The sequence below is a fragment of the Procambarus clarkii genome, chromosome 55 (genome assembly GCF_040958095.1).
Source record: "Procambarus clarkii isolate CNS0578487 chromosome 55, FALCON_Pclarkii_2.0, whole genome shotgun sequence".
Taxonomy (NCBI): domain Eukaryota; kingdom Metazoa; phylum Arthropoda; class Malacostraca; order Decapoda; family Cambaridae; genus Procambarus; species Procambarus clarkii.
The window spans coordinates 25,217,011-25,279,510 of NC_091204.1; the positions used below are offsets into that span (position 1 = coordinate 25,217,011).

The window sequence follows — 62,500 nt, forward strand, 5'->3', positions numbered from 1 at the left end:
CATACACTAGCACTGCCAGGCCTCGCCTCCACATACACCAGCACTGCCCTTCGCCTCCACATACACTAGCACTGCCAGGTCTCGCCTCCACATACACCAGCACTGCCCCTCGCCTCCACATACACTAGCACTGCCCCTCGCCTCCACATACACTAGCACTGCCAGGCCTCGCCTCCACATACACTAGCACTGCCCCTCGCCTCCACATACACTAGCACTGCCAGGCCTCGCCTCCACATACACCAGTACTGCCCCTCGCCTCCACATACACTAGCACTGCCCCTCGCCTCCACATACACCAGCACTGCCCCTCGCCTCCACATACACCAGCACTGCCCTTCGTCTCCACATACACCAGCACTGCCCCTCGCCTCCACATACACTAGCACTGCCAGGCCTCGCCTCCACATACACCAGCACTGCCAGGCCTCGCCTCCACATACACCAGCACTGCCAGGCCTCACCTCCACATACACCTGCACTGCCCCTCGCCTCCACATACACTAGCACTGCCAGGCCTCGCTTCCACATACACTAGCACTGCCAGGCCTCGCCTCCACATACACTAGCACTGCCCCTCGCCTCCACATACACTAGCACTGCCAGGCCTCGCCTCCACATACACCAGCACTGCCCCTCGCCTCCACATACACTAGCACTGCCCCTCGCCTCCACATACACCAGCACTGCCCCTCGCCTCCACATACACTAGCACTGCCAGGCCTCGCCTCCACATACACTAGCACTGCCCCTCGCCTCCACATACACCAGCACTGCCCCTCGCCTCCACATACACCAGCACTGCCCCTCGCCTCCACATACACCAGCACTGCCCCTCGCCTCCACATACACCAGCACTGCCCCTCGCCTCCACATACACCAGCACTGCCCCTCGCCTCCACATACACTAGCACTGCCAGGCCTCGCCTCCACATACACTAGCACTGCCCCTCGCCTCCACATACACTAGCACTGCCAGGCCTCGCCTCCACATACACCAGCACTGCCCCTCGCCTCCACATACACTAGCACTGCCCCTCGCCTCCACATACACTAGCACTGCCAGGCCTCGCCTCCACATACACTAGCACTGCCCCTCGCCTCCACATACACTAGCACTGCCCCTCGCCTCCACATACACCAGCACTGCCCCTCGCCTCCACATACACCAGCACTGCCCCTCGCCTCCACATACACCAGCACTGCCCCTCGCCTCCACATACACCAGCACTGCCCCTCGCCTCCACATACACTATAGCACTACCAGGCCTCGCCTCCACATACACTAGCACTGCCCCTCGCCTCCACATACACTAGCACTGCCCCTCGCCTCCACATACACCAGCACTGCCCCTCGCTTCCACATACACTAGCACTGCCCGGCCTCGCCTACACATACACAGCTCTGTAGCCAGCACTAGAATCTAATAATATAATAAAATATAAGTCTTTACTTACGATAATATTTGCATGAAGCGTTTGTCCTCTGTCAACTGACTGCACTGACGACAAAATGGCCGCTCTGTTGATACTAGCGCGAAAGATGCTGTGACGTCACAGATGAGGGCAGCAATGCGCATTTCGTCCCTCGACCCTTAATCATTCCCTCGTATATATAATTGGCGAGACAATTTACTTATCATTTACTTATCTTAGTTAACAAATAGGGGATATTTGGCTAAGATTTCTGGTAGCAGATCGTTTTGAATGAAATATTTAAACATCTCTGGAACATTTATTATAAAATTGTCTCTGAATTCAATTCAATTCAATTCAATTGAAGTCTTTTGGCACTCCATCACATAGTGACAGACGGTGTGCTTGTTGACCCAGTTTACATTTGGTTAGGTCTACATCAGCAGATAATTAGAAATCCCAGAGAGAGTTGAAACACAGTTTAAGCCGAACAGTAGTAACATCTAGAAGTCTGCTGATTTTATTGGATGATCCATAGATGTGTGGCTCCTCTTGCATGATAGTATGATGATAGATGGAATTACTGGTGTCAATTTCACTTTGCCTCAGATCTACAAGATCTTGTTGAAGTTCTCGGTGTACTGCTGCTCTCAGATTGCTCATTGACAATCCAAGGCTACACTCATACGTCTCCTTTAAAGGCAGATTCTTTGGCTAACTTATCAGCTCTATCATGCATTTGGAGGCCAACATGAGATGGAGACCACATGAAATGGACTCTGTTACCATCCTTAATAATTTTGTTGTATTTGTGCCTAGCTTCGGACACGAGCATGTTACAGTTATGTCTTAAAGAGTTGAGAGCATTTAAGGATGATAAGGAGTCACTTACAATTATTGTATCAAGTTTGGAGACTTGTACACATTTCAGTGCAAGGAGCAAGCAAATAGTTCAGTCTGAAAGGTAGAGGCCCAATTGTTTATACGGACTCCCCACTCAAAGCATAGGCCATCGCCCATTGTCAGAACAACTGCACTTCCAGTTGCACCCGTGGTGCGGTGTAGGGAACCATCAGTGTATATGATTTGAGAGAGAGAATGCTCTGTGGACAGAGCATCAATATGGCTTAAGGCGTTTAGCTTTGCCTCAAGACGAAGTTTGGGCTGATTTCTAATTTGCTTCTTGGGTGGAAAGGAAGGGATTAAAACTGGAAAGGGTGTAACCTCCCACGGTGCAGGAAAGTGCCGTTGTTGTTTCTCTTGGTACAAATCATGAACCTGATACATTCTGAGTTGAGTTCCAGTTTTTGTTATCCATTTAGAACAATGCTGATCTTCAATAAAGAAATTCTGGAGGGCTTCTGTGCAAGGACTAGGATGAGTTAGCCTAAGCATTTTAATACTAATTTGACAGTTAATTTCAGTAACACGATCAACAACGCTCGGAATATTAAGTTCCTTTCTCATATTAAGTATCTTTTGTTGTACGAGGGCAACCAAGGATTATCCTCAAGGCTTCGTTCTGCAATTTTTCAAGCCCTCCAAGCTTTCTTTCAGGCATCAAAACAAGCAGAGGTGCAGCATAATCCACTAAAGATCTGATGTATGCAAGGTACATCATTTTGACAATTCTGACATTGGCACCATAGCCTGAGTGATAACCTGCAACAGCCTTGAGAGCTCGGAGCCTCTCTTTATACTGACGACAGAGTCTGAATACAACAGGACTATACAGTGGCACCTCAAGGCCAAGGTATTTGAATCTGTTTACATAGTCAAGCTGGGAGCCATCAGACAATTGCATCTTGCGAACAGCTCCTCCCTGCCTGGGTGGGCGCCGATTTAGTATCTTTGTTTTCTCTGCTGAGATAATTAAACCTAGGTCCTGACATGAGTCTAATACAGAGTTAAGAGTGTTCTGCATGTTAGCATACCCAGTGGTGTGTATTATTATATCATCAGCATACCCAGTGGTGTGTATCTATATCATCATCATACCCAGTTGTGTGTATCATTATATCATCAGCATACCCAGTTGTGTGTATCATTATATCATAGGCATACCCAGTTATGTGTATCATTATATCATCAGCATACACAGTGGTGTGTATCATTATATCATCGGCATACCCAGTTGTGTGTATCATTATATCATCAGCATACCCAGTGGTGTGTATCATTATATCATCAGCATACCCAGTGGTGTGTATCATTATATCATCAGCATAGCTATAATGATGTGGACGTTGGGTTTGCTCGGTACAGAGTTTAACAGCGTGTTTATTAAGGTATTAAATAAGGTAGGACTGAGGACACCTTCCTGTGAGGTACCTAGTTCGAAGTCTCTTGTTATCATTAATAATTTTGTTGTATTTGTGTCTAGCTTCAGACACGTGCATGTTACAGTATGTCTTAAAGAGTTGAGAGCAATTAAGGATGATAAAGAGTCACAATTAATGTATCAGTTTAGAGACTTGTACACATTTCAGTGCAAGAAGCAAGGAAAATAGTTCGGATTGAAGGGGGTAGAGGCCCAGTTGTTTATACGGACTCCCCACTCATAAAATAAGCTTTTGATACAGTGCCACATAAAAGACTGATTAAAAGATAGAGGCTCACTATATTGTGGATTCTATATTAAGCTGAATTAGGGCATGGCTATACCAAAGGAATCAAAGATTTATAATCAATGGGGTTAAGTCGCAACACATGGTTTTACACATGGCCGTTCATGTTTAACAAATTTGCTCTCTTTTTATTCCAGCATAGTTGAGGCAGTTGATAGTGGTAAGGATTGTGATGTTGTGTACCTTGACTTTAGCAAAGCTTTTGATACAGTGCCACATGAAACAATGTTGACCTTCAATAAAGACATTCTGGAAGGCTTCTGTGCAAGAGTTAGGATGAGCTAGCCTTAGCATTTTTATACCAATTTGACAGTTAATTTCAGTAACACGATAAACAACGCTCGGAATATTAAGTTCCTTCCTCATGTTAAGTATCTTTGTGGTACGAAGGGCATCCAAAGATTATCTTTAAGGCTTCGTTCTGCAAGTTTTCAAGCCCTTTAAGCTTTCTTTCAGTCATCAAGGCAAGCAGAGGTGCAGCATAATCCACTAAAGATCTGATGTATGCAAGGTACATCATTTTGACAATTGTAACATTGGCACCATAGCCTGAGTGATAACCTGCAACATCTCCAAGAGGGCTTATGGAGCCTCTCTTTATACTGACGACAGAGTTTGAATACAAAAGGACAATACAAGGCAAGATTTAAGGTATTTGAATCTGTTAACATAGTCACGCTGGGAGCCATCATACAGTTGCATCTTGTGAACAGCTCCTCCCTGCCTGGGTGGACACCCGTTTAGTATCTTTGTTTCCTCTGCTGAGATATGACTAAACCTAAGTCCTGACATGAGACTAATACAGAGTTAAGAGTGTTCTGCATGTTAGCATAACAAGTAGTGTGTATCATTATATCATCAGCATACCCAGTAGTGTGTATCATTTTATCATCATGTATGATGATACATGATACAAGGAGGTCTAAATTGATCGATCGAACGATCTAAATTGGGTACTGAAATATGGTCAAAAGATTGGCGGATGCCGTTTAATACTGACAAATGTAAGGTTTAAAGGATAGGTAATGACGATAGATCGAGTTACAAGATATAAGCTAGATGCATGCATGGTGCTGAGATTATGAAGTCGAATTATGAAAGGGATCTCCCAGCAAACATTTTCATGTTTTTAAAACATCCTAAAAACGACATTTCATTGTTTTCAGCACGTTTATAATTACGTTTAGAAAAGGTTTTTTGAGAACTTTTATATACAACCTTAGAACGTAAATAATTAACATTTCTAAAAACTTTTTTATGATCTTTTAATTACCTACATTAAAACGTTTAGGGTAAATTAGGGTATAATAATTTTGTAATTCATATCTGAAATAGAAAGGGAGAGAAAGAAAGAAGACATATCTGAGATAGAAATGGACTTCCTATATATATGTATGTGTAAATTACAAATAAATAGGGTACAAAAAGAGAATTAAAATATTATATTTATTTAATTAAGAATGAGTAATACAACAAAATATATGTAATAGCTCGAAATATATAGACTATATCTATAACAGAATATAAAAGTAAAAATTTAAAAATCTATAAAAATCTATATATGCAATATGTGAACACAATAAATTTTGTGATCAAGCAGCCTGTGATTCATGTCATGCTGAGATCAGTCTGACGTTATAAGCAGTTATTGTTACTTAAAACTAAAACAAGTAAAATTTTCCAAGTATACATATAACACTATAGTTTTTCTATGACTAATAATAAAAATCTATTAATCAAAAGTTTAGGACTAATTAACTAAAAATAAAAATCTACAAGTGAATGTAAACACAGTCAAGTATAATATTCATGTAGAAAGAGAAAGAAAAAGAAAGAGAAGGAAAGAAAGAGAAAGAAAGAAAGGGAGAAAGAGAAAGAAAAGAAAAAAGTCATGTATAATATTCATATTAGCACCATGCAATATAACTTAGATTAAGTAAAAAATCATAGACATTTTTAAATCAAATGAAATATGAGAGCCAGAGAGAGAGACCCAGAGCCAGAGAGAGAGAGCGAGAGCCAGAGAGAGAGCGCCACAGAGCCAGAGAAATAGAGAGCCAGAGAGAGAGAGAGCATGAGCCAGAGAGAGAGAGAGAGAGAGCCAGAGAGAGAGAGAGAGCCAGAGAGAGAGAGAGAGAGACAGAGAGAGAGAGAGAGAGAGAGCCAGAGAGAGAGAGAGAGAGCCAGAGAGAGAGCCAGAGAGAGAGAGCCAGAGAGAGCGAGAGCCAGAGAGAAAGAGAGCCAGAGAGAGCGAAAGAGCCAGAGAGAGCGAGAGAGCCAGAGAGAGCGAGAGAGCCAGAGAGAGAGAGAGAGAGAGAGAGAGAGAGAGAGAGAGAGAGAGAGAGAGAGAGACAGAGCCAGAGAGAGAGAGCCAGAGAGAGCCAGAGAGAGAGAGAGAGCCAGAGAGAGCGAGAGAGCCAGAGAGAGAGAGAGAGAGAGAGACAGAGCCAGAGAGAAAGAGAGAGCCAGAGAGAGAGAGAGAGAGCCAGAGCCAGAGAGAGAGAGAGAGAGCCAGAGCCAGAGTGAGAGAGAGAGAGAGCCAGAGCCAGAGAGAGCCAGAGCCAGAGAAAGAGAGAGAGAGAGAGAGAGAGCCAGAAAGAGAGAGAGAGCCAGAGAGAGAGAGAGAGCCAGAGAGAGAGAGCCAGAGAGAGAGAGAGAGAGCCAGAGAGAGCGCCAGAGAGAGAGAGAGCCAGAGAGAGAGAGAGAGAGAGCCAGAGAGAGAGAGAGAGAGAGCCAGAGAGAGAGAGAGAGAGAGAGCCAGAGAGAGAGAGAGAGAGAGCCAGAGAGAGCGCCAGAGAGGGAGAGAGAGCCAGAGAGAGAGAGAGAGAGAGAGCCAGTGAGAGAGAGAGAGAGAGAGCCAGAGAGAGAGAGAGAGAGAGCAAGAGAGCCAGAGAGAGAGAGCGAGAGCGAGAGAGAGCGAGAGCGAGAGCGAGCGAGAGAGAGAGAGAGAGAGAGAGAGAGAGAGAGAGAGAGAGAGAGAGAGAGAGAGAGAGAGAGAGAGAGAGAGAGAGAGAGAGAGAGAGAGAGAGAGCCAGAGAGAGAGAGAGCCAGAGAGAGAGAGAGCCAGAGAGAGAGAGCCAGAGAGAGAGAGCCAGAGAGAGAGAGAGAGCAAGAGAGCCAGAGAGAGAGAGAGAAAGAGAGAGACAGACAGACAGAGACAGAAAGACACACACACAACAAAAGAGGAGACAGAACAAAATTAAGGCAAGGAGAGAGAAGACAGAACAGAAACAACAGAGAGAGGAGAGAAATGAGAAATCATTGAAGAGAAGGGGAAGAGAAACACAAGATAAGAAAAAGATACAAGAAAAATATACAAGATAAAAATTAAATAAATGAATACCACAAATATAAAAAGTAAAGGAAGAGAGAAGCTAGAAGAGACAGGAAACGAGAGGTGTTAGAAGAGAGGAGGAAAGGAGAGATTAAAAGACAAGAAAAACAGGAGAGAAACGTAAAAGAAATAAAAAAAAGGGACATTTGTGAGGAGAGAAAATAAAGAGACCAGAGAAGACCATATATCAAGAGTGTGAGGATAAAGACTTATATATTTTCTTAGTAGACATCCTCTGGCTCTTGTTGCCCCTCTTGTATACGAATTGTACTTGCAAGTTTTCCCTGAAAAGATATTAACGAAATTAATATTTAATTATTTATTTATATAAATTACACACACACAAACTTTATATATATATATATATATATATATATATATATATATATATATATATATATATATATATATATATATATATATATATATATATATATATATATATATATATATATATAGACCAGAGACCAATTATATATATATATATATATATATATATATATATATATATATATATATATATATATATATATATATATATATATATATATATATATATATATATATATATATATATATATATATAATTTCGTAAACCTCACCCTGTAAACATTCATGTTTCTACATGTTAAACAAGCTACGAGGATGAGGGAAGGGGATGTTCCCTCCATGCTGGATATTATATTTATCAGGAAAGAGAAAGATATATTTATCATTCAGTACCTCCCTCCTTTGGTACCTCCCTTTTCCTCCTTTCAGTACCTCCCTCCTTTTACCCAAGTCACATGGTCACTTGGGTAAAAGTGACCATGTCTTTTTGGGAATAAAGTATGCAATGCATTATAATCTGGAAGAAAATGAGCTTGAAACAGTTGAAAAACCTGACTTGTGGAGAGGTCATTATGGGGAACTCAGATATTTCCTTAAGGAATTTGACAAACACTTGCTGTTAGGACATGAAGTAAATGAGATGTATGTCAAGTTTTGTGAAATATATGATAATGGCACAACAAAATTTATACTAAAGCAGAGATGCAGAACTAGGAAAAGGGGAAAAATTGCCCAAACATACAAGCAATACAAAGATGCGAGAAACAACAATAGCAGTAAGGAGAGGGGCAGAAAGACTGACTTTCGGTCATATTCAACAACACAAATATACATACACACACACACATTATTGGAAAAAATTGGAATTGGAATATTGGAAAAAATAATTAAAACTAAATGGGTAGAACACCTGGAGAGAAATGATATAATTTCAGACAGACAGTATGGTTTTCGATTTGGAAGATCCTGTGTATCGAATTTACTCAGTTTCTATGATCGAGCAACAGATATATTACAGGAAAGAGATGGTTGGGTTGACTGCATCTATCTGGACCTAAAAAAGGCATTCGACAGTTCCACATAGAGAGGTTGTTCTGGAAACTGGAAAATATTGGAGGGGTGACAGGTAAGCTTCTAATATGGATGAAAAATTTTCTGACTGATAGAAAAATGAGGGCAGTAATCAGAGGCAATGTATCGGACTGGAGAAATGTCACAAGTGGAGTACCACAGGGTTCAGTTCTTGCACCAGTGATGTTTATTGTCTACATAAATGATCTACCAGTTGGTATACAGAATTACATGAACATGTTTGCTGTTGATGCTAAGATAATAGGAAGGATAAGAAATTTAGATGATTGTCATGCCCTTCAAGAAAACCTGGATAAAATAAGTATATGAAGCACCACTTGGCAAATGGAATTTAATGTTAATAAATGCCATGTTATGGAATGTGGAACAGGAGAACATAGACCCCACACAACCTATACATTATGTGAGAAATCTTTAAAGAATTCTGATAAAGAAAGAGATCTAGGGGTGGTTCTAGATAGAAAACTATCACCTGAGGACCACATAAAGAATATTGTGCGAGGAGCCTATGCTACGCTTTCTAACTTTAGAATTGCGTTTAAATACATGGATGGTGATATACTAAAGAAATTGTTCATGACTTTTGTTACGCCAAAGCTAGAGTATGCAGCTGTTGTGTGGTGCCCAACAACAGAAGTTGGCCCATATCTTAAGAAGCACATCAACAAACTGGAAAAGGTGCAAAGACATGCTACTAAGTGGCTCCCAGAACTGAAGGGCAAGAGCTACGAGGAGACGTTAGAGGCATTAAATATGCCAAAACTAAAAGACAGAAGAAAGAGGTGATATGATCACTACATACAAAATAGTAACAGGAATTGATAAAATCGACAGGGAAGATTTCCTGAGACCTGGAACTTCAAGAACAGGTCATAGACTGAAACTAGCTTAACACAGATGCTAAAGAAATATAAGAAAATTCACTTTCGCAAATAGTGGTAGACGGTTGGAACAAGTTAGGTGAGAGGGTGGTGGAGGCCAAGACTGTCAGTAGTTTCAAAGCGTTATATGACAAAGAGTGCTGGGAAGACGGTCTCATCCTGTAACTACACTTAGGTAATTACACACACACACACACACACACACACACACACACACACACACACACACACACACACACACACACACACACACACACACACACACACACACATATATATATATATATATATATATATATATATATATATATATATGTCGTACCTAGTAGCCAGAACGCACTTTTCAGCCTACTATGCAAGGCCCGATTTGCCTAATAAGCCAAGTTTTCATGAATTAATATATTTTCTCTATTTTTTTTCTTATGAAATGATAAAGCTATCCATTTCATTATGTATGAGGTCAATTCTTTTTTTATTGGAGTTAAAATTAATAGAGATATATGACCGAACCTAACCTATCTTTATAGGTTAGGTTAGGTAGCTGAAAATGTTAGGTTAGGTAGTCGAAAAAACATTAATTCATGAAAACTTGGCTTATTAGGCAAATCGGGCCTTGCATAGTAGGCTGAGATGTGCGTTCTGGCTACTAGGTACGACACATTATATATATATAGATATATATATATATATATATATATATATATATATATATATATATATATATATATATATATATATATAATATATATCGGACAATTAGTAAAAAAAAAAAAAAAAAAAATTAAATTATTTTACCTTGTACCTAGATCCACCAGGCCTGTTTGGTGCATGTTTCAGTACTTCAGAAATCTGGAAGGTCACATCCTCCTCTTCAACTTGTGGATGTGCGTCGATAGATGATTCTGTAAAATTAAGTTATTTATATAATAATAAATTCAGTATAACAATAATATTCTGTAAAATTAAAAGTAATTTATACATCAATCATATAAAACTCTCCAGAGATGGTGATACACAACATATAAAGGACAAGCTTCAGAACAAAATATGCATTTAGGAATAAGGTTTTGTACATGTAGGTAGCACATGAGAAAATAAGTGGAAGGTGATCAAGTTTATATTAACATGTTAATGGCTTTGTTAAGGCTTTGCAAGAATGAAAAAATATTAATAATATAATATCACCTACCAATTAATTGTACATCATTTATAAGTCAATTATTTGCATTATTATTATTCAATACTAATGATATAAAAATGCATTTTGTAATCTACTATTTATGCAAGTATTAAGCACAGGATCATGAAATAAACTGCAAAATACTGTAATGGATAAACCAATTAAGTTTACATTTTCCTATAGCTAAGTCAGTCAGTTCTATTAGCAGCAGAGAACAATTATGCCCAACGTCTATTAAATGAAACAATCTTAAGAGCAAGTGATAGAAATATAATCATTTATGCTTGGGAAAATATTATGGAATGGTTCCAAATATGAAAAATATTAAGTTTTTTGGTTAAAATTTTTTAACTTAAAATTTAAATTTTTAAGTGAATTTTAAACTTTAAAAAAATTATTTAATTTTTTGGTTACTTACTTAAAATAACATTATATAGTTCTTGTTTTTGTAGAAATGCCAATTTCTTCTTTTGCCCTTCCAGACTGTATAGTGACCACAGGCCGTTTGTTCATATCTTCATTATTCTTCGAACTGTGGTTGCACAATCAGACCCACGTACACTGGCTAAAAGCATCACCTAAAAGCAACAACAAAAATGTAGTACACTGACGAATTTTGAATATATATATATATATATATATATATATATATATATATATATATATATATATATATATATATATATATATATATATATATATATATATATATATATATATATATATATATATATATATGCTATGTTGTATGCTACAACTTGGCTGATAATAAAGCCATTCACAACTGCAGGCCTAATAAAAAAAAGGAGGTGGCATATCAATATCTTACAAAGATACCTTCATCTGCAATAGTCTCATTAGTAATAGAGACGACTATTGTGAATATACCTTTGCCAAGTTCTCCAGTAAATCCCTTAAATCCTCCTTGACTATAAGTGCCATCTATAGATTTCCCAATACCAACATAGCTTCATTCTCAGATAACGTAAGGAATCTTATCATAAATAACAATCTCAACAAAAATCAAACCAACTTAGTGGTTTGTAATGGTGAACAAAACATGCAGATACTTATATATAACCTGTGAATAGAGTGTAATAACACCAAAACTATTTGTTTATTGTTTTATGACCATAATAATTGAATCACTAATATGATTCACTAATATATGATCCTAATAATAATCACTAATATATAATCCATTGAGCATGCTGCATCTCTTTCAGTCTCTTTGCAATTTGAACAAGAGGGTTTTTAATTGATCGAACCATATTCTTAAAGTAAAGTAAATGAGATGTATTCCATATTTTGCAAAATATACGATGAAGGCACACAAACATTCATACCAAAACTGAAGGGCAGGATTTATGAGGAGACATTAGAGGCATTAAATATTCCAAACTAGAAGACAGAAGGAAAAGAGGAGATATGATCACTACGTACAAAACAGTAACAGGAATTGATAAACTTGATAGGGAAGATTTCCCGAGACCTGGAATTTCAAGAACAAGAGGTTATAGATTTAAACGAACTAAACAAAGATGCCGAAGAAATGTAAGACAATTCACTTTTGCAAACAGAATGGTAAACGGTTGGAACAAGTTAGGTGAGAAGGTGGTGGAGGCCAAAACCGTCAAAAGTTTCAAAGCATTATATGACAAAGAGTGCTGGGAAAATGGGACACCACGAGTGTAGCTCTCCATCCATCTGATTGATAACCCAAATGAATTTTTCATGGATATGATACCAACATCAAATCATAAATCAGATGTGATCCTATCCCCACTGGATTTTGAAGAAGCCATAGACAGTATGCCTATGCACTCTGCACCAGGCCCTGACTCTTGGAACTCTATATTCATCAAGAACTGTAAAAAACGTTATCGCAGGCCCTTCACATTCTTTGGAGACAAAGCCAAGATACTGGCATTATCCCTGACATACTAAAAACAGCAGAGATAGCACCGCCCCATAAAGGAGGAAATAAGGCAGAGGCAAAAAACCACAGACCGATAGCACTAACATCGCACAACATAAAAATCTTTGAGAGAATGCTAAGAAGTAAGATCACAAAATACATGGAATCACAGCATCTCCATAACCCCAGTCAACATGGTTTCAGAACAGGGCGCTCTTGCCTATCACAGTTGCTGGACCACTCTGACATGGCACTAGATGCCATGGAAGACAAACAAAACGCTTTGACAAAAAAAAGCCTTTGACAAATGTGACCATTGTGTTATTGCACATAAAATGCGTTCAAAAGGAATTACCGGAAAAATAGGCAGATGGATATACAACTTCCTGACTAATAGAACCCAATGTGTAGTAGTCAACAAAATAAAATCTGGACCATCAACCGTAAAGAGCTCAGTCCCCAAGGGTACTGTGCTTGCTCCAATACTTTTTCTCATCCTCATATCGGACATAGACAAGGACACAACCTATAGTACTTGATCATCCTTTGCAGATGACACTAGAATCTTCACGAGAGTAGGCAACATAGAGGACACGGCAAACCTCCAATCAGATGTAAATCAGGTCTTTCTATGGGCTACAGAAAATAACATGGTGATTAACGAACATAAGTTTCAGCTCATGCGCTACGGAAAAAATAAAAAATATAAAAACGGAAACCACTTACAAAACTCAGTTAAATCATAACATTGAACGGAAAAGCAACGTAAAGGATTTGGGTGTACTGATGTCAGAAGGCCTTACATTTAAAGAACACAATAAAGTAGCCGTCACAACTGCAAGAAAAATGACAGGATAGATAACAAGAACTTTTCACACTAGAGATGCTATACCGATGATGATAGTTTTCAAGACGCTAGTGCTCTCTAGAGTGGAATACTGCTGCATAATGAAAGCCCCTTTCAAAGCTGGAGAAATTACTGACCTATACTTATGCATTTATCTTCGGTTTAACACAACAGGCACCAGACACACGCTAGGCATCATACACACTAGGATAAAACAAACATTAGGCCAGAAGTCAGAAAAGAATTCAAAGAATTTTACTGGAAAGGCTTGCTGTTAGGAAAGGAAGTAATTGAGATGAATTAATGCACAGTATGTCAATTTTGTGAAATATATGATAAAGGAACAAAAACATTTATACCAAAACAAAGATGCAGAACTAGGAAACAGGATTTGTTCAACTGAAATTTCAAGACGGACAGAGACCAAAAGACACAAAAATGGAATCAATATACGAAGAGGCCAAACCCCCAAACATACCAGTAATACAAAGAGAAACAACTACACGGCAGTGAGGAGAGAAGCAGAAAGAAATTTTGAAAAAAAGGAACAAACAAATGTAAAGTAGAACAAATCATATTCTATAAATACAGCAACAACCAATTGCAGGTAAAGGATAATATTCAGAGCTTTTAAATGCATGGATGGCGAAATACTCAAGAAATTGTTCACGACTTTTGTTAGACCAAAGTTGGAATATGCAGCGGTTGTATGGTGCCCATATCTTAAGAAGCACATAAACAAACTGGAAAAGGTGCAAAGACATGCTACTAAGTGGCTCCCAGAACTGAAGGACAAGAACTATGAGGAGAGGTTAGAGGCATTAAATATACCAAATATACTACACAAATATATATACTACACATGCACAACTCACCCTTAACATTGACAAAACGTTTTATATTCTGTTTGGCAATAAATCCTCTAATCAGATAAATCTCAAAATAAACAATACCCAAATTTGTAACAAATTAGATGGCAAATTCCTTGGCGTTCTCATCGACCACAAGCTGAATTTCCAGGGTCACATTCTAAATATATCAAAAAAAGTTTCAAAAACTGTTGGCATTCTTTCTAAGATCAGATATTATGTACCCCGCCCTGCCCTGGTTACTCTCTATTACTCCCTCATCTATCCATACCTCAACTATGGTATTTGTGCTTGGGGTTCTACTACCCAAAATCATTTACGTCCTCTCATTACCCAACACAAAGCTGCTATTAGGACAATAACCAACTCTGGCCCCAGACATCACTCGGTACCCTTACTCAAATCTCTGAATATGTTAGATATTAAGTCACTGCACATTCTCTCTTGTGTATTATACATATATAAAACGCTGAACTGTAATGCCAATCCTGACCTCAAAAGCTTCATTGAAGGTTGTAACAGAACCCATGAGCACCACACCAGGAATAAATAGTTTTGATATTCCTAGAGTACGACTTAATCAAACTAGAAATGCTCTACAAATCAAGGGACCCAGAATGTGGAATGACCTTCCCAACCATGTTAAAGACTGTACCTCTCTCAACCAGTTTAAGATAAAAACTAACAATACCTAATAAATTCCCTGTAACCCACCTCACTCCTTTATTGTCAACCCATGTCTGTTATTTTATTTTATTATTATTATTTTTTTTTTTTTTTTTTTTTTTTTTTTTTTTTTTAATCAACACTGTTTGTCAACCTATTGTATTTGTTCTGCTTTTTCAGTCATGTTCCCCCTTTTTTTTATCTTTATTTGAATTTGTTTTCAACACTTTTTATTCTTTATGCTCAATTAGTATTAAGTTCTAGATATTAATGTTTTTCTTGCCCGAAACGCATTGCGTAATAGTGGCTTTAGGCATTGTATGTACTAGCTCTATCTATATATCAATCCATTAATGTAACATCACTTGTATGTATGTACCTTACCTGAATAAACATATTTATATTTATTTATTTTATTTAATAAACTACCCTACACAGGCTGAGCATGGTGTGTACAATAAATTATTAGCTAAAAGATAAGACTGAGTTTGTATAAATGGGGGTTAAGTCAGAGTGGGAAAATGTAAGTGGAGTGCCTAAAAACCCTGTCCTGGAACCTCTGTAATTCATAATATATACAAATAATTTAGACTCAGGTTTGATCAGCAATATTTGAAAATTTCCAGATGATACAAAAGGGATTTTTTTCTGGATTCAGGATTATTTTTTTATGGCTGAAAACAGGTTTTCAGCAATAAAAGAAATACAGTATTGCTGGAACAACCGTCGACATCTTCAAGAGAAAACCTGAACATCTTCAAGAAGTGAAGATGACCTTGAGAAGAAGTATAGGTTGGGAGAAGTATAGGTTAGGAATTGTCTCCAAAGAATTCTCAAAGAATTACTCGTTATTGCTATCCAAGATAATTAGACGAGCCAAAACTAAATACTACGAAGATAAATTTACCCAAATAAAGAGTACCTTACCTAAAAATATGTATGTACCTTACGTAAATAAACATTTGATTTTGAAGTGCCGGACAAACAAGGCTGTGGTGGATATGTGGGCCTGAGGGGCCTGTCCAAGCAACAGCCTGTTGGACCAAGCTCTCACATGTCAAGCCTGGCCTTGGAAGGGCTTGGTGAGTAGAACAACTACCAGAACCCTATAATGCATGTATCAAGGTGTCCAGGCAGTGAGCACCACATAATGCAGTGCAGTCCTGTAAGAATAAGCACAGTTATTCAGGATTATTTTTTTATGGCTGAAAACAGGTTTTCAGCAATAAAAGAAATACAGTATTGCTGGAACAACCGTCGACATCTTCAAGAGAAAACCTGAACATCTTCAAGAAGTGAAGACGACCTTGAGAAGAAGTATAGGTTGGGAGAAGTATAGGTTAGGAATTGTCTCCAAAGAATTCTCAAAGAATTACTCGTTATTGATATCCAAGATAATTAGACGAGCCAAAACTAAATACTACGAAGATAAATTTACCCAAATAAAGAGTACCTTACCTAAAAATATGTATGTACCTTACGTAAATAAACATTTGATTTTGAAGTGCCGGACAAAGCAAGGCTGTGGTGGATATGTGGGCCTGAGGGGCCTGTCCAAGCAACAGCCTGTTGGACCAAGCTCTCACATGTCAAGCCTGGCCTTGGAAGGGCTTGGTGAGTAGAACAACTACCAGAACCCTATAATGCATGTATCAAGGTGTCCAGGCAGTGAGCACCACATAATGCAGTGCAGTCCTGTAAGAATAAGCACAGTAAGTATGGGCATGGAGGGGGTGCAGCAGTGGCTTGTGAAGGGCTGGAGAGTAAATGGACATGCCCAGGGGTAAAAAGCATTAGGGTAACAGAACATAGCCCATAAAAATAGTAATGACTGTGAATGAATAATTATATGAATGCAATAATACTTCATATCTCAATAGGAATACTAAGCAGGATGCAAGACAAGGTACTGGTGGTGATAGTGGTTGGTACAAGTCCTCACATCCCCACAGACACCAGTAACAGCCCTCACCTCCCAACACAGTACCCTTGTAGCGAGTTAATAAATAAATAAATAAATATATATAAATATGTTTATTCAGGTAAGGTACATACATACAAGTGATGTTACATTAATGGATTGATATATAGATAGAGCTAGTACATACAATGCCTAAAGCCACTATTACGCAATGCGTTTCGGGCAAGAAAAACATTAATATCTAGAACTTAATACTAATTGAGCATAAAGAATAAAAAGTGTTGAAAACAAATACAAATAAAGATAAAAAAAAGGGGGAACATGACTGAAAAAGCAGCACAAATGTAATAGGTTGACAAACAGTGTTGATTAAAAAAAAATAATAATAAAAAAATAACAGACATGGGTTGACAATAAAGGAGTGAGGTGGGTTACAGGGAATTTATTAGGTAGTGTTTAGTTTTTATCTTAAACTGGTTGAGAGAGGTACAGTCTTTAACATGGTTGGGAAGGTCATTCCACATTCTGGGTCCCTTGATTTGTAGAGCATTTCTAGTTTGATTAAGTCGTACTCTAGGAATACCAAAACTGTATTTATTCCTGGTGTGGTGCTCATGGGTTCTGTTACAATCTTCAATGAAGCTTTTGAGGTCAGGATTGGCATTACAGTTCAGCGTTTTATATATGTATAATACACAAGAGAGAATGTGCAGTGGCTTAATATCTAACATATTCAGAGATTTGAGTAAGGGTACCGAGTGATGTCTGGGGCCAGAGTTGGATATTGTCCTAATAGCAGCTTTGTGTTGGGTAATAAGAGGACGTAAATGATTTTGGGTAGTAGAACCCCAAGCACAAATACCATAGTTGAGGTATGGATAGATGAGGGAGTAATAGAGAGTAACCAGGGCAGGGCGGGGTACATAATATCTGATCTTAGAAAGAATGCCAACAGTTTTTGAAACTTTTTTTGATATATTTAGAATGTGACCCTGGAAATTCAGCTTGTGGTCGATGAGAACGCCAAGGAATTTGCCATCTAATTTGTTACAAATTTGGGTATTGTTTATTTTGAGATTTATCTGATTAGAGGATTTATTGCCAAACAGAATATAAAACGTTTTGTCAATGTTAAGGGTGAGTTTGTTGGCAGTTAGCCAAAGATGGACTTTCTCTAGCTCAGTATTTACTGTGGCATTTAGAGCAAGGGGGTCAGGACTGGAGTAAATGAAGGTTGTGTCGTCAGCAAATAGAATTGGTTTGAGGTGTTGGGAGGCATTTGGAAGGTCATTAATGTAGATGAGAAAGAGGAGAGGGCCAAGTATGCTGCCCTGAGGAACACCAATGTTGATGGGTAGGGTGGGAGAAATTGTATTATTCACAGAAACATACTGGAGCCTGTCAGTAAGATAAGATTTGAGGTATTGCAGGGAGTGTCCTCTGACTCCATAATGATGTAATTTAAGAAGAAGGTTTTGATGGTTGACAGTGTCAAAAGCCTTACGCAGGTCCACAAATAACCCAACAGGAAACTCCTTTTTATCAAGAGCTGCGTGAATTAAGTTAATCATACTAATAAGGGCATCGTTAGTGCTTTTTTTGGGTCTGAAGCCATATTGACAAGAGCTAAGTATATTGTGTTTGGCTAGAAAAGAGTAAGAAAGAGTAATCTTATACTCGAAAAAGAAAAAGAGTAATCTTATACTCGCTTCATTATCTTATAGCATAACTAATTAACACTAATTACAGAAGCTACACAGGTGATACTTTGGTGTGAGTTGAGCGCACTGAGCGTCGGTATCGCTACACCCTTGTTCCTTAACAACCCTTTGGACCTTTATTACAGAAAAATAGAATCAATTAATTTAATAAAATATAAAATATAAGTGCTTACTTACGATAATACTATCGGTGGAACACAAAATCTTCTTCTTCTTGATAGTAGGTGCAGTTTGCATGAAGGGTTAGTCCTCGCCATGACTGAACTGACGACAAAATGGCCGCTGTGTTGATATGGCGTCAGATGACGCTGTGACGTCACAGGTGAGGGACGCTTTGCGCATTACTCCCTCGTACTTAAAAAGTACTACAGGTACTTTTTGGTTTTATTTTTGAATATGGCACAAGTTGGACAGCTTTTCAAATCATTATAAGGGAGTGAGTTCCATAGACTAGGTCCCTTTATTTACATAGAGTGTTTACATAGATTAAGTTTGACTCTGGGGATTTCAAAGAGATATGTCTGGTGGGGACGTGGCCATGTGTTCTATTACATCTGTCCAGGAAGAGTTTCAGAACAGGGTTTGCAGTTAGAAAAAGGGCTTTATAAACGTAATTTACACAGGAGAATGTATGGAGTGAATTTGTTTAGCATATTTAAGGATTTGAACAAGGGAGCTGTGTGTTGTCTGAAGGTAGAGTTAGTTATTGTCCTGATAGCAGATTTTTACTGGATGATGATGGGCTTGAGGTAGTTTGCAGAGGTTGAACCCCAAGCACAAACACCATAAGAATGATAGGGATAGATAAGTGCATAATAGAGTGAGAGGAGAGCAGAGTAGGGTACATAATATCTGATCTTAAACAGTATACCAACTGTTTTAGAAACCTTTTTAGTTATGTGTTGTATATGGGTGCGGAAGTTGAGTCTCTTGTCTAAGTATAGGCTAAGAAACTTTCCATCATTTTTATTGCTAATGTTTACATTATCTATCTGAAGCTGAATTGCATTTGTTGATTTGTTTCCAAATAAGATATAGTAGGTCTTTTCTATGTTTTGTGTGAGGTTTGTTGGTTGACATCCACAAGTAGACTTTTTTTAATTAATTGTTTACAACATTATTTAACAGGAGTGGGTTGGGGTCAGAGTAGATGAGTAGTATCATCAGCCAACAATATAGGTTTAAGTATGTTAGAGACATTAGGGAGATCATTGATGTATATAAGAAACAGGAGGGTCCTAGGATGCTGCTCTGTGGCACCTTTACGGTAATTAAGTGGTAGAGTGGGAGAGGTTATATCATTGATGGCTTCATATTGGTGTCTGTTACTAAGATAGGATCGGATATAGTTTAGGGCAAGGCCACGGATTCCATAATGGTGGAATTTAATTAAGAGGTAGTTATGGTTAACAGTATCAAAGGCCTTTCTCAGGCCGATGAAGAGTTCAATTGGAAACTCACTTTTGTCAAGGGCTGAGAAGATTAAGTCAAGCAGACTAACAATAGCATCATCGGTACTCTTTTGGGAGCGGAAGCCAAACTGACAGGGACTTAGTATATTGAATTTTACAAGATTGGAGTAGAGCTGTTTGTAAAAAAAAAAAAAATATATTTGATAATATAGGTAGATTCGATATGGGTCTGTAATTATTTATGTCTGCCGTGTTACCTCCTTTATGAACTGGCGTTACTCTTGCTTTTTTAAGGATATCAGGGAAGGTATGACACTAGGGATTTGTTGAACAGCAGTGCTATGGATGGTGCAAGGGCATGGGAGGCACGCCTGTGTACCATCGATGGTATTTCACTAATGTTCCCAGCTTTGGTTTTTAGCGAGTGAATGATGGACACAACATCTGTAGGGCTGACCGGAGAGAGGAGAAGAGAGTTTGGATAGCTGCGTGAAAGATATGTGGTAACATATGTCTGAGTCTCTGGGATTTTTCGGGCAAGGTGAGCACCAAACGATGAAAAGAAGCTATTAAATTCAGTTGCTGTTTCAAGATCTGTTGCAGGTGTATAACCATCCTTGGAGATTTTTATCTTATTATGTAAATGTTGTTTAGCTCCTAGGATGGTAGAGATGGCTCTCCATGTGCTTTTTATGTTGCCTTTTGCTTCTTTGAATCTATTCTCGTAATAGGAACGCTTTGCTCTTATTATACTGGTAAGCACTGATGAGTACCTCTTAACTACTTCTTTTCCAACTAGGCCAATCCTAAGTTTTTTTTTTCATATTCATGTTTCTTGTCGATTGCTTTAAGTATGCCATTAGTGAGCCAGGGATTATTTAACCTTTTTGCCAGTAACTTGCTTGGTGAGGAGAGGACAATAAGTATTGTAAAGGCTTTAAATTTTGGAAAGAGGCTAGTTAACGAATTATTATCCTGTGTATTGATAAATTTAGATTCCCAGTTTACATTGTGGAGGGCATTTGTGAGATTGCCTATTGCCGCTCCACTGTGTAACCTAAAGGTAATTTTCTTGTTACCTGGTGGTGTTATGGCCATGTTCGCTACAAGGAAGGTAGGATAGTGGTCAGTTGTTCTGTCAGTGATTATACTTGATGTAAGAGGAGCTGTTATGTTGGTCCATCAGTGATCCAGGGTAGTCGCAGATGTTTGAGTGACTCGGGTGGGCCTGGTGATTGCGGGGATGAGCATACAGGAATTCATGCTGTTGAGGAAATAGTCTACTTGAGGGTTATTTTGTAGCCCCTAGGTCAATATTGAAATCACCTCTGAGAACTATGTGATTTTTGTTGAGATTATTTTTTATTATGAGATTATTTGTGGACCTGCGTAAAGCTTTTGTTACTGTCAACCACCATAACCTTCTTCTTAAATTACATCATTATGGAGTCAGAGGACACTCCCTACAATACCTCGAGTCCTACCTTACTGACAGGCTCCAATATGTTTCTGTGAATAATACAATTTCTCCCACCCTACCCATCAACATTGGTGTTCCTCAGGGCAGCATACTTGGCCCTCTCCTCTTTCTCATCTACATTAATGACCTTCCAAATGCCTCCCAACACCTCAAACCAATTCTATTTGCTGACGACACAACCTTCATTTACTCCAGTCCTGACCCTTTTGCTCTAAATGCCACAGTAAATACTGAGCTAAATAAAGTCCATCTTTGGCTAACTGCCAACAAACTCACCCTTAACATTGACAAAACTTTCTATATTCTGTTTGGCAATAAATCCTCTAGTCATATAAATCTCAAAATAAACAATACCCAAATTTGTAACAAATTAGATGGCAAATTCCTTGGCATTCTCATTGACCACAAGCTGAATTTCCAGGGACACATTCTAAATATATCAAAAAAAGTTTCAAAAACTGTGGGCATTCTTTCTAAGATCAGATATTATGTACCACGCCCTGCCCTGGTGACTCTCTATTACTCCCTTATCTATCCTTATCTCAACTATGGTATTTGTGCTTGGGGTTCTACTACCCAAAATCACTTACGTCCTCTAATTACCCAACACAAAGCTGCTATTAGAACAATATCCAACTCTGGCCCCAGACATCACTCGGTACCCCTACTCAAATCTCTGAATATGTTAGATATTAAGTCACTGCACATTCTCTCATGTGTATTATACATATATAAAACGCTAAACTATAATGCCAATCCTGATCTTAAAAGCTTCATAGAAGGTTGTAACAGAACCCATGAGCACCACACCAGAAATAAATACAGTTTTGATATTCCTAGAGTACGTCTTAATCAAACTAGAAATGCTCTGCAAATCAAGGGGCCCAGAATGTGGAATGACCTTCCCAACCATGTTAAAGACTGTACCTCTCTCAACCAGTTTAAGATAAAAACTAAACACTACCTAATAAATTCCCTGTAATCTACCTCACTCCTCTATTGTCAACCCATGTCTGTTATTTTCTTTTTTTTTAATCAACACTGTTTGTCAACCTATTGTATTTGTGCTGCTTTTTCAGTCATGTTCCCCCTTTTTTTATCTTTATTTGTATTTGTTCTCAACACTTTTTATTCTTTATGCTCAATTAGTATTAAGTTCTAGATATTAATGTTTTTCTTGCCCGAAACGCATTGCGTAATAGTGGCTTTAGGCATTGTATGTACTAGCTCTATCTATATATCAATCCATTAATGTAACATCACTTGTATGTATATACCTTACCTGAATAAACATCTGTTTATGATAAGGTTCCTCAAGTTGTTATTGTATTTGTGTCTAGCTTCAGACACAAGCATGTTACAGTTATGTCTTAAAGAGTTGAGAGCAATTAAGGATGATAAAGAGTCACTTACAATTAATGTATCAAGTTTGGATACTTGTACACATTTCAGTGCAAGGAGCAAGGCAAATAGTTCAGTCTGAAGGGTATAGGCCCAGTTGTTTATACGGACTCCCCACTCAAAATATAAGTCATATCCTATTGCCAGGACAACTGCACTTCCAGCTGCACCCGTTGGGCGCTGTAGGAAACCTTCAGTGTATATGATTTGAGAGAGAGAATCTCTGTGGACAGAGCATCAATATGGCTTAAGACGTTGAGCTTTGCCTCAAAAGAAAGCTGGGACTGATCTCTAATTTGCTCCTTTGATGGAAAGGGAGGGATTAAAATTGAAAAGGGTGTAATTTCCTACAGTGCAGGAAAGTGCTATTGTTGTCTCTCTTGGTACAAATTATAAATCTGATACTTTCTGAGTTCAGTTCCAATTTTATTTATCTATTTGAAACAATGTTTACATTCAATAAAGATATTCTGGAGGGCTTCTGTGCAACGGTTAGGATGAGCTAGCCTAAGCATTTTTATACCAATTTGACAGTTATTTTCAGTAACACGATAAACAACGCTCGGAATATTAAGTTCCTTTCACATATTAAGTATCTTTGTGGTACGAAGGCACCCAAGGTTTATCCTCAAGGCTTCGTTCTGCAATTTTTCAAGCCCTCCAAGCTTTCTTTCAGGATGCCTTAAAATTAGTTTAGTTCACTTATTATGCACCCCATACCCATCTTGTGGGCGGTAGTGGAAAGGGTTGCAGAGGCACATAATGGGCTCAGGGACTGAACCCCACAATTCATTTAGCTAAGCAAGTTACAATCTTGATGAGCTAGTTACAAAATTCAGTATAAGTCGTCACATCAACAATGGGTTCGAGATCGATCACAAGTACAGTTTCTAAATTAAGCAACTGACATATGTGGAGAGCTAGTGTCACAATTGATATGTTTGTCCTGCACACCGCTCCCCATCCAGTGGGCAGCGGTGGATAGGTTACAATCACTTAGTTACTACTTACAGTTAGCAAACTGGGGATATTTGGCTAAAATTTCTGGTACCAGATCATTTTGAATGAAATATTGACACATCGTTGGTACATTGGTTATAGAATTGTCTCTGAATTCACTATCACATAGTGACGAAGGGGTGTGCAAATAATTTTGTTGACAGTTAACATTTGCTCAGGTCTACATCGGCAGATAATGAGAATTCCCAGAAATACTTGTAACCGAGTCTAAGCCGAGCAGTAGTAACATCTAGAAGTCTGCTGATTTTATTGGATGAACCATAGATGTGTGGCTCCTTTTGCATAATAGTATTGAACGAAAGTTAGTCTCCCCAAACACTTTCGCGTTTTGGGCAAGTTACCCCTCCACTATCTCCATTTTTTTTTTGGACATTCCCTGGTAGTGCGCGGAAATACTGAAAAGTGTATACTCTTTTCAACTTTATCACCTTAATTCTCGTCCTATGTCTTTCATTTTGGTATCAATTCGTTCGCAATAGAATTCCCAACAGAACTATGTGCATATAATGTCAAAGACTGCAGCGCGCTCCACCCGCCGACAAGATGAATGTAGGCCAAGGGTACCAGAAAAAGAAAGCTGAGCCACCCTCAGGCAACTCTCATTACATTAGAGAGCGTGATAATACTGAAAAGTGTATACCCTTTTCAATTTTGTTACCTCAATTCTCATCCTAGTTTTTTCAATTTGGCATCAATGTGTTCGCAATAGAATTCTCTACAGGACTAAAGGCATATAAACTCCAAAAGCCCGGCTTACCATCCGCAACAAACAGAGTAAGCGAGAGTGTGTTACCAGGGAGCGCACAAGAGCGATAAAATGTATACACTCTTTTCATTTTGGTCACCCCAATTGTCATCCTAGGTCTTTCATTTTGGTATCAATGTGTTAGCAATAGAATTATCTACAGGTTTAAATGCATATAAACTCCAAAAGCAAGGTGTACCATCCGCACAAAACAGAGAAAGTGAGAGAAAGTAACCCGGGAGCACTCTAGTGCAATGTAATGTGAACACTCTTTTCACTTTGGTTACCTCAATTCTCGTCATATGTCTTTCATTTTGGTATCAATGTGTTCGCAATTGTATCTGCTGGCATTTTACCCTTTGCTTGGATCTGAAGGGTTTTAGGCTCACCACGATGCAATCTGATAGTACCGCAGGTGTATATACCTATCTTCAAGCAGCAATTCACTCATTCAAACCGACTTATAATAGTTATCCATATATAAATGGTAATCTTTGTTCTACCTGTTAACCTGTCATATGAAGAAAGATTGTCAAAGCTTATATTACATTCTCTAGAAAAGCAAAGAATTAGGAGTGACATATGGTAGAGGTGCACAATGGGATGAATGGACATAACAAAGGGGACATTAATGGGGTATTAAAAGTAGCAACACAAGACAGAACTCGAAACAAAGTGTAAAAATTGGAAAAATTTAGATTTAGGAAAGAACTGCATGAGTAAATACACTGGGTTTGTACCTTAAGGTTCATGTATGCAATATTACAGAGTTCCAGTTAACTCCCATGCATGCAATTAATTTATGTTATGTTTATGTTTTTTATGTTAAAATGTTTTTGTTGATTTGTTTGTATATTTTCATAAGTAAAGCATGCTTACCGTCTTATTCCAAGTTTTATGATAACTTTACAAGGTTTAAAACATAAAGTTCAATATATATTCTGGTTTTCATACAGGAATTATACAGTAATATAACATCATAATAACGTAATGATGTCGTGTAAATAACGTTATACTGACGTCATATAAATGTTATATTTATGTTATAAGAACGTAAATTGGATAGCTTTACAGAAAGTAAACAAAAAAAACTAAATGTTGACTGAAAATTATTTATTCTTAAATATAAAGCATGAAAACATTATAATACCATAGCATTCACTATTATTTTTAAATTTTTACATAAATCTTAAAAAACTGTGTCTCAAGAATATATATGTTTTTAGTTATATCCTTTGGTTTTAAGAATGTCAGATATACGTATTTATGTCAAAAGTTACAGTATTACCTTTGTGGCACCATTTAAAAACGTCCACAAACGTTCTGTGTTTGCTGGGCTGGGAGTTATGATTAGTAAGAATTTAAAACAAACAAAAATCAATGAATAAATGTTCGTAATAAGGCAAACAGAACACTGGGATTTATGTATTGAAACATTAGTAATAATTAAGATATCGGTTCATTGTTCTTCAGATATATCTTGCTCTGGGTAGGCTCCATTTAGATATATATGCACTTCACTTTTGGTCACAGTATATCCACATCATGGTTATAAATTTACTAGAATGCGTCCAGCGGAGGATAACAAAGTTAATACCCCAAAATAGAAACCTGTCATATGAAGAAAGATTGTCAAAGCATAAATTACATTCTCTAGAAAGACAAAGAATTATAGCTAGGTGACATGTGGTTTATGTTTTTGTTGATGTGTTTCTATATTTTCATAAATAAAGCATGCTTAGTGTCTTATTCCAAGTTTTACGACAATTTTACAAGGTTTAAAATATAAAGCTCAATATATTTCAGCTTTTTTATACCGGAATTATACGTTAATATAACATTATAATAACGTAACGATGTCGTGGAAATAACGTCATATTGACGACATATAAATGTTATATTTATGTTATAAGAACGTAAATTGGATAGGTTTACATAAAGTAAACAAAAAAACGAAATGTTGACTGAAAATTGTTTATTTTTATATATAAAGCATGAAAACATTATAATTCCATAGCATTCACTACTATTTTTAAATTTTTACATAAATCTTAAAAAACTGTGTCTCAAGAATACATGTTTTTAGTTATATGTAGTGGTTTTAAGAACGTCAGAAATAAGTATTTATGTCAAATGTTAGAGTATTACCTTTGTGGCACCATTTAAAAACGTTCACAAACGTTCTGTGTTTGCTGGGATATCTAATCACCCACACAAATACACACATCAATAATCTTTGTGTCACAAGTGACACAAAGAGGTGTCACAAGTGATCAACAAGAGGCTCACAACAGTCACTATACAAGGCACTTTACATCTATAGTGAGTCACACAGTTACTAGTCTTGCTCCACACCCACCCAACTGGGCGGCAGCTTTACAGTCATGTGCATGCATTACCTACAGTAAGCAAATTTTGCATACTTCGCTAAAATTTCGGGCAGCACATCATTATGAATGAAGTACTTACACATTTCTTGGACACTATTAATGGTGTTATCTCTAAATTCCGCAATTTTTTCACATTCCATTATATAATGACGCAAAGTATGCGAATAGTTCTGTTGACAGAGTTTACATTTAGTCAAATCTACATCAGCAGATGTTACAAACTCCCAGAGGTACTTGTAGCCGAGCCTAAGCCTAGCAGTGGTAACATCTAGAAGTCTGCTAACATTATTGGATGACCCATAGACGTGCGGTTCTTCATGCATAATAGAATGATGATAGATGGAGTAACTGGTGTGAATTTCACTTTGCCTCAAGTCTCCGAAATTTAGTTGATGTTCCTGGGATATTGCTGCCCTCAGGCTGCTCAAAGGCAGTCCAAGTTGGTAATCAATTCCCTCTTTACGAGCAAAAGTCTTGGCTAGCTCATCGGTTCTATCATGCATTCGGAGACCAATAATCAACACGTCATAATATACTTTGGCTGATATGTTCATCAACATGGAAGTGCTTAAGTTTTTTCCTTTCATAATTTTCCTTCGTGGTTATACATTAATGTCTTCAACTCTACATTGTCATACTATTCATTACGTGTTAATTTTTTCATGAAGCCTGTGAGGTGCGGATAAAAGATAAACTTATAGCCAGTTTTTTTTTATTTACTCTTTGTAATTCTTCATACAGAATATCGTAGAAATATATAGAATAGGGTAGCAGCACAATGCTGCGTATACCTAAGCTTATCAATGAAAAAAAGGGATTTATATACACACACACAAATATATATATATATATATATTAGTATATTTTGGTAGCAGTCTTTCCTGTAGACATATTTTATTAAATATGACCGAAAAAGTAAGATTAATAATTCTAACACGAATTTTCTCAATCTTTCGTACATTATGCTTCACTGTTGGAGGTAAATCAAAAATCACTTCTCCAAAATTCATTTTTATTTCTAGTCTGACGCGACACGGGCGCGTTTCGTAAAACTTATTACATTTTCAAAGACTTCACAAATACACAACTGATTAGAACTTGCGTTTCCCTGATTTTATATCTACATTTGAGTGAGGTGGGAAGGGTGATGTGGCATTACATTTGAGTAAGGTGGGAAGGATGATGTGGCATTAGAGGATATTAATAGGGTATTAAAAGTATCAACACAAGACAGAACACGAAACAATGGATATTGAATAGAAGTGTTTGTAGAAAGCCTATTGGTCCATATTTCTTGATGCTTCTATATTGGAGCGGAGTCTTGAGGTGGGTAGAATATAGTTGTGCAATAATTGGCTGTTGATTGCTGGTGTTGACTTCTTGATGTGTAGTGCCTCGCAAACGTCTAGCCGCCTGCTATCGCTGTATCTATCGATGATTTCTGTGTTGTTTACTAGGATTTCTCTGGCGATGGTTTGGTTATGGGAAGAGATTATATGTTCCTTAATGGAGCCCTGTTGTTTATGCATCGTTAAACGCCTAGAAAGAGATGTTGTTGTCTTGCCTATATACTGGGTTTTTTGGAGCTTACAGTCCCCAAGTGGGCATTTGAAGGCATAGACGACGTTAGTCTCTTTTAAAGCGTTCTGTTTCGTGTCTGGAGAGTTTCTCATGAGTAGGCTGGCCGTTTTTCTGGTTTTATAGTAAATAAAAAAAAATAAAAAAAACCCAGTATATAGGCAAGACAACAACATCTCTTTCTAGGCGTTTAACGATGCATAAACAACAGGGCTCCATTAACGAACATATAATCTCTTCCCATAACCAAACCATCGCCAGAGAAATCCTAGTAAACAACACAGAAATCATCGATAGATACAGCGATAGCAGGCGGCTAGACGTTTGCGAGGCACTACACATCAAGAAGTCAACACCAGCAATCAACAGCCAATTATTGCACAACTATATTCTACCCACCTCAAGACTCCGCTCCAATATAGAAGCATCAAGAAATATGGACCAATAGGCTTTCTACAAACACTTCTATTCAATATCCATTGTTTCGTGTTCTGTCTTGTGTTGATACTTTTAATACCCTATTAATATCCTCTACTGCCACATCATCCTTCCCACCTTACTCAAATGTAATGCCACATCACCCTTCCCACCTCACTCAAATGTAGATATAAAATCAGGGAAACGCAAGTTCTAATCAGTTGTGTATTTGTGAAGTCTTTGAAAATGTAATAAGTTTTACGAAACGCGCCCGTGTCGCGTCAGACTAGAAATAAAAATGAATTTTGGAGAAGTGATTTTTGATTTACCTCCAACAGTGAAGCATAATGTACGAAAGATTGAGAAAATTCGTGTTAGAATTATTAATCTTACTTTTTCGGTCATATTTAATAAAATATATATATATATATATATATATATATATATATATATATATATATATATATATATATATATATATATATATATATATATATATATATATATATATATATATATATATATATATTATTAAATATGACCGAAAAAGTAAGATTAATAATTCTAACACGAATTTTCTCAATCTTTCGTACATTTCTTTTCACTGTTGGAGGTAAATAAAAAATCAATTCTCCAAAATTCATTTTTATTTCTAGTCTGACGCGACACGAGCGCGTTTCGTAAAACTTATTAGATTTTCAAAGACTTTAGTTCACAAATACACAACTGAATAGAACTTACGCATCTCCGATTTTATATCTACATTTGAGTGAGGTGGAAGGGGGTGATGTGGCATTAACACAAGACAGAACAAGATGTGGCATTAATAGGGTATTAATTTCATCAACACAAGACAGAACAAGAAGTGGTATTAATAGGGTATTAATTTCATTGTTGATGAAATTACTACCCTATTAATACCACTTCTTGTTCTGTCTTGTGTTGATGAAATTAATACCCAATTAATGCCACATCTTGTTCTGTCTTGTGTTAATGCCACATCACCCCTTCCACCTCACTCAAATGTAGATATAAAATCGGAGATGCGTAAGTTCTATTCAGTTGTGTATTTGTGAACTACCCAGCAAACACAGAACGTTTGTGAACGTTTTTAAATGGTGCCACAAACGTAATACTCTAACATTTGACATAAATACTTATTTCTGACGTTCTTAAAACCACTAGATATAACTAAAAACATGTATTCTTGAGACACAGTTTTTTAAGATTTATGTAAAAATTTAAAAATAGTAGTGAATGCTATGGAATTATAATGTTTTCATGCTTTATATATAAAAATAAACAATTTTCAGTCAACATTTTGTTTTTTTTGTTTACTTTATGTAAACCTATCCAATTTACGTTCTTATAACATAAATATAACATTTATATGTCGTCAATATGACGTTATTTCCACGACATCGTTACGTTATTATAATGTTATATTAACGTATAATTCCGGTATAAAAAAGCTGAAATATATTGAGCTTTATATTTTAAACCTTGTAAAATTGTCGTAAAACTTGGAATAAGACACTAAGCATGCTTTATTTATGAAAATATAGAAACACATCAACAAAAACATAAACCACATGTCACCTAGCTAGCTATAATTCTTTGTCTTTCTAGAGAATGTAATTTACGCTTTGACAATCTTTCTTCATATGATAGGTTTCTATTTTGGGGTATTAACTTTGTTATCCTCCGCTGGACGCATTCTAGTAAATTTATAACCATGATGTGGATATACTGTGACCAAAAGTGAAGTGCATATATATCTAAATGGAGCCTACCCAGAGCAAGATATATCTGAAGAACAATGAACCGATATCTTAATTATTACTAATGTTTCAATACATAAATCCCAGTGTTCTGTTTGCCTTATTACGAACATTTATTCATTGATTTTTGTTTGTTTTAAATTCTTACTAATCATAACTCCCAGATCCCTTTCATAATTCGACTTCATAATCTCAGCACCATGCATGCATCTAGCTTATATCTTGTAACTCGATCTATCGTCATTACCTATCCTTTAAACCTTACATTTGTCAGTATTAAACGGCCTCCCCCAATCTTTTGACCATATTTCAGTACCCAATTTAGATCGTTCGATCGATCAATTTAGACCTCCTTGTATCATGTATCATCATACATGATGATAAAATGATACACACTACTGGGTATGCTGATGATATAATGATACACACTACTTGTTATGCTAACATGCAGAACACTCTTAACTCTGTATTAGTCTCATGTCAGGACTTAGGTTTAGTCATATCTCAGCAGAGGAAACAAAGATACTAAACGGGTGTCCACCCAGGCAGGGAGGAGCTGTTCACAAGATGCAACTGTATGATGGCTCCCAGCTTGACTATGTTAACAGATTCAAATACCTTAAAACTTGCCTTGTATTGTCCTTTTGTATTCAAACTCTGTCGTCAGTATAAAGAGAGGCTCCATAAGCCCTCTTGGAGATGTTGCAGGTTATCACTCAGGCTATGGTGCCAATGTTACAATTGTCAAAATGATGTACCTTGCATACATCAGATCTTTAGTGGATTATGCTGCACCTCTGCTTGCCTTGATGACTGAAAGAAAGCTTAAAGGGCTTGAAAACTTGCAGAACGAAGCCTTAAAGATAATCTTTGGATGCCCCTCTTACCACAAAGATACTTAACATGAGGAAGGAACTTAATATTCCGAGCGTTGTTTATCGTGTTACTGAAATTAACTGTTAAATTGGTATAAAAATGCTAAGGCTAGCTCATCCTAACTCTTGCACAGAAGCCTTCCAGAATGTCTTTATTGAAGGTCAACATTGTTTCATGTGGCACTTTATCAAAAGCTTTGCTAAAGTCAAGGTACACAACATCACAATCCTTACCACTATCAACTGCCTCAACTATGCTGGAATAAAAAGAGAGCAAATTTGTTAAACATGAACGGCCATGTGTAAAACCATGTGTTGCGACTTAACCCCATTGATTCTAAATCTTTGATTCCTTTGGTATAGCCATGCCCTAATTCAGCTTAATATAGAATCCACAATATAGTGAGCCTCTATCTTTTAATCAGTCTTTTATGTGGCACTGTATCAAAAGCTTATTTTATGAGTGGGGAGTCCGTATAAACAACTGGGCCTCTACCCCCTTCAATCCGAACTATTTTCCTTGCTTCTTGCACTGAAATGTGTACAAGTCTCTAAACTGATACATTAATTGTGACTCTTTATCATCCTTAATTGCTCTCAACTCTATAAGACATACTGTAACATGCACGTGTCTGAAGCTAGACACAAATACAACAAAATTATTAATGATAACAAGAGACTTCGAACTAGGTACCTCACAGGAAGGTGTCCTCAGTCCTACCTTATTTAATACCTTAATAAATACGCTGTTAAACTCTGTACCGAGCAAACCCAACGTCCACATCATTATAGCTATGCTGATGATATAATGATACACACAACTGGGTATGCCGATGATATAATGATACACACCACTGGGTATGCTGATGATATAATGATACACACAACTGGGTATGCCGATGATATAATGATACACACCACTGTGAATGCTGATGATATAATGATACACATAACTGGGTATGCCTATGATATAATGATACACACAACTGGGTATGCTGATGATATAATGATACACACAACTGGGTATGATGATGATATAGATACACACCACTGGGTATGCTGATGATATAATGATACACACCACTGGGTATGCTAACATGCAGAACACTCTTAACTCTGTATTAGACTCATGTCAGGACCTAGGTTTAATTATCTCAGCAGAGAAAACAAAGATACTAAATCGGCGCCCACCCAGGCAGGGAGGAGCTGTTCGCAAGATGCAATTGTCTGATGGCTCCCAGCTTGACTATGTAAACAGATTCAAATACCTTGGCCTTGAGGTGCCACTGTATAGTCCTGTTGTATTCAGACTCTGTCGTCAGTATAAAGAGAGGCTCCGAGCTCTCAAGGCTGTTGCAGGTTATCACTCAGGCAATGGTGCCAATGTCAGAATTGTCAAAATGATGTACCTTGCATACATCAGATCTTTAGTGGATTATGCTGCACCTCTGCTTGTTTTGATGCCTGAAAGAAAGCTTGGAGGGCTTGAAAAATTGCAGAACGAAGCCTTGAGGATAATCCTTGGTTGCCCTCGTACAACAAAAGATACTTAATATGAGAAAGGAACTTAATATTCCGAGCGTTGTTGATCGTGTTACTGAAATTAACTGTCAAATTAGTATTAAAATGCTTAGGCTAACTCATCCTAGTCCTTGCACAGAAGCCCTCCAGAATTTCTTTATTGATGATCAGCATTGTTCCAAATGGATAACAAAAACTGGAACTCAACTCAGAATGTATCAGGTTCATGATTTGTACCAAGAGAAACAACAACGGCACTTTCCTGCACCGTGGGAGGTTACACCCTTTCCAGTTTTAATCCCTCCCTTTCCACCCAAGAAGCAAATTAGAAATCAGCCCAAACTTCGTCTTGAGGCAAAGCTAAACGCCTTAAGCCATATTGATGCTCTGTCCACAGAGCATTCTCTCTCTCAAATCATATACACTGATGGTTCCCTACACCGCATCACGGGTGCAACTGGAAGTGCAGTTGTTCTGACAATGGGCGATGGCCTATACTTTGAGTGGGGAGTCCGTATAAACAATTGGGCCTCTACCTTTCAGACTGAACTATTTGCTTGCTCCTTGCACTGAAATGTGTACAAGTCTCCAAACTTGATACATTAATTGTAAGTGACTCCTTATCATCCTTAAATGCTCTCAACTCTTTAAGACATAACTGTAACATGCTCGTGTCCGAAGCTAGGCACAAATACAACAAAATTATTAAGGATGGTAACAAGAGTCCATTTCATGTGGTCTCCATCTCATGTTGGCCTCCAAATGCATGATAGAGCTGATAAGTTAGCCAAAGAATCTGCCTTTAGAGGAGACGTATGAGTGTAGCCTTGGATTGTCAATGAGCAATCTGAGAGCAGCAGTACACCGAGAACTTCAACAAGATCTTGTAGATCTGAGGCAAAGTGAAATTGACACCAGTAATTCCATCTATCATCATACTATCATGCAAGAGGAGCCACACATCTATGGATCATCCAATAAAATCAGCAGACTTCTAGATGTTACTACTGTTCGGCTTAAACTGTGTTTCAACTCTCTCTGGGATTTCTAATTATCTGCTGATGTAGACCTAACCAAATGTAAACTGGGTCAACAAGCACACCGTCTGTCACTATGTGATGGAGTGCCAAAAGACTTCAATTGAATTGAATTGAATTGAATTCAGAGACAATTTTATAATAAATGTTCCAGAGAGAGATGTTTAAATATTTCATTCAAAACGATCTGCTACCAGAAATCTTAGCCAAATATCCCCTATTTGCTAACTAAGATAAGTAAATGATAAGTAAATTGTCTCGCCAATTATATATACGAGGGAATGATTAAGGGTCGAGGGACGAAATGCGCATTGCTGCCCTCATCTGTGACGTCACAGCATCATTCGCACTAGTATCAACAGAGCGGCCATTTTGTCGTAAGTGCAGTCAGCGGACAGAGGACAAACGCTTCGTGCAAATATTATCGTAAGTAAACACTTATATTTTATTATATTATTAGATTCTAGTGCTGGCTACAGTGCTGTGTATGTGTAGGCGAGGCCGGGCAGTGCTGGTGTATGTGGAGGCGAGGGGCAGTGCTGGTGTATGTGGAGGCGAGGCCTGGCAGTGCTGGTGTATGTGGAGGCGAGGGGCAGTGCTAGTGTATGTGGAGGCGAGGCCGGGCAGTGCTGGTGTATGTGGAGGCGAGGGGCAGTGCTAGTGTATGTGGAGGCGAGGGGCAGTGCTGGTGTATGTGGAGGCGAGGGGCAGTGCTGGTGTATGTGGAGGCTAGGGGCAGTGCTAGTGTATGTGGAGGCGAGGGGCAGTGCTGGTGTATGTGGAGGCGAGGGGCAGTGCTAGTGTATGTGGAGGCGAGGCCTGGTAGTGCTATAGTGTATGTGGAGGCGAGGGGCAGTGCTGGTGTATGTGGAGGCGAGGCCTGGCAGTGCTAGTGTATGTGGAGGCAAGGGGCAGTGCTAGTGTATGTGGAGGCGAGGGGCAGTGCTGGTGTATGTGGAGGCGAGGCCTGGCAGTGCTAGTGTATGTGGAGGCGAGGGGCAGTGCTGGTGTATGTGGAGGCGAGGCCTGGCAGTGCTAGTGTATGTGGAGGCGAGGCCTGGCAGTGCTAGTGTATGGAACTGAGGACTCAGGCCCCAGGGCCTGGGCACAGGGGCCTGAGCACTGCTGAGGGTTAGCCAACATGAGAAGGTTGTGTTGATTGCCTGAAATTATTTAAATTGTTTAATGTATTGAATGGCATTTTTCAAGTTACATTTTTTAAATTACTGAACTAGGTTCTAAATTTTTTTAAATTTTGCCACGAGGGGGCGAGTTTATTGGGCAGCGCCACTAATCTTGTGAGTGGACACACCGCCATAGCAGCATGTACAACACTCTCCAATAGGAAAAAAACCCGCTGGGTTCTAGGCTAGGTTAGGCTCATCTATAATAATTGAATTAAGCCTAGCAAAGCCTAGATCCTAGTTCAGTAATTTAAAAAATGTTGTAACTTGAAAAATGACATTCAATACATTAAACAATTTAAATATTTTCAGGCAATCAACACAACCCTCTCATGTTGGCTAACCCTCTCTCATGTTGGTCAATAATTTAATTATTTTTTTATGGAGTAATCTTTGCTATATTGATAGTGCTTGTTGTGTGTCTGCAGGTGCATTCAGTGTGTGTACGATACCTGATGTTAAAAAATTATTTCTTTCTTGTTCATGCTCTCATTTAGACGTTTGGCCTCGACGAGGTTCAGTCTTGTGACTGGTCTGTGGCACGTTTTTGTTGAAATGTAGTCTTTTCGAGACTACATTTCAAATGTAGTGTGTGTGGAGGCGTGTATGTTAGGTATTACCTAACATACACGGTCTAATATATCTATCTGTGTGAAATAGATTAAATCCATTTATTTGATATTCAGCCAATAGTTCTGTATTTTCTACATTCATCCATGTTTTGGTAAGTGCAATAATATGTATTGTTTCATTGCAGATTAGAGATTCTAGATAGTTCTAGATTTCCGAAGTACTGAAACGCGCGCCATACAGGCTTGGTGGATCTAGGTGCAAGGTAAAATTATTTACATTTACTTGTTTTTTATTTATATGCATATATATATATGCCTAAGTTTTGAAAGTGAACAAATTGTTTACAATGGTTTATAATTTTATCAGTGTCAGACACAATTACATCTTACAATTACATCTGCTCATTACAAAATACTCTTTAAAAAATTACTTCTTAACAATAAGAGCATATAAATATATCCATAATCATCTGTATCAAACCTTATTACAGGTAAAACCAGTAGGCAGTCTACTGTATTTTATCAAACCCTTATTAGAATAATAGATCTTGTAATAATTTTGCAAAAATAGTGGCATTTACTATTTTTAAAAGATTATTAAAAAATTTACCGATATGGTGCATTCGGAAGATAAACCAAATTTTTCACTTTTGACAATTGAGCACCTGCTACATCCTTGTAGCAGGTGCTACAGGTGCTACATCCATCCATTGGTTTCAACCCTTTTACCCTGTTGTAGCTCAGTCGATTAAGGCAGTGTCTGGGATGCTCCCGGACGCAGGTTCGAATCCTCGTCACGGCCCTTGTGGATTTGTTCATTTGATAAGAACATAAGAACATAAGAACAAAGGTAACTGCAGAAGGCCTATTGGCCCATACGAGGCAGCTCCTATTCTATAACCACCCAATCCCACTCATATACTTGTCCAACCCGTGCTTGAAACAATCGAGGGACCCCACCTCCACAATGTTACGCGGCAATTGGTTCCACAAATCAACAACCCTGTTACTGAACCAGTATTTACCCAAGTCTTTCCTAAATCTAAACTTATCCAATTTATATCCATTGTTTCGTGTTCTGTCCTGTGTTGATACTTTTAATACCCTATTAATATCCCCCCGGTTATGTCCATTCATCCACTTGTAAACCTCTATCATGTCACCCCTAACTCTTCGCCTTTCCAGTGAATGCAACTTAAGCTTTGTTAATCTTTCTTCATATGAAAGATTTCTAATTTGGGGAATTAACTTAGTCATCCTACGCTGGACACGTTCAAGTGAATTTATATCCATTCTATAATATGGCGACCAAAACTGAACTGCATAATCTAAATGGGGCCTAACTAGAGCAAGATATAGCTTGAGAACCACACCAGGTGTCTTGTTACTAACGCTGCGATTAATAAACACGAAACAATGGATATAAATTGGATAAGTTTAGATTTAGGAAAGACTTGGGTAAATACTGGTTCAGTAACAGGGTTGTTGATTTGTGGAACCAATTGCCGCGTAACATTGTGGAGGTGGGGTCCCTCGATTGTTTCAAGCACGGGTTGGACAAGTATATGAGTGGGATTGGGTGGTTATAGAATAGGAGCAAAATGCCTCGTATGGGCCAATAGGCCTTCTGCAGTTACCTTTGTTCTTATGTTCTTATAAATCCAAGTGTCCGATTTGCCTTATTACGAACATTTATGCATTGATCCTTTTGTTTTAAATTCTTACTAATCATAACTCCCAGATCCCTTTCGCAATCCGACTTCGCAATCACAACACCATCTAGCTCGTATCTTGTAACTCTATCATCATTACCTAACCTCAGAACTTTACATTTATCAGCATTAAACTGCATCTGCCAATCCTTTGACCATTTCAAAACCCTATCTAGATCAACTTGAAGTGATAGTGAGTCCTCCTCCGAATTAATTTCCCTACCGATTTTCGTATCATCGGCAAATTTGCAAATGTTGCTACTCAAACTTGAATCTAAATCATTTATATATATTATAAACAACAGAGGTCCCAGGACAGAGCCTTGAGGCACTCCACTTACAACATTTTCCCACTCTGACTTGATTCCATTTATACTAACTCTCTGTTTCCTTTGGTATAGCCATGCCCTAATCCAGCTTAATATAGCACCCCCAATACCATGAGACTCTATTTTTTTAATCAGTCTTTCATGTGGCACTGTATCAAAAGCTTTGCTAAAGTCAAGGTATACAACATCGCAATCCTTACCACTATCAACTGCCTCAACAATGCTAGAATAAAAAGATAACAAATTTGTTAAACATGAACGGCCATTTATAAAACCATGTTGCGACTCAATTATTAATTTATGTTTATGTTTTATAATTTTATAAAAATGATGCATCACGTTATTGTGATCTGTGTGTGTAATTCTTCACCTGCTACAGCAACAGGAATGTGTGTGTGTGTGTGTCTGTATATTTGTGTTGAATATGACCGAAAGTGTAAGATTAATGATTCTAACACAAATCGTCTGAATATTTGTTTTTCTTCACTGTCGAGAGTAGTTAAAAAAAATTTACTCGAGTTTATTTTCACACTTTATTTATAGTCTTTCAGTCCCTCTCCTTACTGCTGCTGCTGTTTCTCGCATCTTTGCATCGCTTGTATGTTAGGGGGTTTGGCCTCTTGCTCTATATTGATTCCATTTGTGTGTGTTTGGGTCTCTGGCCCTCTCGCAATTTCTGTTGAACAAACCCCTTTTCCTAGTTCTGCATCTCTCCTTTGGTATAAATTTTGTTGTGCTTTTATCATATATTTCACAAAACTTGACATACATCTCATTTACTTCATGTCCTATCAGCAAGTGTTTGTCAAATTCTTTAGGGAAAGTTTATCATCCTGATTGCAGATCTCTAGTGCTATTATGTCAACTTCTTGTGGATTCGCAATCATTATTTAATTTACCTTTAGGTGTTCTTTCACCAGCACAGCAACACTGTACCTCTCCCAACCAGTTTAAGATAAAAACTAAGTACTAACTAATTAACTCAATGTAACCTACCTTACCCCAAAAATGTCAACCCATGTCATCTATTTTAAACAATGCTGTTTTGTTGACCAATTTGTATTTTTGTTTTTTTCTGCCATGTTTCCCCCCCTCCCCTTTTTCCATTCTTTTTTTTTTCTCAACACAATTTATACTATAATCTCAATTAGTATTAAGTTTTAGTCTTGGAGTTTTTCCTGCCCAAAATGCTTTGCGTAATAGTGGCTTTAGGCATTGTATGTACTAGCTCTATTTATAAATCCATCAACTTTTGAATCTTATCTTGTATGTATGTACCTTACCTGAATAAAAATTTATTTATTATTTATTACTATCGCCTTTCCTTATTTTTCTGTCTCGTCTCCAAACTGAGTAGCCCCTTGAGAATATGACCTCATTTAAAATATTCTCTTCAAGTTTTGTCTCCATGAGTGCAACAATGTCTAGTGTATGCAGCTGTATTACATGACTTAACTACAGTATCTTTGATCTCACTCAATCTATGTTTGTGTATGCAATTTTCAGGAACATGTTCCCCCTCTCCTTATTGTTCACACCCCCTTTCTCTAGTGATTTTGTTGGTTTGTGTGTGTGTGTGTGTGTGTGTGTATATATATATATATATATATATATATATATATATATATATATATATATATATATATATATATATATATATATATATATATATATATATATATATATATATATATATATATATATATATATATATATATATATATATATATAACTGAAAACTCACACCCCAGAAGTGACTCGAACCCATACTCCCAGAAGCAACGCAACTGGTATGTACAAGACGCCTTAATCCACTTGACCATCACGACCGGACATAATGAGGTGATAGCCGAGGCTATTTGAACCACCCCACCGCCGGCACTCGGATAGTTATCTTGGGCATAGCATTTTACCAAATCACCTCATTCTTAGGGGCACACGTGAGGAACACAAATGCGAACAAGCCAGAATGGTCCCCTGGACAATATGCAACTGAAAACTCACACCCCAGAAGTGACTCGAACCCATACTCCCAGAAGCAACGCAACTGGTATGTACAAGACGCCTTAATCCACTTGACCATCACGACCGGACATAATGAGGTGATAGCCGAGGCTATTTGAACCACCCCACCGCCGGCACTCGGATAGTTATCTTGGGCATAGCATTTTACCAAATCACCTCATTCTTAGGGGCACACGTGAGGAACACAAATGCGAACAAGCCAGAATGGTCCCCTGGACAATATGCAACTGAAAACTCACACCCCAGAAGTGACTCGAACCCATACTCCCAGAAGCAACGCAACTGGTATGTACAAGACGCCTTAATCCACTTGACCATCACGACCGGACATAATGAGGTGATAGCCGAGGCTATTTGAACCACCCCACCACCGGCACTCGGATAGTTATCTTGGGCATAGCATTTTACCAAATCACCTCATTCTTAGGGGCACACGTGAGGAACACAAATGCGAACAAGCCAAAATGGTCCCCTGGACAATATGCAACTGAAAACTCACACCCCAGAAGTGACTCGAACCCATACTCCCAGAAGCAACGCAACTGGTATGTACAAGACGCCTTAATCCACTTGACCATCACGACCGGACATAATGAGGTGATAGCCGAGGCTATTTGAACCACCCCACCGCCGGCACTCGGATAGTTATCATGGGCATAGCATTTTACCAAATCACCTCATTCTTAGGGGCACACGTGAGGAACACAAATGCGAACAAGCCAGAATGGTCCCCTGGACAATATGCAACTGAAAACTCACACCCCAGAAGTGACTCGAACCCATACTCCCAGAAGCAACGCAACTGGTATGTACAAGACGCCTTAATCCACTTGACCATCACGACCGGACATAATGAGGTGATAGCCGAGGCTATTTGAACCACCCCACCGCCGGCACTCGGATAGTTATCTTGGGCATAGCATTTTACCAAATCACCTCATTCTTAGGGGCACACGTGAGGAACACAAATGCGAACAAGCCAGAATGGTCCCCTGGACAATATGCAACTGAAAACTTCAGTTCAAATAGCTGGGTGGTTCAAATAGCCTCGGCTATCACCTCATTATGTCCGGTCGTGATGGTCAAGTGGATTAAGGCGTCTTGTACATACCAGTTGCGTTGCTTCTGGGAGTATGGGTTCGAGTCACTTCTGGGGTGTGAGTTTTCAGTTGCATATTGTCCAGGGGACCATTCTGGCTTGTTCGCATTTGTGTTCCTCACGTGTGCCCCTAAGAATGAGGTGATTTGGTAAAATGCTATGCCCAAGATAACTATCCGAGTGCCGGCGGTGGGGTGGTTCAAATAGCCTCGGCTATCACCTCATTATGTCCGGTCGTGATGGTCAAGTGGATTAAGGCGTCTTGTACATACCAGTTGCGTTGCTTCTGGGAGTATGGGTTCGAGTCACTTCTGGGGTGTGAGTTTTCAGTTGCATATTGTCCAGGGGACCATTCTGGCTTGTTCGCATATATATATATATATATATATATATATATATATATATATATATATATATATATATTAGTATATTTTGGTAGCAGTCTTTCCTGTAGACATATATTATTAAATATGACCGAAAAAGTAAGATTAATAATTCTAACACGAATTTTCTCAATCTTTCGTACATTACGCTTCACTGTTGGAGGTAAATCAAAAATCACTTCTCCAAAATTCATTTTTATTTCTAGTCTGACGCGACACGGGCGCGTTTCGTAAAACTTATTACATTTTCAAAGACTTTACAAATACACAACTGATTAGAACTTACGTCTCTCTGATATTATATCTACATTTGAGTGAGGTGGGAAGGATGATGTGGCATTAACACAAGACAGAACAGGGGATATTAATAGGGTATTAAAAGTATCAACACAAGACAGAACAGAAACAATGGGTATTGAATAGAAGTGTTTGTAGAAAGCCTATTGGTCCATATTTCTTGATGCTTCTATATTGGAGCGGAGTCTTGAGGTGGGTAGAATATAGTTGTGCAATAATTGGCTGTTGATTGCTGGTGTTGACTTCTTGATGTGTAGTGCCTCGCAAACGTCAAGCCGCCTGCTATCGCTGTATCTATCGATGATTTCTGTGTTGTTTACTAGGATTTCTCTGGCGATGGTTTGGTTATGGGAAGAGATTATATGTTCCTTAATGGAGCCCTGTTGCTTATGCATCGTTAAACGCCTAGAAAGAGATGTTGTTGTCTTGCCTATATACTGGGTTTTTTGGAGCTTACAGTCCCCAAGTGGGCATTTGAAGGCATAGACGACGTTAGTCTCTTTTAAAGCGTTCTGTTTTGTATCTGGAGAGTTTCTCATGAGTAGGCTGGCCGTTTTTCTGGTTTTATAGTAAATCGTCAGTTGTATCCTCTGATTTTTGTCTGTAGGGATAACGTTTCTATTAACAATATCTTTCAGGACCCTTTCCTCCGTTTTATGAGCTGTGGAAAAGAAGTTCCTGTAAAATAGTCTAATAGGGGGTATAGGTGTTGTGTTAGTTGTCTCTTCAGAGGTTGCATGGCTTTTCACTTTCCTTCTTATGATGTCTTCGATGAAACCATTGGAGAAGCCGTTATTGACTAGAACCTGCCTTACCCTACAGAGTTCTTCGTCGACTTGCTTCCATTCTGAGCTGTGGCTGAGAGCACGGTCGACGTATGCGTTAACAACACTCCTCTTGTACCTGTCGGGGCAGTCGCTGTTGGCATTTAGGCACATTCCTATGTTTGTTTCCTTAGTGTAGACTGCAGTGTGGAAACCTCCGCCCTTTTCCATGACTGTTACATCTAGAAAAGGCAGCTTCCCATCCTTTTCCGTCTCGTAAGTGAAACGCAGCACGGAACTCTGCTCAAATGCCTCCTTCAGCTCCTGCAGATGTCTGACATCAGGTACCTGTGTAAAAATGTCGTCAACATACCTGCAGTATATGGCCGGTTTCAAGTTCATGTCGACTAAGACTTTTTGCTCGATGGTACCCATGTAGAAGTTTGCAAACAGGACACCTAGGGGAGAACCCATGGCGACCCCATCTACTTGCTTATACATGTACCCATCCGGGCTCAAGAAGGGTGCCTCTTTAGTACAAGCTTGGAGTAGTTTCCTCAGAATACTTTCTGGCATGTCAAGAGGAGTACAGGCTGGATCACGATACACTCTGTCGGCTATCATTCCGATTGTCTCGTCCACAGGTACGTTGGTAAACAGCGATTCTACGTCCAACGAGGCTCTTATCCCTGTGGCCCGTGTGCCCCGCAGTAAGTCCACAAATTCCTTTGGAGACTTCAGGCTGAAGGCGCAAGGAACATAAGGAGTCAGCAGGCCGTTGAGTCGCTTCGCCAGTCTGTACGTGGGTGTGGGTATCTGGCTAATGATTGGCCGAAGTGGGTTTCCAGGCTTGTGCGTCTTGACATTTCCATACGCATATCCAGGTTTATATTCCCCAATGATCTTTGGCAGGTGGAGTCCGGATTTCTTGGCGTTCACAGTTTCGATCAGTTTGTTGACCTTTGCTTTTAATTCGGCTGTAGTGTCCTTCGTTACCCTTTGGAACTTAGTTTGGTCAGAGAGTATGATGTTCATTTTCGCCAGATATTCGTCTTTTTTAAGAATGACATATATTGGCGACAATATATATATATATATATATATATATATATATATATATATATATATATATATATATATATATATATATATATATATATATATATATATATATATATATAAATATAAATAAAGTTTGTGTGTGTAATTTATATAAACAATTAAATATTAATTTATCTTAATATCTTTTCAGGAAAACTTGCAATAATGACGAAACTACCGAAAAGAAACAAGGGAGCTGAGCGGACAGCACGCTGGACTTGTGATCCTGTAGGTCCCGGGTTCGATCCCGAGCGCCGGCGAGAAACAACGGGCAGAGTTTCTTTCACCCTATGCCCCTGTTACCTAGCAGTAAAATAGGTACCTGGGAGTTAATCAGCAGGCCGCACTCTCTCTCTCTCTCTCTCTCTCTCTCTCTCTCTCTCTCTCTCTCTCTCTCTCTCTGTCTCTCTCTCTGTCTCTCTCTCTGTCTCTCTCTCTGTCTCTCTCTCTGTCTCTCTCTCTGTCTCTCTCTCTGTCTCTCTCTCTGTCTCTCTCTCTGTCTCTCTCTCTCTCTCTCTGTCTCTCTCTGTCTCTCTCTCTGTCTCTCTCTCTCTGTCTCTCTCTCTCTGTCTCTCTCTGTCTCTCTCTCTCTCTCTCTGTCTCTCTATTATCATTATATTGCATGGTGCTAACATGAATATTATACTTGTTTGTGTTTACATTCAGTTGTAGATTTTTATTTATAGTTAATTAGACCTATGCTTTAAGATTTTACTTAAGTTTTCATATATGATATATAGGCTTTTATTTTTAGTCATAAAAAAACTAGTGTTTTGTATACTCAGGAAATTTTATTTGTTTAGGTATTAAGTAATTATAACTGCTTGTAACGTACGTCAGACTGATCTCGGCATGATCTCAGACTGTCTCAGCAGCTCTCTCTCTCTCTCTCTCTCCTTTTTAACTTTTTCTTTCTTTCTCTTTCTTTCTCTTTTTCTCTTTCTTTCTCTTTTTCTCTTTCTTTCTCTTTTTCTTTCTTTCTCTTTCTTTTTCTTTCTTTCTCTTTCTTTCTCTCTTTCTTTCTTTCTCTCGTTCTTTCTTTCTCTTTCTTTCTCTTTCTTTTTCTTTCTTTCTCTTTCTTTCTTTTTATCTTTCTTTCTATCTTTCTTTCTCTTTCTTTCTCTCCTTTCTTTCTTTTTATCTTTCTATCTTTCTCTTTCTTTCTCTCCTTTCTTTCTCTTTCTTCTCTTTCTCTTTCTTTCTCTCCTTTCTTTCTTTCTCTTTCTTTCTCTTTCTCTCCTTTCTTTCTCTTTCTTTCTCTCCTTTCTTTCTTTTTTTCTTTCTTTCTTTCTCTTTCTTTTTCTTTCTTGTTCTCTTTCTTTCTCTTTTTTTTGCTTTCTTTTTTTTTTCCTTTCTTTCTCTTTCTTTATTTCTCTTTCCTTTAGTTTTAGTTTTAAGTAACAATAACTGCTTGTAACGTCAAACTGATCTCAGCATGACATGAATCACAGCCTGCTTGATCATGAATTGTTTGAAGGTGCTTAATTGTCAAGTTCTCTTGAATAATATATATTTAGTCTCTTTCTCTTTTTTCTTTCTATCTTTCTTTTTCTTTCTTTGTTTCTCTTGTTTTCTTTCTTTTTCTCTTTCTTTCTCTGAAAGAAAAAGAAATCTTTTCTTTCTCTTTCTACATGAATATTATACTTGACTGTGTTTACATTCACTTGTAGATTTTTATTTTTAGTTAATTAGTCCTAAACTTTTGATTTATAGATTTTTATTTTTAGTCTTAGAAAAACTATAATGTTATATGTATACTCGGGAAATTTTACTTGTTTTAGTTTTAAGTAACAATAACTGCTTGTAACGTCAGACTGATCTCAGCATGACATGAATCACAGGCAGCTTGATCACAAAATCTATTGTGTTCACATATTGCATATATAGATTTTTATAGATTTTTAGATTTTTACTTTTATATTCTGTTACAGATATAGTCTATATATTTCGAGCTATTACATATATTTTGTTGTATTACTCAATCTTAAATAAATATAATATTTTAATTCTTTTTTTGTACCCTATTTGTAATTTACACGTACATATATAGGATGTCCATTTCTTTCTCAGATATGTCTTCTTTCTTTCTCTCCCTTTCTATTTCCGATATTTAAAAAATTATTATACCCTGATTTACCCTAAACGTTTTAATGTAGGTAATTAAAAGATTATAAAAAGGTTTTTTTAAATGTTATTTATTTACGTTCTAAGGTCGTATATAAAAATTCTCAAAAAACATTTTTAAAACGTAATTATAAACGTGCTGAAAACAATGAAATGTCGTTTTTAGAATGTTTTAAAAACGTGAAAATGTTTGCTGGGTAAAGTCTTTGAAAATGTAATAAGTTTTACGAAATGCGCTCGTGTCGCGTCAAACTAGAAATAAAAATGAATTTTGGAGAATTGATTTTTGATTTACCTCCAACAGTGAAAAGAAATGTACGAAAGATTGAGAAAATTCGTGTTAGAATTATTAATCTTACTTTTTCGGTCATATTTAATAATATATGTCTACAGGAAAGACTGCTACCAAAATATACTAATATATATATATATATATATATATATATATATATATATATATATATATATATATATATATATATATATATATATATGTATATAAATATATATATATCTATATATATATATATATATATATATATATATATATATATATATATATATATATATATATATATATGCGAACAAGCCTGAATGGCTTGTATATATATATATATATATATATATATATATATATATATATATATATATATATATATATATATATATATATACAATCTTTGGACAACATCCACCAGTGGGACTCGAACCCAGAAAGCACAACTACCTTCCAGTAGCTGCCATAACTAGTATGCTTTAACCCACTACACCATCAGACCCTACAAAAGAAGTAGAGGCTTCGAGATATATATATATACATCCCAAATATCTCCACTTCCCGAGGGCACCAGATGAGTGTGGGGTTAGTCTGCATTTTTCGTCAAGCCACAGTGGCTTGACGAAAGTGGCTTTTTTGTCTATAAATTTTGCAAGTATTTACCTCCTTAAAATTTTCTTAGATTAAGGACCTGCCCGAAACGCTGCGCGTGCTAGTGGCTTTACAAGACTGTAATTACCATATTTGTATCCTCACATTCCTTATGTACATTCTTGTATATGCATAAATAAATAAATAAAATAAATAAATAAATAAACTTCCCGGGTGGCGCACACGTGGAACATAGCAACCTTTGTTGTGATGACGTTGTTCCGAACCATAATGGAAACTGACCCAAGTATAGGATGGGTTAGCCCAAGTATTGCGTTTTCAAAAGGGTCGCCTGTGTTGGAAAAGAAGAACGCTGAAAGAATATTGTTGAAAACATCTTGATAACTGATTAAACCAAAATTATTTATTAGTCAGAAGAAAGACAGAAACGCGATCTATATGTTAAACCTCTACCAGACAAATATTTTAAGTAAAACCGAAGATATTTGTAGTTGTATAAAAGTGGCAGTTTTCATCGCTCGTCGAGCTCGAAAACTGCAGCATTCATCTCAGAATAATGCCTATTTCACGCAGATTCCTTAATAAACGTAAGAGTTTTATATGTCACAAGAAAGACAGACATATAAGCTTCGTTCTAAATACCTTACTATTGGCATATTTAAATTTAAAGCGAAGATACGTATACTTTTTTAATAGCCGAGTTCCGACTCTGGACAGATCGATGGACGTAGCAACTCTCTCTCAGAACAATTTTTTTGTCTCGTGAAAGGCAAGACATATGTCTCAAGAAAGGCAGACATATAAGCTTTACTTTAAACATCTTACCATAGACATATTTAAAGTTCTAATGAAGATACATGTATTTTAAAAATTACGGAGCTCCGACCACGTACAGACTGAACGACAGAGCAACTCTCTCAGATCAATGTATATTTCACGTAAATTCGTTAATAAACACAAATGTTTTATGTGTCTTAAGCAAGATAGAAATATGAGCTTCATTTTAAATCCATTGCAATAGACATATTTATAGCTCAAGTGAAGATATATATGTTTTTATAGTGGCGTTCAGTAGCTTTTCGGTCATGGAGTGCAGACGCCTACGCACTTGCCGATACATTGTATAATTAACAAAGATACGCTAATAAAACCTAAAATCTTATATGCCTCCAGAAAGACCCAGATATGAACATTACTATGATTGCACCAAATGAAATATATCATGTTGGAGGACAAAGATATATCAATTTTAAATTAAGTTTCATCTCCCGCTCGGGCGAGAGGGGGACTGGTCAAGTCGTATACTGCAATTTCGGATACCGGGCTAGAAACAACTTCGTTCACTGAGAAGTTTGTACATACAAACCATTCCGTTCGTATATGCGCTGGTTTGTGTTCGCTGTTGTTCTCGTCTGAATAAATACATGGCACTTGTTCATATAATTAGCGCTTCCATTATTAGAATTATTTAGAATTATTATTTAATAATAATAGAATTATTATTCAATCGAAGCAAGAGACATTAAGTCAGCTTATAGAGTGGGTACCAAATCATCTGGTGCAAACAACAAAAGGATACGCGTGAAGTTAGATAGCTGCTCCCGCAAGTCAGACCTTATCACTGCTGCAGTCGCTATGAAATCCAAGGTTTATGTGAACGAATGTCTTACCAGATTCAGACAAAATCTCTTATTTAAACTACGTGGAATTCACAATAGATCCACTGCTATTAAACATTGTTTTGTGCGCGATGGTAAAATAATAGCTAGGAAGACTGACTCTGGAAAAACTTATGTCATAACCACTGAAGCACACCTCACTTCTTTCCTGGATGACTGTGGGATATCAGCTGAATAACCAGAACATAATTTGTAGTCTCACATACAACCAAAGTGTACTTAAGCTCTGCCTTTCCTTTCCAAAGGTGTTTATTTTTTTTTTATTTTAATTTTTACTTTATTTTTTTTTTGTCATCTTTGCCTGTTTTATACTCTTAATTATTTGTTCTTAGTTAATCCCCTTGTCACTAAACCTAGGGCTTTTTATTACCCTGTTAATTAACCATTACTAAGCTAATTATCTTCAAGATCATTTTTTTTATGATTATTATTTTTCTTATTATTTTTTATTTTACATTTATATTGTCAGTCTCTACTGATTTTTTGTGTTTTATTTTATGTAACTTCTGTGTCCTCCCTGGCTATCTATTGGATCTTTATTTTACTTCTAAATTGTTACTATTTTATTGTATCTGCTCTTATTCTTGTGTTTTGCTTTATCGTGTATCTTGTATCGTGATCCCTCTGCATCTCTATGCACACTGATATTGATCCTGATCAAAATCTTCTGTCTGATATCTATACCAACCAGCACATTGATCATCATTATTGCAAGTATTTCACAGCACACCAGGCTAAAAACAAACTCCAAAATAGCACCTATCTATCAGTTTATAACCAAAATGTTAGATCACTTGGTAAACATTTTGACGATTTAAATGCACTATTCACAGCACTAGGTACTAACCTATCGTTCATTATTTTAACAGAAACTTGGCTAAATAAAGACTATACCCAACTCTACAACTTAGCTGGTTATAAAGCCATTCATAACTGTAGGCCTAATAAAAAAGGTGGTGGCACAGCTATATATTACCGAGATACATTTATCTGCAACAGTGTTATTAGTGACAGAGATGACTACTGTGAATATACTTTTGCTCAGTTTACAATTAAATCCCTTAAATCCTCTTTGACTATTGGAGCCATCTATAGATTTCCTAATACTAACATAGCTTCTTTCTCAGACAACCTAAGAAATCTTATTATAAACAACAATCTCAACAAAAACCACATCATTCTGGGAGGAGACTTTAATATTGACCAGGGTCAACAAAATTGCTCTCAAGTTGACTATTTCCTTAACAGCATGAACTCCTGTATGCTAATCCCCACTATCACCAAACCTACCCGAGTCACTCAAACATCAGCCACTACCTTGGACCACATATGGACAAACATAACAGCTCCCCTTGTATCTGGTATAATCTACGACAGAACAACTGACCACTATCCTACCTTTCTCATAGCGAACATGGACATAACACCACCAAAAAGCAAGAAACTTTCATTTAGGCTACACAGTGAATCAGCTTTAGACAATCTTACAGAGGCACTTCACAATATTAACTGGGATTCTGAATTCAATAATACCCATGATATAAATTCATTAGCTAACCTCTTCCTCTCCAAAACTCTAAGCCTCTACAACCTTCATTGTCCCCTTCTTACAAAGCAAGTAACTGACAAAAGATTCAACAATCCATGGCTCACAAGTGGCATTCTCAACTCAATCAACAAGAAACATGAATATGAAAAGAAAGTTAGGATTGGCCTAGTTTCAAAGGAAGTAGCTAAAAGGTACTCATCAATGCTTACCAGTATCATAAGAAAGGCAAAACTTGCATATTATGTGAATAGATTCAATGAAGCAAAAGGCAACATGAAAAACACTTGGAAAACTATCTCTAGCATCCTAGGAACTAAGCAACACTCACATAACCAAATAAAACTCTACAAGGATGGGGATATACCGTCAACTGATTTAGAAATGGCAAATGAATTTAATAGTTTCTTTTCATCGGTTGGTGCTAATCTTGCCAGTAAAATTCCACAGACTCAGACACATATCTCTCAGGCAGCTATCCAAACTCTCTTCTCCTTTCACCAATCAGCCCGGCAGATGTTGTGTCCATCATACACTCTCTAAAAACCAAGGCAGGGAACACCAGTGAAATTCCGTCCATTGTGTACAAGAGAGCCTCCCATGCCCTTGCCCCACCCATAGCACTACTGTTCAACAAATCTATAGAGTGTCACACCTTCCCTGATATCCTCAAAAAAGCAAGAGTAACGCCAGTCCATAAAGGAGGCAATCCGGCGGACATAAACAATTATAGACCAATATCAAATCTACCCATTCTATCAAAAATATTTGAAAAAATTATTTACAAACAGCTCTATTCCTACCTCGTAAAATTCGACATACTCAGCCCCTGCCAGTTTGGCTTCCGGTCCCAAAAGAGCACCAACGATGCAATCATTAGTCTCCTTGACGTTATCTACTCAGCCCTTGACAAAAATGAGTTTCCGATTGGACTCTTCATTGACCTAAGAAAAGCCTTTGATACTGTTAATCACAACTACCTCTTACTTAAACTCCAGCATTATTGAATCCGAGGCCTTGCCCTTGACTACATCCGATCCTATCTTAGTGACAGACACCAATATGTAACCATCAATGATACAACTTCGTCCACTCTACCAATTACCGTTGGAGTGCCACAGGGCAGCATCTTAGGACCTCTTCTATTTCTTATATATATAAACGATCTGCCTAATGTCTCTAATATTCTCAAACCTATACTGTTTGCTGACGATACTACTCTTATCTATTCAAACCTCAACCCACATACACTAAATAATGTTGTGAATAATGAATTAAGAAAAGTCCACTTATGGATGTCAACGAACAAACTAACATTAAACATCGAAAAGACTTACTACATCTTATTTTTAAGCAAATCATCAAATGCAATTCAGCTACAGATAGACAACATTAACATCAGTAATAAAGATGATGGCAAGTTTCTTGGCCTATTCCTAGACAAGAGACTCAACTTCAGCACCCACATTCAACACATAACTAAGAAAGTCTCTAAGACAGTTGGTATACTCTCCAAAATCAGATATTATGTTCCTAACTCTGCTCTCCTCTCACTATATTATGCACTAATTTACCCCTATCTTAATTATGGTATCTGTGCATGGGGGTCTACCACTGCAAACCACCTTAAGCCCATCATCACACAGCAAAAATCTGCTATCAGAATGATAACTAACTCAGCTTTCAGACAACACTCAGCTCCCTTGTTTAAATCCCTAAACTTGCTAAATATTAACTCCCTCCACACATTCTCTTGTGTCAACTACATTTTCAAAACCCTGTTCTTAAATGCAAACCATGCTCTGAAACTCTCCCTGGACAGATGTAATAGGACCCATTATCACCACACCAGAAATAAATATCTCTTTGATATCCCCAGGGTCAAACTTAATCTGTGTAAACACTCTATGCAAATTAAGGGACCTAGTTTATGGAACTCACTTCCTAGTGAATTGAAAAACTGTAAAACTTTTGCCTTATTTAAAAGCAAAACCAAAAAGTACCTAACTTCATCTTCTTAGTTTCCTACACTGAGCTTTAAATTTGCTCTGTACCTAGTGTTACCCAATCTCCTAATTTTTATGTAATTTCAAACAACCTTGTCATTGTGTTCATTGCTGTCTTCTTTTATGTGCTAGCCATATGCTGTATTGTGACTACCAATTTTTGTCAACTACCATTCAAGCTGTCATTGCAACCAATCTTATATTGTTTCTGCTGTATTATGCCTACCAATTTTTTTGTCAACTACCATTCAAGCTGTCATTGCAATCAATCTTAGCTACCTATGTGCTTTAATATACTGTACCTACAATTTTCTCTCATCTTTTTTTTCATTTCATGTAATCTGTCATTTTTTGTCTATAATTTTGCAAGTATTTACCTCCTTAAAATTTTCTTAGATTAAGGACCTGCCCGAAACGCTGCGCGTGCTAGTGGCTTTACAAGACTGTAATTACCATATTTGTATCCTCACATTCCTTATGTACATTCTTGTATATGCATAAATAAATAAATAAATAAATAAATTTATCCATTATTAGAATAACAAGGTGCAAACCATACCCCCTTACAGTTGAAATCTATTTATTTATATACAAGAAGGTACATTGGGTTGCGAGAGTACATAACATATATTAAGAGGTACATTGTAGCAAGATTTGAGATTAAAGGATTTAAGACTAACACGTTTAGAAACAAGGCGCCCCCGAAGGAGGCTATTATTTGTTATGCACCCCATACTCAACCAGTAAGTAGTGGAGCAAAACATAGATTACATGGTCATAAAGTCTTAATCAGACCAATTCAATTCAATTGCTTTCTTTATTATGCACCCCATACCCATCCCGTGGGCGGTGGTGTAAAGGATTACAGAGGCACATAATCGGTTCAGGAACTGAACCCTCTAGTTCGTTTAGCTAAGCAAATAACAATTTGTGACGCTAGTTACAAAATTATTAATATTATAAATACATGTACACACTCTCATACATACATGTACATATATATATACGTATATATATATACATACTAGTATATTTTGGTAGCAGTCTTTCCTGTAGACATATATTATTAAATATGACCGAAAAAGTAAGATTAATAATTCTAACACGAATTTTCTCAATCTTTCGTACATTTCTTTTCACTGTTGGAGGTAAATCAAAAAACAATTCTCCAAAATTCATTTTTATTTCTAGTCTGACGCGACACGAGCGCGTTTCGAAAAACTTATTACATTTCCAAAGACTTTAGTTTACAAATACACAACTGAATAGAACTTACGCATCTCCGATTTTATATCTACATTTGAGTGAGGTGGATGGGGTGAGGTGGCATTAATAGGGTATTAATTTCATCAACACAAGACAGAACAAGAGGTGGCATTAATAGGGTATTAATTTCATCAACTTTACTTGTTGATACACAAATACACACATCAATAATCTTTGTGTCACAAGTGATCAACAAGAGGCTCACAACAGTCACTATACAAGGCACTTTACATCTATGGTGAGTCACACAGTTACTGGTCTTGCTGCACACCCACCCAACTGGGCTGCAGCTTTACAGTCATGTGCAGCATTACCTACAGTAAGCAAATTTTGGATATTTCGCTAAGATTTCGAGCAGCACATCATTATGAATGAAGTACTTACACATTTCTTGGACACTATTAATGGTGTTATCTCTAAATTCCACGATTTTTTCACATTCCATTATATAATGACGCAAAGTATGCGAATATTTCTGCTGACAGTTTACATTTAGTCAAATCTACATCAGCAGATGTTACAAACTCCCAGAGGTACTTGTAGCCGAGCCTAAGCCTAGCAGTGGTAACATCTAGAAGTCTACTAACATTATTGGATGACCCATACACGTGTGGTTCTTCCTGCATAATAGAATGATGATAGATGGAGTAACTGGTGTGAATTTCACCTTGCCTCAAGTCTCCGAAATTTAGTTGATGTTCCTGGGATATTGCTGCCCTCAGGCTGCTCAAAGGCAGTCCAAGTTTGTAATCAATTCTCTCTTTACGAGCAAAAGTCTTGGCCAACTCAACAGTTCTCAGTGGCTATTTTTACATTATCATTTACAACTAACTTTAGTTAAATAACAACCAGTAAACAGACTGCTGTTTTCTAATTCTAGTTCAGGCACTTCCTGGGATAAAACGCGAACATTCCTTGAGGAACTGTGAGGTGCTTATCTGTTTTTCCTCGTAACGGTCCCAAAGCTTCCACCAATGTTCCTGTTTCTCTTCATTGCCCTTGCGGCGACTGGACTTTAGCTTTTGATCAGAAACCAGTTGGTATTGCAAGGTTACCAGGGACGCCTCACGGTACAGTAAGGGGATTAAAATATATAAAGCCAAGTTGTCCGTCACTGCCCTTTGATTCAGACGTTGTTACCATCCTTCTACGTCATTGTTGGTCCTCACCAGTCGTCTGAATGATCACCAGTTCCCCAATTCCCACACACTGTTACACAGCCACGTACTTTTTATGTAATGAGTTAATTCTGTCGTTAAGGGTGGACTGCTAGCCGACTTTTCTAATTCAGCAAACGCCTTACAATTATGTAGTACATACGTACCACATAAGTACGTGTGTGTTACACACACACACACACACACACCTTGTCAAGCACAAGACGAAGCTTGAAAAAGTTTAGTGGTATGCCAATAGGCTAGTCCCAGGACTAAGAGGCATGAGTTACGAGGACAGGCTGCGAGAAATGCACCTCATGACACTGGAAAACAGAAGAGTAAGGGGAGACATGATCACTACCTACAAAATTCTCAGAGCAATTTATAGGGTACATAAAGATAAACTGTTTAACACGGGTGGTAGGCGAACAAGGGGACACAGGTGGAAACTTAGTACCCAAATGAGCCACTGGGATGTTAGAAAGAACTTTTTCAGTGTCAGAGTAGTTAATAGATGGAATGCATTAGGCAGTGATGTGGTGGAGGCTGACTCCATACACAGTTTCAAATGCAGATATGATAGAGCGCAGTAGGCTCAAGAATCTGTACATCAGTTGATTGCCAGTTGAGAGGTGGGACCAAAGAGCCAGAGCTCAACCCCCGCAACCACAACTAGGTGAGTATACACACAAACACACACACGTACACACGTACACACACACACACAGTACCCCATTAAATGGTTGATGCATAAGCTGGAGAAACAGGCAGGAGTAACTGGTAGGGCGCTCCAGTGGATAAGGGAGTACCTAAGCAATAGGAAGCAGAGAGTTACAGTGAGGGGGTGAGACCTCAGAATGGCGTGAAGTCACCAGTGGAGTCCCACAGGGCTCTGTACTTGGACCTATCCTGTTTCTGATATACATAAATGATCTCCCAGAGGGTATAGACTCATTCCTCTCAATGTTTGCTGACGACGCCAAAATTATGAGAAGGATTAAGACAGAAGAGGACAGCTTGAGGCTTCAAGAAGACCTGGACAAGCTGCAGGAATGGTCGAACAAATGGCTGTTAAAGTTTAACCCCAAGCAAATGTAATGTAATGAAGATAGGGGTAGGAAGCAGGAGACCAGATACAAGGTATCACTTGGGAGATAAAATACTTCAAGAGTCAGAGAGAGAGAAAGACCTGGGGGTTGATATCACGCCAGACCTGTCCCCTGAGGCTCATATCAAGAGGATAACATCAGCAGCATTTGCCAGGTTGGCTAACATAAGAACGGCCTTTAGAAACTTGTGTAAGGAATCTTTCAGAACATTATATACCACATATGTCAGACCAATCCTGGAGTATGCGGCTCCAGCATGGAGTCCATATCTAGTCAAGCATAAGACTAAACTGGAAAAGGTTCAAAGGTTTGCCACCAGACTAGTACCCGAGCTGAGAGGTATGAGCTACGAGGAGAGACTACGGGAATTGAACCTCACTTCGTTGGAAGACAGAGTTAGGGGAGACATGATCACCACATTTAAGATTCTCAAGGGAATCGACAGGGTTGATAAAGACAGGCTATTTAACACAAGGGGCACACGCACTAGGGAACACAGGTGGAAACTGAGTGCCCAAATGAGCCACAGAGATATTAGAAAGAACTTTTTTAGTGTCAGAGTGGTTGAGAAAGGGAATGCATTAGGAAGTAATGTGGTGGAGGCTGACTCCTTACACACTTTCAAGTGTAGATATGATAGAGCCCAATAGGCTCAGGAACCTGTACACCTGTTGATTGACGGTTGAGAGGCGGGACCAAAGAGCCAGAGCTCAACCCCCGCAAGCACAACTAATTGAGTACAACTAGGTGAGTAAACAGACACAAAGATACACACACTAATGCCTCTATTCACCTTGCAGTAAATAGTAACCTGAAAGTCAGGAAGCTGCTAAAGGCTGCATCTTGGGGATGTGTGTGTGTGTTAGATAAAAATATATGTTGTTTAGATATGATGGAGGAAAAGAGGCCGAGAGTCGGTACATTAGACAACCGACGCTTAGAAAGGCGGGGTCCGAGAGCTAACAGCTAAATCTTGGAAATAATAAATTAAAATATTTAATACACACACATACATGTTTCACATAAATTTGGCTGAGGGCACACTGAGGGCTGATGGCCCCGTCGACGGGGCAGGAAGTCGGCGATTGATCAAAGGCCTCCCCCATCCTCCACATACCTGAGGATTATTCCGGCTTAATTTTAAACGGAAGTAATGTCTTGGTATTTACGGCTTCAGCGGGTGCGTGGGTCCGTGGGTTTATCACACTATGAGTGAAAACAATCGCCTATTCTCTATTTTATATTGCCGCTTGTAGAGCTAGAAGCTGTTGCCTCTTGTGTGCGTTGCACAAGGGGATTAATATCTGGATTATTATCTTTCAATATTTCCAGTATTTTTTAAGGTATCGCTTAAATACCGAAGATACTGTTATTGGACACCGCTTAATTGACAATGTCTCAACAACGCAGGCTGAAGATGTGCGTGGCTCCTGCTGTTGCAATGATGCTCATTTGCTTTTCAATGATGCGCCTTAGTTGTCCCCTCTCTAACTTACCGTTCTAAATACCCCTTCTCCATCTCTCGCAAACATTCCCCCTCATACATCTCCCCCTTTCCTCCTGTCCCCCTGTCCATCTTTGTCCCCCTGCCCCTCACTTTGTCCCCTTGCCCACATTTTCTGTCCTCTGTCCCCGATCCCTTTCCCTTTGTCCCCTTGTCTCCCCTTTCCATCTCTCTGTCCCCCTGTCCCTCTCTATCCCATTGTCCCTCTCTCTGTCCCCCTGTCACTCTCTGACCCTGTCCTTCTGTCTCTGTCCCTCTGTTCCTGTCCCCCTCTCTGTCCCTGTCTCCCTCCCTGTCCCTCTGCCCCCCCTCTGTGCCCCCGTCCCTCCTCTGGCCCTGTCCGTCTGTCCCTGTCCCTCTGCTCCTGTCCCTCTGTCCCTGTCTCTCTGTCTCTGCCTCTCATCGTTTCTGCCATTCTCTGTGTCAGCCTATCTCTCTGTCTCTTTCCTCGCTCTATCTCTGTCATTCTCTCACTGACTTTGTGTAACACGGGTAGGGTGTTCTCGATTTATCTTTCCTCCTTTTTCTCCCTCTACCCGTATTCTTACTTTTTATTCTCTACAAGGGACTCCAAAACTTTTACTAAAGCCGACTCCACGCCACGTGGTCCTAAGGCGATTGACCGACTTAGGATTCTACAACCCGTATGACGTGACATAGGCTTTGAGCAAAACCCTAGAGTCGCCTCCGCCGCCACCACCAGACCAGTAACACTTGAGCAATGATCGAGGTCTGGATCGATCATGCTAATTGATCAACCTTGGGGCTTGATCCCCACTAGTAAACGATGACCTTGGAAACTTAGAGTGTGGAATTAATTACACGGGAATGATGAATTCCGACTCGATGTTAGAATCGGCGCCCAATCCAACTCTGCCTCGTGTGGACCACGTGACCAGGACAAGTTCATATACTGTACATATAACAAACACATGGAAATAATAAAAATGCAATTTATTAACTAATTAATTTATTAAAAGAAAAACTAAAACAAAATCTAAAGATGTTCACTCCCTACTTGACCTGAACGGCAATGAGTTGACTATTCCTATAAAAACTCATAAAGCAACTCTACCTTGGGCGACCAGCTCTAGATGTTGGGGGCTGGTCTTGGGAGAGAGGTAAGATGGTTGACCTCTCCCAGTTGATCTGGCGTCCACACTGATCTCCCTCTCTCTGGTCTTCCCCAGACTAGAGCATTGTATTGTTCTGCATCGCTTACCAAGTTACTTAGCCAGGTTTAAGTTATAACAATTAACCTCTGTTGTACTTAATTGATCCAGACTGGTTGAATTATTTTACTGAAGTTAAATTACACAAGCATCTAACGGCAGAGCTGTTCCCGTTTCCCAAAATGGTTATTTGAACTTTGAGAAATAATGGACATGTCAACTCTGATGACCTATGACCGCCGGTCACTCGCGCCTTACAACTTAGATCTGATTCGTGACGTCACTGATGGTGACTTAACTCAATAATTAGAATACTCTTGATATTGTACCCAGTTATATTATACAATACAATTTTAATACAAAATGAATAAAGGCTAATTTCTCTAAATTACTGAATACTATCGAATGGTTTATTATACGAAGCTATGAACAAGGCGTCGATTATTTTCACCGCGAATTCCCCTGGGGTCAGGTCCCGGGTCACCACGCGGGCCCAGCTTCCCATTCTCTTTTGTCGATAAACCACTCTGGATAATTCTTACAACCAGCCTAGTTTGTTACATTTGCATATCCTTATCTATCCGTCTCTGTGTCTAACATTCTCTCCCTGACTCTGTCTATATCTATTTCTCTGTCTCGGTCTTCATCTCTTTCTCTCTCTCTCTTCTTCTCTCTCTCTCTCTCTCCTCTCTCTCTCTCTCTCTCTCTCTCTCTCTCTCTCTCTCTCTCTCTCTCTCTCTCTCTCTCTCTCTCTCTCTCTCTCTCTCTCTCTCTCTCTCTCTCTCTCTCTCTCTCTCTCTCTCTCTCTCTCTCTCTCTCTCTCTCTCTCTCTCTCTCTCTCTCTCTCTCTCTCTCTCTCTCTCTCTCTCTCTCTCTCTCTCTCTCTCTCTCTCTCTCTCTCTCTCTCTCTCTCTCTCTCTCTCTCTCTCTCTCTCTCTCTCTCTCTCTCTCTCCCTCTCTCTCTCTCCTTACATACATACATACATACATACATACATACATTTATTTAACACATGTGGTACACGCACAAGGGGACACAGGTGGAAGCTGAGTATGCAAATGAGCCACAGAGAGATTATAGAAAGAACTTTTCAGTGTCAGAGTAGTTAATAAATGGAATGCATTAGGCAGTAATGTGGTGGAGGCTGACTCCATACACAGTTTCAAATGTAGATATGACAGAGCCCAGTAGGCTCAGGAATCTGTACATCAGTTGATTGACGGTTGAGAGGCGGGACCAAAGAGCCAAAGTTCAACCCCCGCAACCACAACTAGGTTAGTACATACATACACACATACATACATACATAAGATATAAAACAGTGGAGGATTCCCAGGTAGAACAATCAACCACAATGCCCATTACCCCTTTACCCTGTTGTCCTTAACTACACAACTATACAAGAGTCATTAACACGTGTAATGGCTGATCCCCCATCACGATAGCATGAAGACCAATTGCCTGACCCGCAGTCCGTCTTGCTCCTCAAATAATTTTCGGGCTAACATGAAAACGTCTCTCGAGTTTATCTCTCTAATGTTGTTTTCCCATCTTTCATTTTATCAGCTTAGTTCCTTTATTATGCCCCAATTACTCATCCATTGAGCGGTAGTTAAACTGAACCCAAATTTAATAAAGTTCCTTTTGCTAAGCAAGCTACAGTCTTGATAAAGTCAGATATATTGTTTGTTAACACATTTCTCAACAATGAACAGTCAGTTTTATCAAGCTAACATATCCTAACACAAAGAGTGAGAGTATTAAATTGTCTAATTATTTTATTAGACCAGTATATATTATTAGATTGTACTGGTATAATTATATATATATATATATATATATATATATATATATATATATATATATATATATATATATGTATATATATATGTTTCATTGAATATGACCGCATATTCTGTATTTATTATTTTCTGGTTTAGGGCTTCTATCCCTCTAACTATTTTCTTAGCATCAGGGCTTAATTGAAATAGGAGTTCTCCAAAACTCATTTTCGTACTTTTAAGGTGAAGAAAAGAAGTGATTTACTATAGAGTGTATTACACTTATTTGTATAATTTGCACGACGTTTCGAACCTCCATGGTTCATTCTCAAGTGAACATATCTTACAATACTAGTTGATTTTATACCCGCATTAGGTCAGGTGATAATACAATGAAGGGGAAACACGGGGGGATACATAAGGGATAAACATAGGGGCTGCAGACGGCTTATTGGCCCATACGAGGCATCTCCTATCTAAACACAAAGATTAATCCAGTGTAATTGGCCTGTTATGTTGGACATTGTCTTCTGTGTTGGCATCGATATGTTCTTGTCTTGTCCTTACTCTCATGGTGGGTAGAGTAAATACTTCCGTGATTTGGGTGTTCATGGTAGGTCGCTCTATTCTTATGTGAATTGCCTCAAGAATTTGTAATCTTCTTGAATCTTGGGTTTTGTCTATTATGCAAGTATTCTTGTTCAACATTTCTCTTGTTAGAGTAATGTCATGGGCTTGTCTCATGTGATTCCTAGGGGCACCAGATTGAAGATGGCATGTCAAACGCCTCGTCAGCTTGGTCGACGTCATACCTATGTACTTACATTGAAGGTTACATCCTTCGTGGGGGCAAGTGTACATGTATACAACGCTTGACTGCTGTAGAGGGTTCTCCGTCGGCTTCGGGCTGTTTTTGATAAGGAGTTCGGAAGTCTTCTTGGTTTTGTAGAATATTATAAGGTTTATGTTTTGGTTAGGAGTAGTGCTTTTTACTCCTTTACGGATTATTTCTTTCATTATTCTTTCCTCTTTTATATGTTCACTGTGCATGGTTGATTTGTAATATAATTTTATTGGGGGTGTTGTGGTTTCTGTTCTAGGTTCTGAATTATACCAACGGTCCAAGTGTCTTCTTATAGCAGCGTTTATTTCCCCGTTGCTATATCCGTTGTTCACCAATACCTGAGTTACTCTTTCAAACTCTCTACTCACGTTGCTCCATTCAGAGCAGTGGGTAAGCGCTCGACGAATACAAGCATTGAGAACACTGGTTTTGTATCTTTGGGGGCACTCACTTCTACCGTTCAGGCATAATCCTATGTTGGTGGGCTTGGTATATACGTTGGTGCTTAAAGAGGTTCCTGTTTTTGTTATTAGTACATCCAAGAATGGCAGACTGTTATTTTCACTATTTTCATGTGTAAATCGGAGTACTGACTCTCTCTCTAGGTGTCTTTTTAGGTCAATTAGTTCATCTGAGTCTTTTACTATTACGAATATGTCATCTACATAACGGCAGAATACAGTTGGTTTTTGTCTGCTACTGAAGACCCTATCTTCGATGGTTCCCATATAAAAATTAGCAAATAAAACTCCTAAGGGGGAGCCCATTGCTACTCCGTCTATTTGTAAATACATGTCTCCTTGTGGACTGATGAAAGGGGCTTCCTTTGTACATGCTTCGAGAAGACTTTTCAAGTGTGGCTCAGGTATGTCTAATTTGGGGGTGCTCTCGTCTCTGTATACTCTGTCCAGTATCATTCCTATGGTTGTGTCGACTGGGACGTTGGTAAAAAGGGATTCAACGTCCAGGGAAGCGATGATTCCATCGGGCTGGGTAGATTTGATCAATTCTAGGAAATCTGCTGATGATTGTAGACTAAACTTACTTGGAGTGTATGGAGTTAGGAGTTCATTGAGTTTCTTTGCCAGGTGATAAGTTGGGGTTGGTATTTGGCTGATTATAGGGCGTAGTGGGTTACCTGGTTTATGCGTCTTAACATTGCCGTAGGCATATCCTAAGCCATAGTCGCCTTGAAGTTTATTGAAATGCACACTACCTTTCTTTGCGTTGATTGCTGTAATTGTTTTGTTTACTTTCCGCTTAAGGTCTTCTACGGGGTTCCTCGTGATTCGTTGAAATTTGGAGTCGTCACTTAGGATGTCGCTAATTTTGTTCATGTATTCATGGGTAGGAATCAATACATATGGTGCTGTTTTGTCGGCTTTTCTTATTGTTACGTCTTTCAGATTTTTTAGTTGTTTCGCTGCTTCTTTGAGTCGTGGGGTTAAGATTGTAGATGAATATGTTCCTCGTTTTTTCCCTGCTTCTGCAAGTAGT

The 62,500-nt window shown here is 38.2% G+C and overlaps 2 long non-coding RNA genes across 2 annotated transcripts; one reads left to right on the top strand and one right to left on the bottom strand.

Moving 5' to 3' along the window:
* Positions 1-7,001: 7,001 nt before the first annotated feature.
* On the bottom strand, positions 7,002-19,075 carry LOC138352832 (uncharacterized). The gene is made up of 4 exons (XR_011222906.1): positions 18,980-19,075; positions 11,279-11,438; positions 10,476-10,582; positions 7,002-7,661 (listed from the first exon to the last, which is right to left on the bottom strand). It is a non-coding gene; the product is annotated as an uncharacterized lncRNA (long non-coding RNA).
* Positions 19,076-34,839: 15,764 nt separating this feature from the next.
* LOC138352833 (uncharacterized) lies at positions 34,840-44,337 on the top strand. Its single transcript, XR_011222907.1, has 3 exons — positions 34,840-34,885; positions 36,401-36,478; positions 44,077-44,337. It is a non-coding gene; the product is annotated as an uncharacterized lncRNA (long non-coding RNA).
* Positions 44,338-62,500: the final 18,163 nt, after the last annotated feature.